Below are 70,559 nucleotides of genomic sequence, written 5' to 3' on the forward strand. Positions count from 1 at the left end.
CATATTTGTGCAACTACATAGGTGTTGTTTTTTCACTTGAGATATCAAACAATATCAAAATTGGATTTTCTTCTCTTCTCACAAAAATTCTCTCTTTTAGTTATTCATGTTTATGTTGAGAGCAACTGTCTAAAAGTTCTTCCAAATTCGAGGGGTTTGAAGTTGTTGTTCTACCAGAGTTAACCTAAGTATAGTCCTGCTGAGATAATCGTTGTATTCTGCTAGCAATTTGTATAGAGCGAATAATTGTCTTCAGGTCAGAGCTATTTAAACGTGTCTCTCGACTATATTTCATTGAGTTTTGGTGTTCATTAAGTTATCGGGATTTGTAATTGTGTTGTAGCCAGCTATTTGACCGTTTTATTTATTTTACATATACAGAGTATATTCACCCAACAATTTTTAGCTACTTAAAAATTCAGAAACGTCTATTTATTCATTACTATGCAATTGAAATAGACCAATACAATAAAAATGACTTAGTAATTTTTATGGTAGAATTATACTTAGGTTGAAACGGTATGTTTATATTGCCTTTTCCATTCTGTTATAAGAGTGAGAATGTTTGGCAAATTAAAAATTTGATTTTAGAAAAGTTTAAAGTCATTTTAAATTGATTTTTAAGTTACTGATATATTTTGAAAAATCAATTATATTTAAATCATTTTTTTCAAAATTACTAATTCTACCATCACTTCTAAACATCGAAAAATTTCTTCACCACCAACTTTGAAAAATTCTGTGTCGATAAGAAATTAAAAGATGAAAATTATTTTAAATGGCTATATTTATTATTAACCCTTAAAACATTTCATACTAAACCAATTAAAAATAAAATTTCTTTTACTTTAATCATTAGAATTTCTGTTTCTTGAGATGACTGTGTTTGCACGACGAAGGGTTGAGCAGACTAAATGGCTAAATGCTCCGCCCGCTGAGTCGCCGGCTTTGAAATGGGTGTGACCGGAGAAACTTGGCGCCGCCGTCGTCTCCGATGAACGGACTTTCTTTTGCCAACCGGAATTGTTGATCAGAAAGATGCTGCTTAATGACGATCTCCGGTACATGGCTAGGTAATTTTACTGTGTATTTTTTCAGAATTAATTTTTTTGTTATATTAAATATACCATATATAACTTTGATTTTTACATATATAAACACATTTTATCGTTTTTATTTTTGCTAAAGTAACAGTTTAATGTCTAAACTTTATAACAATGCGATCTATAATAGTATCTATTGTAAAAAAATATCATCAAAATTAAGTGTCTAACTTTTATCGTATAACAATTTAATTTTTGTAATTTATAAATACATTTACTCCCTTATCAATTTATTGATTTATATATATAAGAATCTTAAAAATATATATATATACAATAGGACTAAATTAAATTGATTTATATATATATATATATATAATAGGACTAAATTGTTACACACTTTAAACCATAATTGTTATACACTCAAATTTAGGGACTAAATTACTATCAATTTGAAAATACACATGGACTAAATCAATACAAATTAAAGTTAGATTAAATCGTTACTTAAAAGTTCAACGATGGAAAATACTTTTTAACCGATTAATTATTACGAAAGAGAAAAATAATTTTTACCACACTCTCTAATCTACTTTTTACATCAAATTATACCATTTTTACTTTATACTGTGTGTATATATATTTCTAAATGGACTAAAGAAACAAAAACTCATGTTACTTTACACAAAATTTATACATATTGAAAACTCAATATATTTCTAAATGGACTAAAAAAACAAAATCTCACAAATGAGATAATAAAAATGAAATGATCAAAATTCCATTTTTTTTTTAATACAAGAACCAAAATAGACGTTTCGAAAGTATTGAAACTAAAAGTATGAGAATCTAAAATGAACGTTTTAAGAGTACATATGCAAACTAAAACAAAAACAAATCAAAAGTCAAAAGTATCAAAATAATATTTAAACCGAGGAAGATTAACAAACAAACAAGTCCAAGTTCTCAATTGGCAAATTGTGGAGTTATCATCTATGTCATGGGGAGACAGATGAAGTTGAAATCTAGGATAGAATCTTATCTGATTACTATGCAACTGTTAGATAGTCAAGTAAACTAGTAAAATTTTGACATTTGATCTCTACAATTCACTTAAAATTTTTAGTACAACCTACTAGTACTCATCTCTATTAAATCTAAGAAGAAAAGGAATCGACCAATAAATATACATCACATTAAAGTATGTTGTCGGGTGAGCAATGTTCTTATTCTAGCTAAGATTAAAATTTTAGTGGGACCTATTTGTCTATTTAATTCATCAAAAATATAATATAAACAAACCAATAAAAATATACTACATCAGCCCAATTCGAACAAAACCAATTGGTCAAGACATTATAACCGGAACGCGAAGGTGACATGATTTGTAAATCTGTAAATCGTAACTTGGTTTGCAATTGCATGATCATTAATTTTCATGGCTTCCAAAACCCCACCTCTTCACTTCAAACAATTTCACCACCAAGAGGTGTAATTTGCAATTTTTGAACAACATTGAACTTGGAATTATAACAACTTTATATAATAGTTTTCATACCCCTAAGGCCTGAATTTCCTTTTTTACAAACGGTAACTAAATGCATAAAGATTACAAATTTTACACATTTTCTCTCTCGAATAATTGAAGAATTCGATGGCCGAGCTAAAAAAATATTGGGGTCCATCGATGGAGTAGCAGTAATTTTTATAGACACCAGAGGGAGGGGAAAAATCAAGACCAAAAAAATGGGCAAAGTTCTGAAACTAAAAACCGTCAGAACTCTGTTGTTTTAGAAGTTCCAGAGGAATGAATCTTGATGTGTGGTGGCGTCAAAATTTTCATCTCCATAATCAAACGAAGGAGCTGAAGTATTGAACAGTTCGTTGAAAAACGGGTTGTACTCCGGAAACAACCCGAAATCCGACCCGTAATTTTCGGATCCCATGGCGGTGTGAAGATCCAAAAACGACGATCTTTCATCACACTCGATCTGGGCGGTGGTCCCCGACGCCGACGCCGAATCCTCCGACGAGGGCTGCGGCTCGGAGTTGGCGAACTCGGCGGCGGCGGACTGAATCTCGGCCCGGGAGAGCAAGCTGGCGCCGGGTATATCCGGCGGGTTGTCGGGAAAATTAAACCGAGCAGAACGGCCACGTAGGCAAAAAAGCGCGGCGTCGAAGGCACGCGCCGCCTTCTCGGCGGAATCGTACGACCCCAGCCAGATCCGCTCGCGGCTGTTGGGAAGCCGGATTTCGGAAACCCACTTCCCCCACTTCCGCCGCCGCACTCCCTTGTACCGGGAATCGGCGGTGGCGGCGGCGGCGGCGGATTTTGAAGGGGAAGAGGGCTTCGTCATGTTGTTCTTTTAAAAAAATATAATTAAAAATCCGGTGGAGTTGAGGTAATTTTTAAGATTAAGCGGCGGCAGTGGGGAGTGGAGTTGTGGAATTTTGATTGTGGATGGCGAAGTGAATTATAAAATTTTTGCGGCTGCGTGAGGGTATAAATACGGAGGAGATTGGGGGATTTTTGACTGGACCACGGAGGCGCGTTGAAAAGGGACCAAAAAAGCGCCAGGGTGAGGAACGAGGAACCAGGCGAGGAAAGGGGAACGCGTGGGGACACGTGGCGAGTAGAAATTCTGATGACGCGGGGTCATGGTTTGGTATTCCACGATTCTGATTTATATTACTATTATCACGTGTCCCAAAATCGCTTATTTCTAAGCTTTCTGGAATTTTACTCGTGCTTTAAATCGTTTAGATGAAAATTTAAAGAGGACAACTTGGGCAACCATTAAATTTCACCTACAAACTTTCTAAATTTATTTTGAACTAATAATTTTAACTATTCATTATACTTTTGTGTACCTTAAACAAGTTATATATATCTCCGACCAGTGAAAGATAGAAGTGTTCGATAACATTATTTGAATTATATTTCTTATTTCAATTATAATTTGAGATTACGGTAGTTTAAATAGATTATTAGTTTTATATGTAAAGTAATTAAATTTAACGAAATCTTATTTGTTATTCTTTTTTTTCTCTACTTTCCTAAAATTATCATGGTATTAGAGCCTCCAAAAATTAACCGTGAATATGTAAGACTCTATGACGTAATATAACTGTCTTAGAAATTCAATCAAAATATGTTAGAAAACATTGTTTCTCAAAATGTTTTATTTTAGTTTATTTACACAAATGAATAATTGTTTCTTGAAAATAACGAAAGTGTATATATATATATTTTTTTTGTTCCAATATTTCCCCTTCCACAGAGCTTGCAATCTTTACTCACTACTTTAAGAATAATTTCTCATTCAAACAAGAAGTAACAAAATATTGCATTCTAACTTTTTACCTATATAAGACCTAATTGATAATGTTTTTGTGTTTACTCCTTATTATTATTAATAATAATAATAATAATAATAATAATAATAAAAAAGAATAGTGAAACATCAACCCCATAGATTTAAGAATAATAAAACCATATTTTTATTAATGCTTTTAACACAAATTGGAAAAAAAAAACAATAAATTTATTTTTGTTATTTCCAAAATTTCTGTAGACAATTTTTTCGCTATGATCTCTTAAAAAACATGCTTCTTTCTTTTTTTTAAGTACAATATATGAGATGTAGGTTCAAACCTCAAGTAGTTGTACTGTACTTGAGAAGTTAACAATTAAACCGCTAACAATTAAATAACTGTTTAATTAAGAATAACTGTTTAATTAAAAATTCACCAGCATATCGAAAATTTAATATTTTAAACCAATTTAATCACATGCCTAATTATGATGCGATTAATTTATTAATTAAATTAACTTTTGGAAACTATATATTATAATGAACAAATATTGTCCAATGAAGGCACAAGGAAGATGGATTTGTGTCTCCTCTCGTCTTATCAGCTTCAAATGGAACAGAGTGGATTGTCTTCCCTCGACCCAAAAAGTCAACATCCCATCATAAATTTTGACCAACATCAACTAAAATTTTCAATCAAAATTTTCATGTAGATTTTTTATTTTTTTGAAAAGGGACGTAGAGTTACCCTAGTATTTAAACCTTATTTTAGATCGTTTGTCACAGTTAAAAATACTTTCTACACAAATATAAGTAACATGATCAAAATATTTAAGCTTAAAATGTTTGAACTCGTGCCCCCAAGATCTCAAAAGTAATTTGGAATTAAAGAACAATGTTTAATGTGTAATAAAATATTTTAATAGATTTAAAATTAAATTACAAGTTTAATATTTGAATTTTGAGAGTTGTATCTAATAAGTCCGGGTATTTCCAAAACCTACCCAATTTTGATGCCGTAAATGAGATATGTTCGCTTTTTAAAGAACTTGTTGTTTTAAACATTTTCTTTACTACACCTTATAGAGTAAACAAACTACTTCACTTCACTGCCATTAGTTATTTTTAAGTAAAGTTGATGCTTTCATTCTTTCCTTTTCTCATTCGTCTTCCTCCCTTAACTCACTCCAGGTTCTTCCTTTCCTCGCTCGCTCTCTCCCTCCAGCAATGTGGATGTGAAACGAAGACTCCCGCTCCTCACTGATGGTCTCTTCTCTTATATCTCACCGAGTTTAGATATCAAAAAATAGTGAAGGCAGACAATGAAACGTAAATAATAAAGACGAAGGATACAAAGAAAATGAATAAGATGAAGAATAAAAGTAACCCAAAAAAGAAAAATTATACGTCACTCTGTAGGAAAAAATAAACGAGAGACGGAAAGGTAATTCCACGGAATTCTCAACAAAAGGTCATAATAATAAATTTTTCAAAAGACGGTCATATCCTATTTACACGCCCAAATTAAGGTCATTTAACACAATTAGCTCTAGTATATGCTTGTATTTTAAAAAATGTCTCAAGCTTTGAATGTTGCTTTTGTTAAACAAGTTGATGAACTCTTAATTTGGAATCTAATAAGCAAGAATTTGACAAGAAAATTTGAAGATGGAGTAAAGTAAAAACTTTTCAAGTTAATTAATAAACTAATCTACAGTAAATAAAAAGTACGTACACTCTAAAAATGCCTTTCCACCCAGATAAAAGAAACAGTGGGTCGGGCTGCGGCGGCGCGTCACTTGCCGGCACGGCGGCACCTGAATTTTGTTATGCGTCGCTATAATTATTAAAGAAAGAAAAAAAAGGGAGGACACGTAGGAAATTTGGGACCGGGAAATTATTAATCAGTTGCGCATCGCATTTTATAGACACGTGATTTTTGTGCTCCCCCCTCCCGAGATTTTTGCCTCATTGATGACGTCATCCGGTATTAGGGTTAGGTAAAAGTAACTTCCTTGCTATTCTTGGAGTTTGGCCTCACTTTTAAAATTTAGGAAAAATACTTTGATCCACGAGTTTTTAGCCCTAAAATTTTAAAATGGATATTTTGGTCTTGTTTGGAGTAAGTGATTATTTGATTTTGAACTCTCAAAATGGACAATTTTTTGTCCTGAATTGGAATGAGATTGTCCGTCCCTTCGTACCCTGAATATCTCCAGGATGGTATGATATTATCCGCTTTAGGCATAACCCTCACGACTTTGCTTTTGGTTCCACCCAAAAAACTCACACGAGATAATTGTCCTCTCTTATATACCAATGATCATTTCCTTTCCTAGCCAATGTAAGACTTTGTTTGCAATCACCTTACAAACCCAACATGTCCCTCCAAATAGAAATGAAAAAATTGAGTGGATCCCACAATTAGATTCATATTTCTACAAAGCATAGAAGAGAATGAAAAAATTGATTCTCATTCATTCATTGTCATTCCTTTAAATAAACATGGACTCCTAAATGGTCATTGAGCTTCTATTACTTTTAGTCGACTAATGTCAAAATGACGTGACACTTTAATTGTTGTATTTTGTTCATTTGACAAAATATGTTAATTTAATATTTTTAGTACACTTCTCTCCTTCATTTTACATTTTCTTCCCTCTCCTCTGGTGAAGCTCACCACGAATGCCAACCACTGTCTCATTCCTCGCTCTCCCTCGTTCCAAATCTTTCTAAATCAGGTAACGAGGCTTTATTGAGAGATGGAGAAGAGGAGGAATAAGAGAGAAAAAAATCTCTTGAAATTTATGATTAGGTTAAAATACCATTTTGGTCCTAACTTTTAATCTAGTCCATTTTAGTCCTTATAGTTTAAAAATATTCATTTTGGTCCCTATATTTTTAACTTTAGTTCAGTTTAGTCCGTAATACTTTGGAAATGTTCATTTTGGTCATTGTACTTTTAAAAAGTTTTCATTTTAATCCCTCTTTGCAATGTTTTAACACAAATTTTACACATGATAGAAACTTTTTACTATAAAGTAACGTTCACAATTTAAGAAATATATTGACTGTAATGTGGTGTTGAAATTGTGATAGTAAAAATAAGATTTAAAATAAAATAAGGGACTAAAATAGTCACTTTTAAAAAGTATAGAGACCAAAGTGAACATTTTCAAAGTATAAGAAATGAATCAAAGTTGAAAATACAGAAATCAAAACCGACGTTTTAAAAATATAAGGATTGAAACCATGGTCCACTTTTTCTTTTGTCGCTTTTTGGTTGATCTATCTTGCCTCCACTCAACTGTACGAGAAAAAGGAAGTTTCAACTAATCTTAATCCTTAATGTTTGTTGAATTTATGATTTTTATTATATAAAATATTTGTGATAAATGGATGTTTTTTTTTCTATCGTTTATAGTCTTATGTACCACTCATGGGTAATATATTTCTTTTATAACAGTGGAAGGTTCGAATTTACAAGTTCTTGATCGTAGATAAGTATCTTAATCCATTTAGTAATATTCTGGTGGTTAGTCATTGTCTCGAAGAAAAAAAACAGAAAAGATAGGAAAAATTCACGAGCATTCTTTTTCTGCTTTTTTCTCAATGATAAAACATTTATATATATATATATATATATATATATATATATATAAATTAGTAGGAGATGAAGCATTGGGTGCCTTAAGTGGGTTATCTTCGTGTTGGTATTTTTCAAAAATATGTTGTATCATCCATTTCTTAATAATTATTTATATAATTATAGTAATCGAACGGTAGCCAAAGTGAACATAGCTCAACGACATTTTTTACATATATCTCCAACTAAGAAGTTGTAGGTTCAATTACCTTGTATTAAAAAAAATAGTAATACAACGGTAAATTGATAATGATCGAGAGAATATTTTAAATCAATTTCATAATTGATCCAGACAATTACCTTTTAAAGGTAGAAGGTTTCCTTCTCTTGAATGTACTAAAAAATTAAAAATTTATTTCCTGATTTTAATGAGATATAATTTACCTATAAGAAAAAATGTTAATAATCTATTAGCTTCACTTTGGTCCCTAGAATATTAAAATTTTAATTTAAGTTGTCTATGCTTAGTTTCAATTTGATCCGTGACTTTAAAAATTTCAATTTAATCCTCATTGTTAAAACCTCACAAAATTAAGCCCTTACTTTTTTTCCCACAATTTTCAACTATTTTCTATTCGGTTTTAAATCTTAACATAGTCAATTAAAGAGATAATATAAATTCGTTGTCAATGTTACATAAAACTTATCACGTATTCAATAATGATAACAACTTATAGTGATTTAGACGATTAGTGTGATATTTGACCAAACTATACGGACTAAATTAAGACTTCTAAAACTATAAAAATCAAATTCAAAACCCATCTAAATTCATGGAGACTCAATTTAATATTTCGAGAGCAGCACAGGAACAAATTAATAATTTTTTTTTAGATAATTGATCATTTCATTGTTTTTCGAAATTTTTAGAGAATATAAGAAAGCTTTCATCCATTATTTGACTTAATTTCTTCTCTAAATTCAAATATCTCATAGCTTGTCAACATAGAGCACGATTCAAGACACTATTTGTCCCATCAACCTTTTTGTTCAACTAAAATATATAGTAAACTTTTTGCATTTATTGATACGAATTATGAAGGATAAATTAAAAAAAGTTAAAAATATACCAAGCATGCATAACTAACCGTAATTAATATATATTTCCAACAAAAAAGTTGTGAGTTCGATCTCCATCCTTACATGTTGTTCACATGAGATTTTCAGAGAAATTTAATTCGTGGCCTCTTGGCGGCTTGTTGATCTCGACCGACACTCTTGACAGCTTGTTGATCTTGGTCATTGATGATGATCTTGATTAGAGGATTTTAATATTAGATGTGAAGAGGATTTTGATCACATGCAAGATGAATGAATGAACCTCTATTTATTTAGAGTTAATATCTTTAGATGGCTGTTTTAGAAATTATTTACATAAATGTCTAAATTTTTATAATTTTACACTTTTAGATTTCTGCGATTAGGATTTTAGTTTAATTCCGAATTTACCCTACTTATTGCATTTTCATTTATTATAGTTTTTTGCTTTTTTTAAAATATAAAATAGTTATTTCCATAAATTAATATTACACCCATTTAATTAAGGTGAGTCTAATATTAATTGTCAATTCAAATCTCTTAATTCACTCATTCAAATCCTTCAGAAATATTGATTTTCTTTATTTACCAATATTATTAATTAAAAAATATCCAAATCTCATCATCCCTATTTCTTCTGATTTCTGCTACATAAAACTAGAGATATAAATGATACATAAAACAATAGAACCAGAGATATAATATACTTGTATATCGTTCTGATTTCTCTGGTTCTCTGGTTCTATTTCCGTAGGATACATATTATATCTCTAGTTTTATGTATTGTTTTATTTCTTCCGATTTCTCGATGTTGTTCTATTTATGTAGGATATATATTATATCTCTAGTTAAATGATACATAAAACAATAGAACTAGAGATATAATATACGATATTAAAACTAGAGATATAATATATATCCTACGGAAATAGAACCAGAGAACCAAAGAAATCATAACCATATACTCGTATATGCGAACCAATTTAAACAATAGAGCCAGAGAGCAAGAGATGAACCTCGATTCTGTCCAAAATTGAAACCTAAATATAGCATAAACTATGGTATAATGGGAACAGACAGACTGAAATGCTCATTCGACGGAGGCCGGAGATGAAATTAGATGTTATTGGAAGGAACAGCGACGATGTTACCATATGAGATACGACGGAGGACGACGTTGAAATGCTCTGCAAACAAAGGAGAAGAAGCCACGGGAGACAGCGACGACGACAGAGAGATGCTGCAGAGGAGACGAAGCCCAACAGTCGGAGCGAAAGAAAATCGAGGGAGAAAGAAGGAGGTTACGAAATTTTAGGGGTTTTAGGATTTTCAATTTTGGAAAGTTGAATTAACATCATTTTAGGAATTTAATATATTTTAATAATGATTTACCAATTTTATATTTTATTAATGATTTAATATTTAGATAGATATATTAGTAATCTTCATTATGGGTACCATCTAATTTGAGAATTATTTTAGACAAAAGTGTAATTTGTATACGTTTCCATCCTTTTATGTAATTAAGACTTCTAAATAGATCATCTCTATGTACTAATCCCATTTATTTATAGGGTCTTTCATGGGTTTTAGGTGGGCTTTAACCCATCTGATTTTAAGTCTAATTGACATGTGATACAATCCTAGTTTAGGTCAACAAATAGACGTGACGAATTTTGATTAGAACAATTTATGCCATACGTGAAGCAATCTTATTAGACCAAATTATGTCATCATATGGTCATAACATAATTTGTGGTTCAATTCAAATGTCCAAAAATAACATATGACATTATTTAATTGACTAATCTTTTAATTTAAAAATACTTGTCAAATTTTAATTGGCCGCAATTTAATGACTTAGTTTTGTCATTATTAGGTGGCAATTTGTGATTTGTCGAAATTTTTCGGTCAACAAAGACTAAATTTGTTTATGGTGGTTTTTGATCTAGTTTGGGAACTAGTAAGATGGGATATGATCGAGTTTGGAAACAAGCTTGGTGAGGAAGACCTACACAAATGAAGTAAACATTGTTCAAGTCAGTAAGAGTACGATCTTAGGTTTTAAAATTGAGCTTAGATTGCTTACTTTGAGTCAGAATGATGCTTTTATTTATAGGGTGAGATCCGACCGTTCGATTGTACTGTCGAGAAGTCTATTGCACAAAGGTTAGTTTTTCGAGTATCAAAGGTTAGCGTTTCCTTCGATCGGGTGGAGCTTTTCATAATTTATTGATTACCTTATGGTCAGGTTTCAAAGTCAGTCACACGTGTCTATGAGCTTCTACCGATCTTTCCTAGTTCTCCAAATGGCAAGTTCATTTTTACCCCTCAAACGAAATTGAAAAACATAACCAAACAATTGGGATTAAAACATATATCTAAATTTTTTAAGAGCATCGACCTCATTAACTAATAAAGTTATTTATAAAAGTACGTGTGAATTTATTGGTTTCAATTTTATCTTTTAATGTTTCGACGCTTTAATTTTACCCTCAATCTTTTTTTAGTTCATCGGTTGGGATGGAGATTTAAGCTTCTAACATTGCAGAAGGTTTGTTTTATGCCTTACAATTTAAGCTAGGTTGTAATAGGTGTTACAATAAATTGTTTTCTCTCTAAATAAAGTTACAAGGAAACCTTTCATTAGCCATTTCTATTATAATTAAAATTAAAAAACGTTAGGGGTGAAGAACCAAAGAAACTATATATAAATTCCATATGGTATTTGAACGAAATTTGCTAATAGATTTGTCTGCTGAAAAAATTAAAAAATTAAGAATTGAATTATGATAATGGATAAAATTGAAAAAAAAATTTAGAACAAATGTTGAAACTAATTTTATACATTTTCTTTTTATGGCAAACCAATACCAACTAAAAAAACTATTAATAAATAATATTGTAGGTTAGTATTATTATTTTGGTCTAAATATTATTTTAGTGTGAGTATTTTCAAAGTCTCTGTATCTTAAACTTTTGTTTATTTTAGTTTATGTTGATGCAATTTTGAGAAGCTGGTCAGGTTGAGAGTTGGTGAATCGGATCGACCGTCAAATGATCAAGGAGAGTTTAGGTCTAGCTAGGAGAGGTCGTGACTCGATGGGTTGTGAACAAGAGAAGGACGAGATTTTATTGTTTGGAAGACCGAGATAGTTGATATTCTTCACGAGATCTTGGTTTTGAAAGTTGAGGCGAAAATGACCTGCAAAAAGAGAAGGTGAGTGGATGCCGTACCAGCCTATCACACTTTGATGCTTAAATCGAGTTTAAGAGCAGAGAAATAAAGAGTTGTTTGAAAGGAAATGACGTACCTAGAAAGGTCACGAGTCCTTTCTATTTATAGAAAATGTGGTAGTGTGAACGCATGGCGCCAGCATACTTGTGGTTTGCGCTATAACCTGCACTATAACATGACCTATTGAGGCCAACCTATAGGGCGAGCTATAACCGACCCATAATGATAGCTAAAGTGGGGCTAACATATAAGCCGCTCAATATGGCGTGGATGTGGTTGCACACTTATAAGCCGCCCAATATAGGGCAATGGTGGTTGCGTGCATATATGTCGTCCAATATGGCGGGGAGGTGTGTGCAAAAGCCGTCTAATATGGGACGAAGGTGGTTGTGCACCTATAAGTCGTCCAATATGACACGGAGGTGTCTGCACACCTATAAGCCGCTCAACATGGGGTGAAGGTTTATGCACACCTCTAAGCTGTCCCATATGGAATTTTATCTCGACTGGGCTTGTTTTAGCTTGTTCCTCTCGCCCACGCTCGGAATGGATCTTACTTGGGCTCGTGTTTGCTTGGTAAATTCACCCTCAATAGTTTATGTATCTCTGAAACATTTGTTTTGGTTTTTGTATTTTAAAAAGGTGACTATTTTCTATCCCTATTTGTAAAATTTTAACACATACATAATGTAAATTATATAAATTTATTGCTACATCTTAAGAAATTTGGTGAATTGTCATAGAAATGAGATAAAAATAGAAATAAATGAATCAAAATGGTCGCTCAAAATTACAATAACCAAATTGAATATTTTGAAAGTAAGAAAGTAAAATTAGCCAAAGTTTGAAATTAGAATAATTAATATAGATATTTTAAAAGTACACCAATAAAGATAAAACCAAAATTAGAAGTAACAAAATTTTATTTAAATCTATTTTTTTAAGTAATAATACAGGTTATGTAATCGAATATTGCAATTAGTAATATTAAGGGTATTTATTTGTCCACATTATCCAACCAATTTCTAGAAGGGTCTAATTTCTCCGATAAAACCCATTTCCACTGCTGGAGCTGCCTTCAAGTTGCTAGGGTTTATCTTCTTCGTTCTTCCATAATCTTCTATACCGTTGGAGCCGCTTCTTCGAAACCCAATCTTTATCCTTACACAAGGTACTCGCCCCTCTCTGCTTTCCATCTCTATAACATGTTTCTTCCTGTTTTTCGGCATAATTTTACCTCCGTGCTCAAATGTTGTGGCCAATTTAGAATTGTAGAGATTCAATTTTGTTGACTTAGATTCTTTTGAAATTGAGCCCAACTTTTCTTATGCGCGGGATTGCTATCTAATCTTCTCTGTATATGTTTTCTGGATTAACTTTTTGAGGATAGGACGTGAAATGGCGGCAGCTCAGCTCACCGGGTCTTTAATTTCCGCGAGAAACTTGCCATCTTTCAATGGGCTTCGACCTTCTGCGGTGAAATTCTCTCCTTCTGTTGGGCACTTGAGAGTGGGGTGTCTGGCCAACAGATCTTACACTGGCTTGGTTGTCAGAGCTGCTACTGTGGTTGCTCCAAAGGTTTCACACCACTCATTCCTCTATTCACTGTCATTTTGTCTTGTGCCTTTCTTTTTCAGTTTCAGATGAAGCTATGCGAAATTAGTTGCAATACTTCACTCAATTTTAGGTTGTTGTTGATAAGTTCTTTTCTGAGTTGTATGGCTGTGGAGATATGCTTCGATAGTATTTTTCAGGCCAATAATTTTAGTTTCTTCCTTTTTTTCCTTGGGTTTCTCTTAGTTTCTGGTTATGTTATTTTGACGTAATATAATTGAACTGCATTCCCTTATTCCTGGTTCCATGTATCTAACTGCTGTCTCTTGCCATTTTATAGTCTTTTTGGTGGTCAAGTTTCTGATTTGTTGATATTACGTTTTCCACAGTCCAGTATAGTTACCTAATTATGCTCATAACTGCAAGTAGTATGCATCTGTTATAATGTATAAGTTTTCTTCCAACTACCTGTGTTCAACTACCGTGTGCATCTACTAGTCAGTCTTGATTTCTGAAACCAGTTTTGAGTTTATAACCAAATTGCTACGTGTTTCTGGTGGTGTGCATCTCATTTTTTGAACCCACGTATACAAAATTTAATTTGGTGTGTGAATTGCAATGTTTCACTTTCAGTACACTTCAATCAAGCCATTGGGCGATAGAGTGTTGGTGAAGATAAAGGAAGCTGAAGAGAAGACTGATGGAGGCATTCTACTTCCAACGACAGCCCAGACAAAACCCCAAGGAGGAGAGGTTGTTGCAGTTGGAGAAGGCAAGTCGATTGGAAATATCAAAGTGGAAGCTAGTGTAAAGGTATGCATTTATGCATGTTTGGAGATACTTCTAATCTTTTGATGCTGTTAATTCAATCAATGCTTTTTTGATTTGATAGACTGGTGCTCAAGTAGTGTACTCCAAGTACGCTGGCACTGAGTTGGAGTTCAATGGTTCGAAGCATCTTATTTTGAAGGAAGATGACATAGTTGGTATTCTAGAAACAGATGACGCAAAAGATCTTCAGCCCCTCAACGACAGGGTCTTGATCAAGGTTTGTCTCTAATGATAACTACTTTGCTGTTTTTTTTGGAGCAACCCTTGAGAGTAAATAGTCAGATTCTTCCAATATGCATGCTTGAAAATACTGGCGGTGGTCTATCTAAAAATCTTTGTGATTTATATTTTGCAGTGGATAAGAGTGGATATAATGCCATTGATATATGGTTTTGCATTTGCAATTGTTTATCATCTTTTTCTCTAATATAAGTTGGAAAGAGTACTATATGATCTCGAGTATGAGATGTATGATATAATTAAAAGTAGCTATTGAATATAACATTCTTCTCCATCCACCTCAGATATGACTTCTTGACGACAGTAGAGTCTTTCTCCAGGGGCACCTAGAATAACATTCACTATTGTCTGCAAAGGAACATGAAACGTGACAATAATGTAATACTTGTTCTAAAATTTGATCACAGGTGGCTGTGGCTGAGGAAAAAACAGCAGGAGGTTTGTTGCTGACTGAGGCGACAAAAGAGAAACCTTCAATCGGAACGGTCAGTAAGCATGCAAAAGGCACACCCTCTGACTCATTAGAGATTCCTCTGCCGTATGATTGACATAACATTTGCTTTAACACAGGTGGTAGCAGTTGGCCCCGGTCATCTGGATGAGGAAGGCAAGAGGAAACCACTATCCGTTGCAGCGGGAAATAACGTGATGTACTCAAAGTACGCCGGGAACGAGTTCAAGAGCAAAGATGGGTCTGATTACATTGCATTGAGGGCTTCGGACGTCATCGCGGTGCTGTCTTAGTTGTAAACTTATATTTAGACTGATTGGTTTATGTAAAACAAAACCCGTGTCTTTAGTGGTGCTTCTTTGCTTAAAAAGGGGCAATTGAGATGGATTTTGACAGCCGTAGAGGGAGAGGGACTGAGAAATGCAACTGAGATGGAAATTTGGGTAATAACAGGGAATTTGTTTGTTAGATCAGTAAACTGTGACCAGCTTTTGGAATGTTGTGATGTGACATGAAATTATGAAACTTTGAATCTTCCATTGGTAATTCTCACACGGTGTTAGGGGAAGGAGGAAACAACCTCATGAGACTTGATGAGTTAAGGAGGCTTCAACACAGTGACCAAAATTGACTTTGGTATTTATGGGTGTCTAAATCACCATCTTCTACATGGAGACCAGAATGTGACTCTGCTTTTAACTTCTTGGTCCACCAAAACGAGTTATTTTTTATCTAACTGATACATTTTTCCAAATTCCTCTCCAAAAAGGACCGAAAAAAATGTTTTGACAATTTTATGTGGGGTGAATCTGGAAAAAATTTGAAAATATTATTAATTATTTTAAACTTATGGTAAATGTTTATTTGTTAATTTAAATATTTTTTATAAAATTTTTTTATTTTTATAATATTTTAAAAGTATTTTTGTTTTTTAATTAAGTTAAAAATGAATAATATTAATATTAATGATATTTTGTCTGAATAAGTTAAAAATAAAAAAATATTAATATTAATATTAGTCTCATTTAGGATGGAAAGTTGTTTGATATCATTAATTTAACTAAATTATTTCACAAAAATTTGTTTAGGATTGAACGCGATGAAAATGAAAATTTAGGTAAAAATTCACAACGGGTAAATAATATATATTTTTTTTCCTTCCAAAATTTTACCGCAGGCAATCGCAATTCAGTGATCTGATTTTCGTGGTGAGTCGGCGACTGACGAGGCCCCCACTCGGCAATCGAACGATCTTTTCCGGCGCTCCGCAGGCAACATAGAAGCTGTGCCTTCGTGTTTCTTTTTCTGCGCCCGATCACATAATTCTCCATTTTCGCCATTAATTTCTCTCTCGTTTTATCCACTTTCAAGTTTGGGGTGCTTCCAGTTTCCTGTTCAAACAGGATTTGCTTATTATATTGGTAAATTTCATTTCCTGCTTCTACTCCTCCACTGTTCTCGTGTTGGTTCTTTATTGGTCTTTTTTTTAATATAATTATTTCTGGGTCTCTTCTTTTCTGATCACTTCGAGTCCCAGAAACTCAAATTACGTCTGTTAGAGTTCAATATTGCTAGTTTCATTGCGATTCTGATGAGCTTTCCACTCAAATTTTTTTGATTTGGAATATTTCTGAACCATTTACGTAAGGAATTGTGTTTCTTTCTCACGAAATAATTCTGGGGAGCTTGGATTGTTACTGCTCAATGTGAGGTGGTTCTGTTTTCATTTCTGTAAAGTGTTTTTTCTTAAATTTAGTCTCAGTTCAGTACGATTGTTTTATTACTTGTGAAGCTTTTGAAAAATATTCTGTCGGAGGAAAATGTAGAAACCCCAAAACTACGAGGTTTTCAAAGTTGTAGACTAGTGAGGAATTGTTTGATTAATTAGATTTGAAGAATTTTGTAATTAATTCGACTTTGATTTGTGTCAATCCAGATGGGTTCAGACGAGGAGGTTGTGGAAATTAGTAGTTTGGAAAGGGGCCTACTGTCGGAATGCAGTTCTGATTTGGAGCCTGAAACCGATGATGATCCCGTTTTGTATGCAGCTTCCTTCCAAGAAATGGAAGAGAACTTTGTTAAGTATTATACAGCACAATGGGTCCTTTATTCCTTGCTTTTGATTTTCGCATGGGGGATTGGGTTGTTGATGCTGCTTTATCTACCAGTGAGAAGATACATTCTGCGGAAAGATATTCAATCGAAAAAACTTTATCTTACACCAAATGCCATAATCTACAAGGTGACTCTTGGAGCTCAATCTCGCCACCATTTCATTATAGTCTAAACCGTCAATATGCTTCCATTATTCACTCTATCTCTGATCGCTAGAAGATGATCTATTGATTGCAGACAAAATCATTTACTCATTTGTATTGTACCTTAATGAGTTTTTTTTATCTTCATCGCAGGTTACAAGGCCTGTGACTTTTCCATGTTTTGGAGTATTGAAGAAAGAGAAGCACGTTTTATTGCCTTCAGTGGCAGACATTATAGTTGAACAAGGTAAAGTGTTTTTCCAGAATGGTTACTGAATTTAAGCCTCGTATTGACCTTCTATTTCATCATGCAGCAAAATTATTGTTTGTAATAAGATTGAGAAGGAGAAGAAATAATTTATGCGTTTAATTTTCATAGGCAACATGGTTGTTGCTTTATGATTGCTTACAAGTATGTATTCTGTTACTTAGTTGTCAGAATTAACCATACTGGTTAATTTGTGCGAGTTTTACTTTGTGCCTCACCTTCTGACCATTTGAAATGGAAGTCGGTGGCCTTGATGCATAGGTACAACAAAAGAGGAGGACAAATGAAATAATTGGAGAAAAATAGTAAACTGGGTTGTAGATCCAACTACATGTTCTGAAATTACCAGACGAACTCCAGGGATATTTGTTATGGCCGATCATAGTTCCAATTTAGTACAGACTAGAGTCTGAAAGTGAGTATTAAGATACAACTTCTTGGTGGGCCACAATCCACAAGAAGGCTTTTGGAAACTACAGTTGTTTTTTTATTTCACTAGATTGGAAGAATGCGATTGTATAGTTCTCATTGGGGAGGGTTCTCTCTACCCTCCGCCTTTAGGTTGTTCTCGCCTTTTTGGGCTCTTTTGATTTGAATGCATTCTCTTTGTTTCTTATCAAAAAAAAAAAAAAAGGTGAGTATTAAGATTACCTATATACCATGGAACTATAATTGAGTATTGCAAAGTTTGCAAAGTTCTCTCTCTCTCAGTCTCTCTCTATCCTGCGTTAGTGTGCTCAGGCTAGCATGGTGTGACAATGGATAGTTAAATTGAAAACACGGTTGGCCATTGGACACATATGTATAGAATATAGAGTAAGAGATTTATCACTTTATGATAGGCATCACTAAGAAGGTAAAAAGGTAATTTTGGGGTCAACAAGTGGTGGGAAATAGTTTGGAGAAATGCTAAATGTGGTCCCTTCCTAACATGAGTATTTACGATGGGGTAGTGTTTAATGTTTATAATATGGAGGTTAGCAGTTATGAAAAGGCAAATCTACAGTTGATTCTACCTGATTGCATCTCTGACCTATTGCCTAATTTTTGCCCAAAGGACACGATTAGTTCTTTTGGTATGGGGTATTAATAGGCCTGCCCTTATGGGGGCAGAACATGTGGGGAATTAGTTAGAAGATAGATGGTTAGCATGGGCCCTCATAACTAAGTGAGGAAATGAGTGCATTTTTGTTATAAAGGGAAGTGAAGAAAGTTAGGAGTAGTAGGTAGCAGTTTGGGAGAGATAGAGAAGCTCTCAAATTCTCCTGTGTGGTACTGTACTTTGCTTGCTGCTTATTAATGATAATTCCACTTTGATTTTAATATTTGGAGGAAGAAATTTCGCTTAGAGGAGTCAAGTAGGTTTGCGGGTGCTTCCTTTTAGTTGAGCTAAAAACATTGGAACGGTTGGAGGTATTGCATCAAGATTTGTTGGATTCCTGTTGGCTTCCTGGATTCACCGAGTCAAATTTTTTTCAGGAAGGAGGCTAACCAGAATACTTTAGCTTTGGAAATCCACAAACAAGAGTAATTTGTTGAAGTTTTATGGTTGATGAACACTGGCTAAAAAAGGCAATTTTTATCCTGTTTACATGGATGGGAGTTAGGATGGAGGTCATTTTATGGGTGATTTTTTATTTCTTGCAGAACACTTCGATGTTTAAAGGAAGCACTAAGGATCATTATTCCTTTATAGAAGTGGTAATAGCTTGAAGGTTGGAAAAGAGGAACTTGAAAGCATTCTACCTCCCATGGAAAATCTAATTTATGATATGGTTATGGGCAATAGTGGTACCAAGATTTTGTTCCCTTGATGATTGAAATAAAATTTGGGAGGCTATGAAGGAACTTTTTCATGAGGATGGAATGCTTAATGTATTCTTGGAGATAAGGCTAGAGATGCACCAATTAGGAAGAGGTAAGGCCCCTTGGCCAGTAAGGAAGAGGAATGGTTCTCCAGTAAGAAAGAGGCAAGGCTCATCCTATAGGAAGGGGCAAGGCTCGACCAATAAGTAGGAACCAAGGCTCCTCTGTCCAAACTATGACTAGGCTACCGCAGGAGATTCTAGGGTTAAGTTTGAAGCTTGGAATGATTCTCCTCGTATGAAACATTCAGTGATTCTGCTTGAGGATCAATACAAGTATGTAAGTTAACTTCCATCTATGTGGAATTTCAAGAACCTCATTATTATTATAGGTGGAAGATGTGGAAGCCTCATTTAATGCATCGGGAAGATTGTTAAGATGATATATTGTATGAAGGCATATGCTATGATCAAGGAGAATTATTGTGGCTTTGTTTTTGAAGAAGTTGAAATTGAAAATGTTTATGGAAATTGGCGATTGTCTTAGTGAGTAGCTTTAAACTTGAAGTTCTGGGTTTGATGAATGGCCAGATTACACAACGTTTTCTCAAGAGAGGCAACCCTTTAATTTTGTGATGAAGATGAGTCCTTGTCCAATTGATCCTAGAAGAATAAAGGGGATAAGCCATGACAGAAAGCTTTTGAAGAACCAATGGGCTAAAGGTTGGCAAGAATGCAGTGCAAAATTAAACTTGAAGTTCAGAAAGACGGAGGGAAGTCTCAAAATAGTTCTGAAATGGGGCTGAGTTGGATTTGTTGTCTAAGGAATAATTCCAAAATGAATCAAGTGATGAGTTCTTTCCCACTTAGGTTGTTTAAGAGGAACATGAAGGTCAGCGGTGGTTCAATGGGGAATCAAAAAGAAACTTATTCTAGGACTATCCAATAGTACAAACCTGTTTCCTTCATCTGTAAGTGGATAGTTTTTCTGAAGGGATGGTCCTGAATTTGTACTCAAAGGATGAAGGAAACTGGTTTGTCCTATAAGGTATCGAGTGAGAATGCTGCCGCATGAAATAGTTTTTGGTTGGAAAGGCCTTTTCGGAAGTAGGAAACTCTAAATGTGGTTTAGGGGTTGGGTGGTTCAAAAATCACCAGTTCCGAATTGCTTGCAAGTGTTAAAAATATTGGAGCATTATTGTAAAATAACCTGCTGACATTGTTCCACGTCTTTATAGAATGAAAGAATAAATTGTTACCTGAAATAAAACTTTATTAAGGCCTAGTAGACAATCTGATGTTATTCTTGCCTGAACTAACAAGTAATAACCCCTCTGAAGTATTAAGGCTACGAAGACAAGCTGTCCAAACATCAGAAGGGGTATACATGTTTCTCCTGGGTTATGTTAGGCTGCTGCTCCAATTAATTTATGGAAGTGGATTTTTATAATTGTTTTGGTATCATTAGTGGAAGCAAACAACTCTCCTCTTGTAAGGAATTGGTGGAAGCAAGGAAGCACAGTTTATTTTCTAAGGTCAATCTTTCTTTACGGGACTCATCTAGACTATGGACTCCCCAGATGCACCAGATACATATTCAGTATGCCCTGAGGTTCCTGATTTACTTGAATATGGCTTGGTTGTTGCTCAGGACATAGCTCCACATTCTAGGACATGCTCATGGCAACCTATAGTGAGGACAACCTGAGGGACCATCACTTTTTTTTTCTCCCACCATTTTGGATACACGGTTACGTTCTTTCTGATATACCTTTCTCATGTATCAACTTTCTTTTTCTTACTTAACTTTCACTCTTTGTTTGATACAAGTTGAAGGTTGTGTCTTTCAATAGAGATGACTATAAAAAATGCATGATTGATCTCTTCTAGCATTCTTTTTAGGAAATAAAGAAAAAGCATTTCATGAATATGATTTCCTTTTCTTTACTTTTTAGATCATTCTAATCTTTGACCCTTATGTTTTCAAACGTTGGCATGCAACGGTTTTCAACTTTCAAATATGATATTTTACGAATTGGATAGTAGGTTATAATTGAGATTTCTTTACATATACAAATATGTCTTTTTGATAACGTAATTTAATCAACACGTCTTTGTTGTGTCTGTGTTATAAATTTTTGAGGTATAGTTACGTTCCATGTCCGTATCTTCTCTTAGAGTGGAAGTATACAAGTCTACTATTTTTTTACTCCTAAATTCTTATTTTCCACCCTATGGGAAAATGGCATATTCTTTTTTGTATTGAATAGTACTTTACCTCTGTGAGCGTGTTTTTAGTGATGTATTATTCTGTTTACCTTTACGTATGTTCTTCTGGCTCTTAAGATCTCTATCTCACGTTTGCAGGATATCTGCAGTCTCACTATGGAGTTTACTCTCTTAGGATCGAGAATGTTGGCATGAGAAGACCACCTAGTGATGATGTTCAAATTCAAGGAATTACAGATCCAATCGCATTTAAAAAGGTACTTTGTGATATTAATTAACACATTTCCAGTTATATCAAAGAAGATCACCCTCATTATGCACTTTTCAGGCTGTTCAAATGCGTCTTTCTGGTATGAGAAATGATGGCTACTCTTCTCAAATTTCTACAATTGAAGAAGCTCCGAATACAAGGGTAGGTCATTTTCTTTTTGTTCACACACGTCATCCTACATGCAAAGTTAACAGATTTCTACCTCCATTTAATTGCAAATAGACTTCTGCCTGTAAAATGCTGAACATTGACTTTTTTTCTTTATAAATCACAGGCATCCCCATCAAAATCTCAAAAGTACGACCCATATATTTATTCAGGGGAAATAGTACTTCAGAAAGTAGAGGAGGTTGGAAGTTCTGTAAAGGTAACAACTAATTATAGGTATCTGTTTGTTTATAAAAAGTATCATTGATTTCTTTTATATTACTGATTGTATACTTGTGTCTGCTACAGAGAGTTCAAACTTTGATCGAAGAGCAACGGTCTCAAGTGTCTAACCCTTTGGGTTGAGGTAAGTTGATTAAAGAAACCATTGCATTAGGCTGCTGATGTATGCCCACTTTAACAATAATGAAACAAAAGCTTTGTCAAGGGATAAATAAAACAAACAAAAGTTAGGTGTTGAATAGGAAATATTTGCGGTTGACTGGGATTGTGGTGAATAAGTGGCGTTAGCTAAACCATTTATTTGTCGTTCAATTAGCTGGATATCTTTATGTAGTAGTTGGTCTTTCAGTATCTCAAGGTTCAAATAGTGTGTGTACAGTTCGAATTAGCATATCACTGAATCTGGACTTGTCAAGTAAAGAGTAATTGTCATGATGAAATGTAAGAGGATCCAGTAAATTGTCAATTGGCTTTTGGTGTGTAAGTGGCATGTAAATGATATTTGCTACACTGTAATTTGCAAAGACAACATTAGTGAAAAGGGTAGCTTGTTTGGGAATATTTGGGAAGACTGTTTTCAATATGAAAGTAGAGCATAGTTTTTGGCTCAAAAAATTTGTCCATAAGTTGTTTTTGGAAGCAATTTTTTTTTTTATTGGTTAAATTACAAGTTCATCCTCAGTCCTCAACCCTCAAAGTTGTGTCTCATAGGATTAAACTTTAAAAGCATGTCATAAACTTTCAATTTTGAATTTTGTATCTAATAGATCAACTTTACAAGTTCAATAGATGTTGAACTCTCAATTTATGTTTAACAGGTTATTGACTTATTTGAATTTTTTTTTTTAATTCACGAACCTATTAAATACAAAATTGATACAACCCTAGCATTTTGATTTTGTATCTAATAGGTTTGTGACCTTTTACAAAATTTTTACAAAATTGGAAGTTCAAAGACGTATTAAAGACTTTTAAAGTTGAAGAATCTATGAGACATAGAATTGAAACTCCGGAACGTATTAGAAACTTTAAAGTTCAAGAATCTATTAGATACAAAGTTAGAAAGTTTAGGGATCTATTAAACACTTTTTAAAATTTAAGAATCTAATAGGCACAACCTTAAAAGTTTATGGATTATGTGTAATTTAACCTTTTCTTTTTAATTTTAAAAACAATTGTCACAGGAAGAATAGTTTTTAGAAAAACACCCTGGCAATTTTCAATTACGTAGATGACTGGGAACTAATACAGTTTAGCTTATTTATGAACTATTTACTTAGCTTTCTCAGCCTTTGAGATAAGTCTATTCCAGCAGGCCTTAAAAAATACTATCATTGACAAAGTTTATCTTGCTTGAGAAAATATCATGTCTAGATTCTGAGCATCATTTGAAACGCATCGACTGACTAACTTATCCAAGATGGCTTGAACAACTTCTGTTTTGATCAACGTAGTTGTTTTTGTTTTCCAGTTTCCTTGTCAAGCGAAGTACCTGAGCCTTGTACTGCACCTCTATTATTATCATTATTGATTGAATCAACCAAAAAGTATTTGAATTGCATCTGTTTCTAACCCCACTCTGCATATCATTCTTCCTCATTCAGGCATGTCTCTTTTCGACGCTGCTGTCTGAGCATGAGAAGGTGTAATAACAGTCCCGGTTTTATGAGGATTGCGTTGCAAGCCGAGTAAGCTGGAAAATGAAACTGTGTACTCCTAGAAGGATCTCCTCTGTCAAGTCTGAATGAGTAAGATTTGTTCCCAACTCTCTTCTATAGCTGATGAGTCTGAATGACTATCAATTTCCATTAGTAGACTGCTGGTTAAGGCTGTAGTTCTACAAGAAATGTTCTGGTTTTACTCTTCCTTGTATAGATGTATTTTTACCCTTGAAAACTCCAAAGTATATATACAAATGGTTTTGGAAGTTTTTTTTTTTTGCTTTTTCATGTAAATTACCATTATACCCTCTCCTTCCATCCTCTGCACAAGAACTCTCCTTTCAAATCTGCCCACAGTTTGAAAAGAGCCTTACCCCCATGAAGTAAGATGGATAATTTGTTATTGTTATTATTTTGTATTTTTGCTATTATTGAGGATCTGGTACTCTATCAACAATTTATCCAAGTAGGGTTCTTCCATTGTTAATCATACAACTCAGTGAGGAGTGAGGACCACTTGGGCTGTTGATTTAGGGCCTCCTTTTGCTGCATTTGTTGACATTTCCTATTTTCCTAAAGACACATTTTTTAAATTGATTCTTTTTTATATAATTTTTCATTTCTGTTTATTTTTTCTCTTTTCTCAAGAACATTGATGAAAATGCTATTCTATCAAAAAGAAAGAAAAAGTTTACTTCTATAAAGACAGAAAAATGACAATAATTTTGAATATTAGTCTTTGAAACATAATTTTTAAAAATTAAAATTACATTCTTTAGTACAACATGACCAGAAGAAAAATATTAGCCTATCATTTTCCTTTTCCATTGAATTCCCTCTGTACTATGATTGAAAATGAAATTAGATTGAAATGGACTTTGGTCACGTTTATTTAATTGCTATTAGATGTTACTATCGATATGGCAACTTTAGAAGAAAGTGGAGTAAAATGTTTTTCTTTTCTTTGACAACGAATTTAATCAAGAACCCAGGATCTAGTTTGTAAGAATTTTAGTATTTAGATTTTAATTTTAAAATGGATATACTTTATCGAGTTTTTTCTAACCTTTTGCTAGGATCAACAACCAGGACGGGGAGGGGGAAGGGAGTTTTGGGAACAAAGCTGCTTTATAAAGCTTTGAGATAAATTACAAAATCACGAGATGGTTACCTAAATCTTATACATATATATATATATATATATATATATATATATATATTTTTTTTTTTTTAATATAATACATTTTTTAAGGCATTTATGATGACGTTTTTGCCTCTTTATTTTGTATTTTTATTTTTTCGTGAATTTACTTTTTTTAAATATAAAAACAAACCAAAATTTCTGTTTCTTTCTTTATTTTCTATTTTATAATTTTTTTTTTCATGTACATCTCTTGCTATTTGCATCTATGGCATGCGCTATGATATAATATAATATTATTGAAAATATTGGGAGAGGTTTAACATGCTTCTAGTGGCATGCCCTAAAGTTTCTTGATAAGGGGGGTTTTTTTTTTTTGAAAATTTTAGAGCACTATACGGGATTAGGATTAGGATCAATTACGTAGAATCTACTAATATTAAAGAATTTGGGATCTACTAATATTAAAGAATTATTTATAAATATAGAATAAACAATAATACAAAGGGTAGGTACTCTGGTACCTATCGTATACATATTTTTCATGTACTACATACTTATGTGATACATTATGTTATGTTAGTAAGAGTGTGATGGTCATATAAGTTATATGAAAACTTCACGTCTTAATAAATAAATGCATTTTTATTATGAATCATGCTAAAAATCATGTCATTGTATGTGTTTGCGTGTGTGATTAGCCTGCTTTTAAGAAAGCTACTACCCAATTACTTGTATGCTTGTTCTTATTAATTAATATCAAAATTCACATGCCAAAAGCGAGTATAACTCAGTGGTAATTAACATATATCTCAAATCAAATGGTTTTGAGTTCGATCTTCCACCTATTTACTAAAAAATATATTAAAATTCACATATAGGCGGTTTTAATTAATTATTGGTGATAAATTAAAATATGACAAGGTAAAATAAATAATTTACCAAAAATTTCAATTATCTTATTATTATTACTTTTTTTAGTAGGATTGAAAATTCAAACTCATTACCTCGTTGTCAAACACAAATACCATGAGCTAAACTTATATTGACAAAAGAAATAATAAATTATTTTTGTCATAAATTAAATAACGTAAGATTTCAAATAATTCACGTAATTCACTTTCGTGTGATAACAGAATTAATTTGAAATTTCTTACACCAAATCTCCACCCTCTATCAAGAATAACTCAAACCCCAAAATTAAAAACATTCATAAATATGGAATTAAGTCCTGAAATAGGAAGCTATGTAATTAATTTATTTTGGGACTGAAGCATTAATGAAAGGCTCTATTTTGACTTTTTTTTTTATATTTAATTAAAGTTATAATTTTCCTTCTCGTTATCAACGCAGTGGAATGGACGGTTGGATTTTGGTGGGTAAACGGGCGAGCTATCCACCCGCCGGTGGCCGGTGGCCGGTGGGAGTTGGTGGACCGCCGCCGGAGGGCCCCATTTTTGCCTCATTTTCTGCCCAATAATCAAATAATTACATTTCTCTTCTTCTTATATAAAATCAATAATGAAAAAATAAATCAACACGAGGGAGTAGAAATTGGACTAGTTTTGGTGGTTATGTAATTATTTCATAAACTAGCTCGTGATTATTTAATCAATTATTTTTTAGAAAAATTTAATTGTGTCTATCAGTTTTGAATTATGGTTCTATTTAGAAACTGATTTAGAGAAATATATCAAACAATTATTGAATAAATTAATGAGAAATTGAGAAATAAGGAGCGATGAACTCTTCGACGATGCAATAAAAAATAAATTCAATTTTCTTTCTTTACTAGAAAGAAAAAGATTTAATTTTGATGTGGACAAAATCATAGATTTAAAGTTTAAAGATATGATTGAAGTTTTTTTTTTACGGTTCAAACACACGACTTTTTGATCAGCGATACATGCCTTAACAGTTAAGTTTGAATTGGCATAATTGAAGTTCTTTCTGATATATACACACACAATAAATTTATAATTTAACTGCAGTCTGTTCATGAGATAACTAGATGTATATTTGATAAAAAAACCTTATTTGTCTCTAAATTGCTACTTATTTTGTTTTAGTTTACATATTTTAAAATATTTTATTTTAGTTCCTTGTTTAAGTATGATGTTATAGTTCATAAACTTTGCATAGAAAATTATTTTATTTCCTACCTCCTTTGTTAGATAAATATGTATAGAAAACTTAAGGAAACACAAAATCAAACAATCCAAACTCATCGATAGTGTTGTTTTTTTAAAACAATTTTGTTCCCTCAATGATGCTCAAGTTTCACGAACAATTATCTCTTGGGATAGGACATATTACCAACATGTGAATGCAACACTTCACCACGTGACTCAACGAACCTTTAATAATTAAGGTATCATACAAAAAGATAATTTTGAAGGAAGATTTTTCTGTGCAATTCAAATAGTTATATATTTTCACGTAAAGTAATATCTTTTGATAAAAGTACATCACTTTTAGGAGAAACATATGATTTCATAAAAAGTTGTGATTTTTTATTTTTTATTAAAATAATTCTATTCATAAATTCCAACATTTTTTTTCGAGAAAAAGGATTTTATTTCCCATAATTAATTATTCACGAATTGTTTAATGAAAATTCTTGATGCACTTGCATGATTCATTAGATGTGAGTTTGTGATTTCAAACACTAAAGGCATTATTCTAAAGTACAACTGGACCAGCCATATCACATCATATTTTGTTAAATAGTCTATTAAATTATAAAAGAAAAAATTACAAAGTGAGTATAACTCAATGGTAATTTGCATATATCTTCAAGAAACCAAGAAATTGTGAGTTCCATCCCCCACTCCCGCATGTTGTACTAATAAATAAATAAATAAATAAAACAACCTTTTATCTGCAATTAAAACAATATAATAGATATCATAATAAAATTTAAGCTTATGTAGGCTTTTGGGTGATTTTTCCAAGTATTTCTTCCTATTGGAAAGTCTTTTCTTTATAGTGAGGATAAAAAAAGCTCACAAAATAAACGTCAATATGGCAAGATATTGTTATCCACGTGACAAGTGAATCAAGCATGAAGTCAACAATTTTTTTTTTCAATTGTGTGTTTTGTTAATTAAAAATTTAATTTACTAGTATTAATTGTTCTATGTGTTTCTTATATATATATATATGTTCTTGTCGTACTGATACTGTCCATTAGGATAACATTAATTGTTTTGGTGTAGCTGTCAACCTCTTGGTTGGAGGTACATGTCAATTATCACTGAGCTACGCTCGCTTTAGCAATGTTTGAGTTTTTGTTTGGAAAGAAAAAGTAAAATTATCAATCTGCCAACTTACCTATTTCTAAATATTGAGCTGAAGAAGTTTTGTTTTTATTTTTTAATTTTAATTTTAAATATATTGAGCTGAAGTTGGTAGTTGAATTAATGTCGCCAAATTTTATGTATATTATAAAAAACCATCCTCCAAATACCTATAACACGTGGCATTAAGAAAAAAAAAACCCTATAAGATGGTATCTTAAATGAGATGGAAGAGTAAAAAGTCTAAAGAAGAATTATTAAATGCAGTAGAATTAAAATAAAATATATGTACATACAATTTTATCACGTAAAAGAAATATTTCTTGCCACCAAATAAATTTAAGATGATAAAAACTAATTTAATGTGGATCTGAATATGGTCGAGACATATATATTTACAAGTCAGATGTTCGAATCTCCATCTTTTAAGTATTATTGAAATTGAAAAAAAAATCGGTTGGAAAGATTTGGATTAATTTGGTTTTTTCTGGTAGCCAATAATCTGAAGGAAAATTTGGCAACCTATGAATCCAAAAAATTATCTATTTTGTAGTCATAGATTTAATAATTAGTAGCCAATGCCCACTGCAACTTAGAAATTGGAATATAATCAAAAAGAGAAAAAAAAAATAATTTTTTATCTTTAAATGTGGCGAGTTGGATCAAATTTTAACGTAAATTTTCAATTTTATCAAATTCAACTCTAAATTTATACAAATATTGCAATTTGTACCCTATATTTCTTTTCTGTTAACTCACTACTGTTTAATAAAATATTTGCTATCAATAAAATAGTAATAAAATAAATAAATTTATTATTCATTTTAATTAAATAATATTAGTACAATAATATTAATTATAGAAAATTTATACTAAAAACCATCAAAGGAATAACATTTTTATTTCGATTGATTTTCATGTTGATGGGTAAACAAGACCTAAAATCAATTTTGGGACGAAACTATTAAAAACTTTTAAAAATGAAATGAATATTTTGGCATTGGAGACCATACAAAAAATGGACTTCGAAATAGAAGGGCAAATTAAGGAGAAATTTTATCTGCATATTTTATTCCTAGTAATCTAGTATAGACATTATCGGTTTGATCTCTTTATTTATATTATCTAATTTTTTCTATCATGATAGTACTTAATATATTTCTTGGAATGATACTAAAAGATTTTGTTGAGTGGAGATTTGAACCCGTGACCTTTGAGTCGAATATAGGTATTTTAATTAACGATAAAATATTTTGAAGGTGAAACCATGTAGATTAAAATGAACATTTCAAAAGTAGAAGGACTGGAATAATTTTTTTTTAAACAGAATAAAATGAATTTAAGTTAAAAATATATGGGAAAAAAAATCAAAGGAGTTTGTAAACCATATTATTTTAGGAAAAGTGAAAAGAAAAAGAAAAATCTAAAAACACCGGAAATGTGACAAGGGACGAACTTGAAACAAGCCTCCGCTCCACCACGTGGCCAGCATTATTATTTTATTGGATTATCTCTATTTTCTAAAATTATTATCTTTTACTTTCTTGCAAAAATTAAAATCAACAGTAACGAAACAATTTAAAAAACATTAATTTCACTGTGATTCGTTTTGGTCTCTCTATTTTTCAAATATTAATTTAAATTAATCTAATTCTCTATTTATTTTTTTTTAATTTTTATACTTTTAAAATATTAACTTTAGTTCCTTCACTTTTAAAGTGATATTTTGATTTTATTGGTAAAATTTTAACACAAATTATATACCCAACAATGAAAATCTTTTATATAAAATTATAGTTACATTTCAAAAAATTAATATATTAAATATAATGTCGAGTTGAAATTATAATAAAAAAAATACAGTAACCAAAATAAATATTTAAAAATAAAGAAACTAATATGAATCAAATAAAAATCAATGAACCAAGTTAAAATATTAAACGTAATAATAATAATAATAATAAATAATAATAAATAAATAATTATTATTATTTCTGGTCACAGATCCTCATAATAAATTTATTTTTATTTTTTGAGCGCATCTTCTGTAGCTGAGGTTTATTCCGAGAGTACTTGTCGTTCTCGTTCTCTTGCTTCAGACGACTCAGATTTCTCGCAACGAATACTTGGCGTCTCCTCTGCAACGCTTTCGCCATCATCGACACGCTTCTTCACTTCTCTGAGCAACACCAACAAGAAGAAGAAGAAGAAGAAGGAGGAGGAATTCAAATGCAACCTTCAATCCATCCGCCGCCGCCACCTCTTTAGCCATTTCTTCTTCTTCTTCTTCTTCTTCTTCTTCCTCCTCTTCCATGGCTGCTTTCGCCGTTGCATCTCCTCTCTGTACTTGGCTTGTTGCCGCCTGCATGTCCGCCTCCTGCTCCACCCACCATTCCCTCAATGCCCCCTTCTTCCACTCCTCCAACAGATCGACATCCTCCCACCGCGCCTGGAGACGCAAGCTCCTCTCCAAATGCACCACCTTCAGCTCCCAATTCAATTCCGGATTCATTTCTTCCTTCCGTGGATTCAATATTCACGACCTCATGAGCTCCTGCCTCGCCTTCGAGCCCTGCGATGACTACTGTAACACTAGCGCCGGACTTTCCTCTCTCGCCTCTTTAGGTAACAATGGCTTCTCCTTGCTTTTCGGACCTAAGACTCTCCCCACCAACCGCCGGCGGAGGCGTGCGAATCGCCCTTCACCCTCAGGTGATTGAGTTTTTTTTTTTTTTTCTTTTTTCTTTTTCCTTTCTCTCTGCAACTGTTGCGGTTTTCGTTTCGATTTTCACCTGTTCTGTACTGTTTCGTTGATGGTGTCGATGTAATTTGTATTGCGTTTGCAATTTCAATACCTTACTTGTCTGTTTAGCTCTTACATGTGCGATGGACTGGACTGATTCGAAATCTCTTGGCAGGCTTCTTGCATTTGGCTTCTCGCTGTACTTGACTGGACCCTTTTGTTTTTGTTTACCTAATTTTACTGCCGATTTCTGAAATGGGCTTATATGAATCTGGAGTCCTCGAGTTCCTTGTAATTTCTTTTGGCATGATTCAGATTCTGATCTTTTTTCTTGTCTGCCTTGACTTCAACGGTGGATCGAATAAGTTGCATTAATGTTTTTCCACCACCGCTGAATCTATTAATTGCGTTCCGGCGCTGTAACCTGTGTTATTTTTTAGTTTACAGTAACAACCTGCTGAGATGAGATCTCGTTTATCTCATTGCCATGCAATCTCATCTTTCTCTCATACCACCTGCGATCCTGGTTTATGTCATTTGTCATTGTCTTTAATGGGATTACAGCATTTTGACTTGCAGTTCTCAAACCTGACTTTTAATATATTTAAGTTGCCTCAATCATGTCTACCAACTCTTCTCAAACCCAAAACCTATATTCTTTTGCGTTGGGTGACCAGTATACATATTCTCTGTCTTCAACATAAACAATCTTATCAAACTCAGCTTAGTCATTAGCTAATTCTGGATTTTGTAAATCAATCATCAATATACTGAAACTTGTTGTTTTTTATTCATCCTGAAAGTTTGAAGTTTTGATGGTCCTAAAAAGTTGGTGTGAGTTCTGTTTATAGTTTGATTTTTTTTTTCCCTTTTGGATTCTGGGTTTGTTGAACCCAAAAAACTTTACTTAGTAGAAACAGGGCTGTGTGGATATTCTGTGAAAAAACAAAAAAAAAATTGCTGAACCAGACTACCATATTGTCGTTTTATTTAAACTCCAGGTGAAACCGTTGCTATTGCTGTCCATCCAGCTGAAGATGTGGGAACCAAAAAGAAACACCATACAAAACAAAGAAGAGTAGTTGTCACTGGAATGGGTGTGGTGACACCTCTAGGTCATGATCTTGACATCTTCTACAGAAATTTGCTCGAGGGTGTCAGTGGAATTAGCGATATAGAGGCATTTGATTGTTCCCAATTCCCCACAGTAAATATACCTTCCCCTATAAAAATTCCTGAAACCAATGTTGCTTATTTTTTGTTCTGAATTCTGGTTCGTTTATTCTTCAGAGGATTGCTGGAGAGATTAAGACTTTCTCTACTGATGGATGGGTTGCTCCAAAATTTTCCAAGCGGATGGATAAATTTATGCTTTACATGCTTATTGCTGGCAAAAAAGCCCTAGAGGACGGTGGACTTACAAACGACCAAATAGATGAGTTGGATAAAACTAAATGTGGAGTACTGATTGGTTCAGCTATGGGAGGCATGAAGGTAACCCCTAATTATATGCTTGAGGACAGGGGAGTGCTTTGGAGGGGAAAATTTAACCAAGATGTGATTTTACCTACTTTATTTACATGGGAAAGAGATTACTTGCCTTAAAACTGTGACTTGGAAGTATCGGTATCTTAATCCTTGTAGAGATTCTTTATTGCAAGACCTGCAGGATAGCCATATGATCTTTACTAGTTTGGGACAAAAAAGCAGCTTCATTGTTTTTGTTAATTAATTGTTATTATTCTTACTTATCAGAACTTTTTCCATAAACTTATATTGAATAGGTATTTAATGATGCTATTGAAGCCTTGCGAATTTCATATAAGAAGATGAATCCTTTCTGTGTTCCATTTGCAACGACAAATATGGGTTCTGCCATGCTAGCTATGGATCTGGTCAGTGAATCCTTTTATTGTCATAGTAGATTTTAAAAAAAAAAACTCTTTAACGTATTGGAGCTATTGATTTCTTGACATTAGAGTTCAATAATTTTTGTAAAAATGTAGGGATGGATGGGCCCAAACTATTCAATTTCTACTGCTTGTGCTACGAGCAACTTTTGTATACTAAATGCAGCTAATCATATAATTAGGGGCGAAGCTGTAAGTCATCACTTGCTCAGAAACTAAAGAATGAATTACTCTAGTTTCCACCTCCTTTTTTCTATCTATTGGTATATGACTTGTCTATTAGTGTGTTTGTGATAGTTTTTCAACATCCTAACAGTGCTTTCAATTCATTAAAAACTTTTTTCAATATATTTTTCCTGTGAAGTTCAACTACATGTCGATAGTATTTTTGAAATTTTTCAAAAACACTTAAAAAGTGCTTTGGAGGAACCAAGCTGATAGGCTTCACAAGATTTTCCAGAGATTGATCACAAAATATTTTATTATTCAAAGATAAAAGTGATCAAGGGTGAGAGGCTTTGTATAGATTCCCTATCTCTGAAATGTTAATACAACTGAATCAAACAATTCAACTAAACTCAACAGAGTAACAAAATAATGCCAGCTCACAGTGACACTTGTACATGAAATACGAAACAAAAAATTAAAATCTCAATGGGCTGCCTTCACAAGGCTCCAAATAGAAATTTCATTAGAATATTTTTGGAAAATATGGGAGATTACACAATACTGGGCTCTCGAGAGGGTGGAAACTCTGCAGAACTCTAGAGATGCACCACAGTTCCACCAAATACACAGCACACCCTTTTCCTCTCTTGCCTCCCTTTCTCTAGCCCTATACTAACTACCTCTTGTTTGTCTTTTTCCATCTATTTGTAAACAAAGAGTACCGTTTCCTTGTATCCATAACAGCCCTTACGCAGCAGAATCTGCACTACATTGCTATTATTCATTCTCCTCCTATACAAGTAAAGGAAATAAGTGGTTTGACAATTGACATTTCTACTTTTGACCAATTGGAGAAGTTTCATGTAACTCCATTGGTTCTTGGGCCCTGCCTCCCCCTCCTTTGTAATTTCACTCCTCAATGAAATTTTTTCTTACCGAAAAAAAAGAAGTGCTTACTAGGAAAGTGTTTCATAACAAGATCTTCAGGGGGTGGAGAGAGATAGTATGTTTGGCATCTAAGTTGTTTTGTAATTATCAGTTAGGTTCTATTCTTAGGTTCTATTCTTTTGGATTGGAAACCCTTTCTTTAGGTAGGGCTCCTCCTTTAGGGCTTTTGTTTTTTGTGCCCTTGTATATGTTTTCTGTTTTCATTAGTCTCAATGAAAAGTTTGGTTTCTTATAAAAGAAAAAAAATCCCATAAACACACCCTATTTTCTCGACATTGATCCTCAAGTCAACTGAAATGTTCCTTGTGCGTCTTCACTCTGTCCTTGTTGTATCCTATCCAAAAAGAAAACTGTCCTTGTATATATATATATATACGTATTATTTTTTTTAATAAGAAATCACTCTGTCCTTGTTGTATCCTATCCAAAAAAAAAAAAAACTGTCCTTGTATATATATTATATATATTATATATATATATACATATTATTTTTTTTTAATAAGAAACAATTTCATTGATGGTATGAAATTACAAGAGAAGAAGAAGCCCCAACCAATGGAGTTAAAAAATAAGTTTTCAAGTGGCTAATAGGTTGGAAAAACTATAATGATGGTGAGAGCATTTACACCATGATATAACAAGCACAACTATGTCATCAGAAAAGGCAGGGAAGGAGCACTCCTTGTCTTTAAAGATTCTATGGTTCCTCTCTAGCCAAGTGTTCCAAAAGAAAACATGAACAAAATGCATCCAAAGAAGCTTCTTTTCTTTTCCAAAAGGGTGGCCTTCAAGAACAAAGTGGAGCAGAGCTTTAGGGTTGGTAGGGAGAGCCGTAGACCAATTAAAGGTGCTGAGTAGACAATTCCAGAAAGAGACCGTATGGGTGTGGAAAAGAGATGCTGTTGTGAATCAGGGCCGGACATGGGGCACCAATGTGGAGAGATACATACACCAGTGAGGCGTCCGTCTCTAAAGCTTATCTGTAGTGTTGAAGGATTTTTTGCTAACTTCCCATAGGAAGAATTTGACTTTTTTGGGTAGTGGTCCTTCCAAATAACCTCATAATTGAGGACAGGGGTGGGGATTTGTGTTCTCATAGATAGAGCTTTTTGGACAGAGGAAGTGGAGAAAGTACCATTTGGGTCGAGCTTCCAAAGGGGAGTGTCTGGTGATGTGTTAAGGACAGTTGAAGCTAGTCGATTAGTGATATCAATCCAGTCCACAATGTCAAAGTTTTTTAAGTTCCTTCTCAGCCAGAGATTCCACAATTTTGCTTCTGCCATCCAAAAGTCCTTGATAGGGGCCATCTTTTTGGTAGATAAATCATGAACCCTAAAACCTTGTAGGATTATGTATGAATAATATTATAATACATAATTTTGTGATGAAGCTTAAATGGTGGCACTGGCTTAGTGTTTTTATTACTTTATTATTTTTATTTTTTAAAGTAATGTAGAAAAGGAAAAAAATCAAAATGTCAGAATTGTTGCTTTAGTTTCTGACTATTTATGTGCAGGATGTAATGCTCAGCGGAGGTTCAGATGCAGCAATCATACCCATTGGTATTTCTTCTATTTATTATGTTACTTTAGTCCTAATTATTTTTGCCTAAGATATTTGAAGTAGATGTATTTTATTTTACTGTTGCTAGGTTTGGGAGGTTTTGTTGCTTGCAACACGCTTTCACAAAGAAACAGCAATCCTACTAAAGCTTCACGGCCTTGGGATATTGTAATGTCAGCTTCTTTTTTTTTTTTTTATAAAATATATATAAATTTTTTCTGATTGTGTGAATCATAGTTTTTCAGTAAACAAAAACTTTAGTCAGGACTAAATATAGGTATAGACCATGAAGATGAGATATCTAAATCATGGGTTAATTTTCTTATAAAAAAGACTTATTTATGGCTTTTAACTTGCAAAGTGGTGGAATAAATAATTGTAGGATTCTCTTATTAAAAGAAATACTTTATTTATAAAAAATTCTCTTATTAAAGAAAAAATCAGGATTCTCTTATAAAAAGGAAAAAAAAATTCAGGATTCAATTTTTCTTGATAGGAAAGTATGACCAATTGTGTTAGTCGTGTTTCTATATGTCGTTTATGCACCATTTGAACTTTCTTGCTTGAAAATGTGTTTGAACTAAAGTCACCAATAGGTAATATTTAAAATCTTCAACCTGGTGTACTTATTCTTTCCATTGTGATGGTTAACATCTTTGTTTTCAACAGAATCGTGATGGATTTGTTATGGGGGAGGGAGCTGGAGTTTTGCTTCTTGAAGAATTAGAGCATGCTAAGGTGTGGTTAATGTAATTGTTTATAACTACCATTTCAAATGAATATTTTCCCCTCAGCCTTCAATTCTATGAAGTACAAATTCACCTGTTACACTGGAGCACCCTCCTGCCCTATGCTTTGCAGCATTTATCATCTTTGCACCATATTATGTTCCAACACTATCTCATTCATAATGTTTTATAATGTTGCTGAACTTTATGCATCTATTTGTTGTACGTATCTGTAGATATAATTTGCTATTTCATGATTCTACAATTGCAGAAACGAGGTGCCCAAATATATGCAGAATTTCTTGGTGGAAGTTTCACTTGTGATGCTTATCACATGACTGAACCACACCCTGATGGTAACCCTCTGTCATCAGCTGATAAATTAATTGGATTATTATAACAAATTATGGATTTGCAATATGTTAAGGATCTTGATTTTTCTCCCCAACTGGTACAATTTTCTGAAAAATTGTTAGAATCTATGAAGGAGCATGCATGGTTGTCTTTAATAATTTCAAATTGAAGGTGATGTTTAAATCAATTATTTGACGGCTTTAATTCTAAAGTAGATCCTTAGCTTCATAGTTAATTAAAATTTATATGATTTAAAAATCATAATTAGGTATAATAAATTTGTAACTACTTCAAATTAATTTGGGGGATTTTTTTTATCAAAAAAAAAAAAGTTTATTTATTTATTTTACTTTACTTCAATCGCAAAGAGAATAAAAATATGTTTAAGATATAACTCCTTTATTTCTTATAAAATTATTTCATCAACTTTTTAAATTATGATAGACAGAAATAAATTTTGAGTTATTTGATATATTGAATACATTGTATAAATTTAAACTAAATATTGATAATGAGAAATTGCCTGTACCATATTTCTTAAGAGCAGTCATCGAAATATTTATTTTATTAGGGACCAATGAGTAATAGATTGGATAATCATTAATCATTACATTTAGTTGTGGTGCTTGCTTTAAATTGATGCTACCAGAGTAAGGTGGTGGAGATAGGTATGGCAGCGACAGTGGAGACTGCTATAGTTGCAGTGAATTTGGACACCTCCCTTGAGTGTCCAAAGAGTGGTTGTTCATCTCGTAAATTAGTGACTGCCATTTCATTTTGTTGATTCCTGGGGTGGTTTGTTTGGTTTCCTTCGCCTTTGGTCTCAGTTTTCCTCTACTAAGTCTGTAAGGTCATCTTTCATAGAACTTGACAACTTTTTCTGTGGATTTATTAACAGTTTCTCTGCATTGTCTTTTGGGTGTAAATGTTTGAATTTGGGATATTTTATCAGCGATACTTAGAGAGAGATGATTACTGGGGGAGGAATATTCCTTGATTCATTGTTTCTTATTTTTGTATACAAACCTGGATCATAGTTGGAAAAGGGTGACAAAGAAGAGATAGAGGAGCTCCCTGGTTCTTCTCTATTTTCCCTTTTCTGATTGTTTGTTTTCTTCCTAATGATAATTTCACCTTGATATCAAGTGGTGTTGGACCTGATCACTAGATAATGGTAGCTAATAAGAAAATGGGAAGTCCATTAGAGGCTCTGTTAAGAAGAAGTTAGATGTGTAGAATGTGCTTGAGGCAGGGTTGAGTCGAACAAGGGATGAAATGGAAATGCAAATCTTTTGACTTATTTTCTCTTTGTTTTCAAGGCTCCACTGTTGATTGATAATAAGTTGGAGAAGCTGATTAGAGATTTTTTCTGGTAAAGTAAAGGGCAGCTGTGAATAGTGGTGTGCACTTGGTAGGTTGCATTACTACTATGCTTTCTTCGGATAAAGGAAGCTTAGGCGTTGGAGATGTAAAATTCAAGAACAGTGTTCTCCTTTCCAAGTGGCTATGGAGATTTTCAATGAACCCAACGCATTGAGCATAGAATTAATTATTGTATGGAAGAATTCTATGGATTGGTTCATTGGTATGTGCACTCAATGCATTATGAAAAGCCCATGATTTTCTATAGCCAAGCTGAAGTATTTCATCTTTAGTAAATCAACTCGGTGAGTGACATCTGAGGTTTGGGAAGGCATCTTTTGCTGGTTAATTTGACAGACTGGTCAGCACCGTAAGCCAAGATGGTTTTATTGTCTCATGATCTAATGATAGAATTTATTGGATTTTTCACTTCAGAAGGGTCTTCACTGCTAAGAGGAGGAATACTGTGTGAATTTTCTCGAGGATTGGTGATTTCCGACTCTATCCTTTGATGTGGATAAAAGAAGATGGCTTATTGAAGCTTCTGGGTGTTTCTCTATAAAGTCCCCTATGGCTCTCTCATTTCTGGACAGGCCACTCTTCCTACCATGCTTTGTAACTTGATTTGGAAATCCAAATACCCTAAACAACTTTAAGGTCTTTTTTTGGCCGTCAGGCCTTGGAAATATTTTTACCAATGAGGTTACGTCATCTTGGTGTGTTTTGTGCAAAGAAAGTATGGAGACACTGAACCACACATTTCGGGGTTGCATGTCCACTATGAAGCTTTGGCTCAATATTTTTGAGATTCTTTGTTTCCAAGGGGTCATGTGCTCTCTTTTGGGAGGTTTGGTTGGAAAGAAGAGTTTCTGAATATTCTACAGAGCAGTAGCTTGAAATTTGAGATTTGGTGGTTTCTGTTTCCTCCTTTTGCAGTTACCTTCTAATTCATTTTGTAACTCTTGGACCGGATGGGCTTTGTCCTTTTTGTATATTTCATTCCACCAATGAAATTTTATCTCTGATCAAGCAGAAGAAGAAGAAAGAGTCATAGAAAAGAAAACCTCACTTATTCTTCGAAGTTCTACTACCCAACACTCAACTACCAAATTCCATTTAGTATCTAAGCAGTCAAAAGAGTCTAGGATAAAATGTTTTTAGGGCTCTTTTAATCTTGAGAGGTACAGCTATCTTCTCAAAAACTTATAGGTGCAACCAAGGAGCTCTTGAAATAGGTGAAGTTTACCAGCCAAGGGTATTATTGCAAATAGTAACCACTTGACTTCATAAGGTGTTTGGTACTTGGTCAAATCCCCCGTATGACAATGCAATTCAAGGGCCACTTGACTTAACAATGACCTTCCCAAACCAAAGATCTTTTGTTTTCCTTAAGGAAGCCGTTACAGATGATATTTTGACTGGAGAGAGAGATTCAAAAGGACTACTCAGCACTGTCTTTCCATCCAGGGGGTGTGTCATCACAAGTTTTGTGTAACCCATCAAGCCTATGTTTGTTACATGTATTTTGTGGCGGTTTGTAAGACCCTGGAAAAAATCATGAGATTTTTTGTGGGAGGGGGTGGACGAGGGGGTTGGGGCTCACACAGTTAATTGGGAGACAGTTGTCAAGCCGACTGCGGCTGGAGGTTTGGGTATTGGGAACTTGAGGAACAGAAATGACGCGCTTATGGCTAAATGGTTGTGGTGTTTCTTCCACGAACCTAATGCTTTGTGGCGAAGGGTCATTGTGAGTAAGTACGGTCCTCATCCCTTCGATTGGGTGGCTGGCAGAGGACTAAAGGCTAGTGCGAAAAACTCTTGGAAGGCTATTTCCACAGGTTTCCCTTTTTTCTCTCAATTCCTAACTTGTTCAGTGGGGATGGTCATGATACTTATTTTTGGGAAGACACGTGGTTGGGGGAAAAGCCTCTTTGTCTTTTGTTTCCTCGCATTTTTCATTTGTCAGACAAAAGGCTGCACTCGATGGCCTCGGTGTTGGGGAATGAGGGGGATGGGTTGTCTTTATCTCTGGGTCTCTCTCGATCCTTAATTGATATAGAGTCTCGAGAAGTGTCTAAGTTGATTCTCTTGCTCTCTACAGTTTCTCTCTCTTGTGATAGGAAGGACTTCCGTGCTTGGTCTCCTAACCCTTCTAGGGGATTCTCTTCTAGTTCATTCTTTAAACTCTTATGCTCCCCTACTACTCCCCCGGCGGCCCCGATGTTTACCTCGCTGTGGAAAGTGAAGATCCCCAAGAAGATAAAAATTTTCGTGTGGCAGGTCTTACTTGGGAAGGTCAACACCATGGATCGTATTTAGAGGCACTCTTCTTCTTACTTGGGGCCGCAGTGGTGCGTTCTTTGTAAGCGAGATTCCGAGGACCTTGACCATATTTTATAGCAGTGCTAGTTTTCCCAAAATATTTGGGGTCGGTTCTTTGAGATATTTGAAATTGCTTGGGCTCATAATAGAGATTGGGTGTCGATGATGGATGAAGTCTTGCTGTATTCTCCCTTCCGTGAGAAAGGGAGTTTCCTTTGGCGGGTCAGGTTTTTTGGGATTCTGTGGGGCATTTGGGGGGAAAGAAACAATAGAATCTTTAGGGGAGTGGAAAGGGAGTGGGAGTTTGTTTGGGATCTCGTTAGGTTTAATGTCTCTTTATGGGGGTCTGTTTCGAAATTATTCTATAATTATCAGCTAGGTCATATTCTTTTGGATTGGAAGCCCTTTCTCTAGGTTGGCTTCCTTTATCCGGGCTGTGTTTTTGTATGCCCGTATTTCTGTTTGGTTTTCATTCTTCTCAATGAAAAGTTCGGATTCTTATAAAAAAAAAAAATTTTTGTTACATGAATTTGTTCATCTTAAGTTACTACATGTTTGCTAATCCCATGTGCTATGTAGATTTAGGCCTATGAAACTCACCTTTCATATTGCATGCTAACCTTTTCAAATTATCAACACAAACCAAATACAAATTATACAAACCTAAGTTCTTATAAGACCTTCCTTTGCATAATCCGATACCGAGCTTCCCAATCTTAAGCTTATTAGACCCTGACTTACTAATATCGCGATCCAAACACCCCACTAGAGAGCAATGAAGCAGGGATACTTAAGTTTGGGTAATGTATCCTTGTTGACACGTCTTACACTCCCACTCCATAACTGGTGGACATGTGTAGCACTCTTGTAAACACGCCATAATATGTTAGATAATATTGTACACTTGAGCTGAGGTTCAATATTGTTTAAGCTTTATGAACAGAAGAAGAATCAGCCTTTATAGTTTACTGAAATACTTCAAAATTGCAAAACGGATATCTGGTTTGCCAACAAGGCAATTACTATAGGAATCCTGCAGTTCAGAATTGAACTTTTAGATGACATCATATGGTGAAGAAAGGAAGTCTTTGCATCACCTTCCAATTACCATTAGTCCCTGCATTTCTGACCCCACAAGGCCGCAACATAGACTCCTTGTGGGTCACTTCTAGAATTTCACATCTCAGTGCGACTCTCTGATTTCTCATCTCCCCAATGAAGCCACTTGAATTTCCGAAGCTTAACAATTTAGATCATCCAGCCCATTCCATTCCTCTCCTGTGCCCAGTTCTGTTCTCGTCCAAAGGTTTGATCCTTTATGTTCATGTCCAAAGCCACAGTTAATATCACTCTCCCAGCTTCCAATGTTTCTCTCCAATTTTGTGCTATTTTCAATTAGAGTTTCCGTGTGAAATCTTGTTTAAAGCTATGGCTACTTACACTAATACCCACCTTTCCTCTCACAATGCTATTTTTTCTCTGTTGCATTTATTGATTCAATAACTTGTTGCATTAAAACTTTATTTTTATGTGACTGCTGCTATACTCTTCAATTTTAGTCCATCGACTGACATCTTAACTTGTTCTGATGTAAATTTATTTGGCATAAAGAAACAGGGTTAATTCTTTACCAAACGATCTTAACTTTAAGCCATCCGTGGACGTGGCTTAGACTTGAGTGGAGTTAATCACTTAATTGAATCTTCACTTCTTTTATACTTTAGGCTTCCTTCACCTCTTGTCATGTGTGCATCTGTCTGTATGTTTCTATTTGTGTGTGGATACGACCTTTGCAGATTGTTACCTGTTGGGAATCATACCATATAATGCCATAATTTTTTTCAACTTTGGGCGATATCACAGGCTAAAGCTTTTATTGTGATTTATATGACGTCTTAAACAGGGGCTGGTATTATTCTCTGCATGGAGAAGGCATTAGCTCAGTCTGGAATATCCAAGGAAGATGTGAATTATGTAAATGCACATGCAACATCTTCACCAGCTGAAGACGTTAAAGAGTATGAAGCTCTCATACATTGTTTTGGCAAGAACCGTGAGGTATTTAACCCTGAAAATATATTTTTAACTTGTCTAAAACATTAAGGTATCCGCATGTTTGACATGTCAGTGATTTTGCAGTTACGAGTGAACTCCACAAAATCTATGGTTGGACACCTACTAGGGGCGGCTGGCGCTGTTGAGGCTGTTGCCACTGTACAGGTGAAGTTTATTGAACATGATGATTATAACTGAATTATAAAAACTTCTCAAATTTGGTTTCATCAAGCGTTGGCTGCTGAAGAGTTCATTCCTGATATGCATTCCTGTTTTTACATGCTACTTAAAATATACTGTTTCCAATTACATTTTTATTTTGTTAATCCTGGTTAACTTACTGACATAAGACTACTTCCTGGTACAGGCCATAAGAACAGGATGGATCCATCCAAATATTAACTTAGAAAACCCAGATAAAGGCGTGGTATGTTGCTCGTTTCGCTGTTTCACATTTCATGATCTGACTAATCTATTGCATATGATTATGCAAACTGTTCGATCTTTTTTATCCTTAATATACTGCATGCCAATGAATTACTGCAGGACACAAATATACTTGTGGGCCCAGAGAAAGAAAGATTGGAAATCAATGTAGCAATGTCTAACTCCTTTGGGTTTGGCGGCCATAATTCATCCATCCTATTTGCGCCGTACAAGTGAAACGCCGAAACCGAAATGGGAGTTGTCCAGCTAAATATGTGTACAAGGTATGCAGTTCTCTCACCCTATATTCATCTCATTCTTTTGAGGAAAGAAGGTATCCCGGTTCTTGTGATCAAAATTGTCAAACTGGATTCAATTGGGATTATTAAAATCAAACACAAGCATGACAACTTAATTTAGTTCAGTTCACAAGTTACATCGTTGAGAGATTTCATTTGGAAAAGAACATTTCCATAGACCGTCTAAACTCGGTTATGTCTTGCAGTTGCTGAATTTTGTGGGGATGTTCGCCGTTGTCCGTGGATTATTCCATAAGACAAACAGGAAAGCAGATGATCAGCTGGCCGATCGATCCCTTGTGATCGAGCAGGACCGGGCCGAATGATGGTCTGGGTAAAGAATAGAACACTTTCCAAACAGTTGTGTAGTGTACTCTGTTGATTTTGACGAATTAAGTTTAGCTTCTACAGCGTTGATAAACAAAACCCAAAAAAAAAAAAAAGAAAACAAAGACAAAGCTAAAAGCCCTTTTGGTCTGCTATATTTTCCAAATAGATGGAACCACTAATCGAATAGATGTTTCTAATATCATAATTGTTGATGTTAATAACTGTTATCAAGTTCATATCATCAGGCCATTGACGGTCTTCGCAATCCCGTTCCAAAATAGTGCTTTTCTCAAAAAAAAAAAAAAAAAAAAAAAATCCCCCTTTTAGAGGTCTTTGAATAGGATGCAGATATTTCAAAATACTTTTTAGGTCTGAATATAATTTTATTTTTAATTGACTTTTTCTTTTCTTCCCTTGTTAAACTCTCTGTTTTATTATTACCATACCCTTCCAATCTCTCCCATTCGGATTTGGATCAAAATGTTTTGAGGTCATGTTTGTTTTGAAAGATTTATTCTTGGAAATGTGTTAAATTTATAGAATGTTTCAAAAATATTCTTATGAATATTAATATAATTTATACCTTCATTTAATATAATTGATTTATTTGAATTATGTTTAATATTTTGTTTTTTTATATGTTATTTTGTACAGCAAATTAATTTATATTAGTTTAATATAAATTTTATTTTCAACTTTAATATTTTTAAATTTTATTTTCAACTTTAATATTTTTTCCGTTATCTTGAGTGAAATTTATTTATCTTATCATCATGTGATATTTTTTTTATTAGAGAAAGTATCATAGGTATGATTGTAAAAAAAAATGTTACTTTTAAATTATATATTTATTATCATACAAATTATTGATAATATAATTCCTTCAAAATATTAAATATAAATAAAGATATTACATAACTCAATTGCAATTGCATTTTATTTTATAGCTAACTTTAAAAATATACTTAATTGCATAAAGTTATTTATTAAACTATGAATACATTAATTTGTTTAAATTATAAATTTAAAATAAAAAATAAAAAATTTATTTATGAAAAAATAAAAAATTTTGATGAAAGAAAATATATAAAGAAAAATGAAGGGTAAAAATGTAAAAATTGGATGACCTCAACTCGAGAATCTTGGAAAATCATAAACGTGAAAATTCAGATGTCCGTTCAGTGTGAATTTTGGATTCCCACGCAACAAACAGTCCCTTAGTTGACGAGACATGATATGATATTTAATGAGTTGGTTGACGATCAATTAGGTTGCTAAGAGTATGCTTTCTAATTTCTTCTCGTCTCTTTGATAACGTGTAATGTTCACCAATAGAAAAGTATAATTTTGATATTAAAATGTAGAATAACTTCTAAAACAATATTTTTATTACAATTTTTTAAAAACAATATGAATTAAATTAAAAAAAAAAAAAGAAACTGAAAACATAACTTCTAACTGCCCCTCTATATTTGAGTTTGAAATAAATAAAAAGGACAAGGCAAGTCTTGGACCATTAAGGTAAGGAAATTTTAATAATTTCCAAGTGCTCAATTTTCTCTTTTTATATAAATTTTTGCACAAAAAATTGTTTAAAACAAACAAAAGTGTTTAATTCAATTCAGTTCACAGATAACTACTTTGGGAAATCTCTCTCTTGTAAAAAGCTTGGTGAGACAAATAATACGAACGAAAACTACCAAATATCAAAATAAAATTTAAATCTTATAATTATATATTCGGACATCAAATTTAGAGAAAATATTCCAGATACATCATGAGCAGAACACAATGCTCTCAGCAAAACTGTGACATTAAAAATGAACCTCTCCTTCACAATCACCTGTGATATACAGCTTACCTCCAACTGGGAAAAAAATATACACCAACTCAGATCAAAAAATTGTTACGATTTTCCACTAAAATATATCCTCAGGTTTTCTTTTCTTTCTATTTGCCCTTTTTCTTGCCACCTTTTTTCTGACCCTTCCTAATCTTTGATCCTTTACTCGCAAGAATACTAGACGCGCTCTTGCCTTCAAGTTTCTTCGTCATATTCACCACACTAACCATCCCTTTTCTCGCAGCTGCCCGATGCTCCGGTCTACGGCTCATCATCTTCCGGTCGAGAGGCCAGTATGCATAAGGTTCGAGTTTGTCCTTCCTCTTAACGTCTCCGCCAGCTTTCTTGCTAGCATACTCGGTACCTGTGTAAGCCCACCCGGAGTCCGATGTTCTCCTGCGCTTTTGATTCTTCTTTGATGAACCATGAGACAAGTGGCTTCCAACTTCACTCCTTTCATCTAAATCGGGGTTGGAAGGTTTTCTCTTGTTCATTGTCTCGTCGTCATCAGTGATTATTAAGCGCCCTTTTTCGTCTATCTTCATCTCGCCATCTGAAACCATCTTCCGCTTGAGATGCACTGATGATTGAAGAGCGTGTCTTGTTCTTTGTTGATCAAGCAAGTCAAGAGGCTCATCTTCCAATTGGTCGGGCAAGCGTTCGAGTAAGTTCATCTTCGACCGACTCTTGGGGCTGAAGCGATTTAACAAACCAAGATTGAAATCATCATCTAGGCAAATGTGACACGCATACTCTAATTACACTTTGAATGGGAATGAAAACTGACCGTGATTTAGACACCTTTGATCTTAGCTGTGAAGAAGCAGCCTTTGATGGACGACTCATTCTAGCAGCCACATGTTCTGAATCACTTCCCCCCAAGTACTCCCCACCACTATCTTCGGTCTCGTCATCACTGAACTCCGAGAAAATTCTTGTATGATTCCATTTACTCATCCTGAAAGTAAACCAGTAGTTACAAGAAAATAATTTGTAGAATGTGAAAATTTTACACTACTTCAAAATAGTCTGAGCATTTTGAAATCTAGATGCAGAAATTCCAACAACTGTACCACTAGTGAATAACAATAACAGCAGAGATTTTATTTTCTTCTTTTTTTCGTGTGTACGGTGTGGAGGTGAAAATAAAGTTTCTGGCATCAAATGTACTTTTTCTTAGTGTTGAAGGTTGGAGGAACTGAACTAGACTAGACCTTCAACAACCGTTCTTATTTTGACTACATAAAAACAGCAAGGATGTGTGAGAACTATATGTTTATCAACAAGCACATGCACAAAATAGTTGCACCAATTGATGTACATGACCGTTAAATGGAACAGTAGGAGAGACCTGGATGTTGTTGCTTTTGACACAAGAGATCTAGCCCCCTCGGATTTAAGCTTCTTTTCTTTCCGTTCCCTGATCTGCGTGCCAAACCTCATGTTAGTAAGAATAAGCACATGCATAACCTTTTTTTCCGCTTCTGTTTCTACACAAGCTTTTTTTAATTCAATCTAGCACTAAGTTTACAACTAACCTTCCTTATGTTGGTAAGAAGTTTCATGTGTTCTTCAGGCATGACGACCTTAACCGCATCCAGGCCACATTTTCTGACAAGCATATCAAGCAACTGCTTAACCTGGAGAATGAACAAATGAAAATGTAAATTTGGACTGTTATAAAGCAATAGAATGATTCCAGAATTAACTTCTTGTAAAAATACTGACTTTAGCTTTAAAGTGATTTTTGGGGCCATCTTGCCACTTCAGCAAACCTTCCACCAAATTGGTTAAGTGCATGTGCAACACTTCAGCTTTCGATTTGGCCACCAAAACCTTTAAAAATCCTAAATTGGCCTGCAGTCAACAAGAGCATGAATAGAAATAGATAGAAGTTCAAAATAGATATAAAAAGGGGAGGAAGGGCGAGTGAGCTCACTTTGATTATTTCTCTGTTCTTTCTTTGGAGAAGCAAAAAAGTAGATGGCAGCAAATTGCAAGCTGCTGAAACAAGATCAGAGAACTCATAAGCCAAGCGAGCTAAGCCTTTCATTGCAGCACTGATCATATGAGGAGTTTCACCACCAAGACCTCCAGCTACCTGAGATCATAAAGATGATTAATTCTTGCCAGCCATCATATCTATAGAGTCAACTGAGCTAGATGGAAGGGTGGGGGTAGCAGTTTTTTTTTTCAGATGAGAGGTAACTAAAAACTCAAATGACTTGGAACTAATTTAAAGTACCATATTGAAAAGCTGATACAAATATTCCATCTTTCCACCTTTGTCTTCGTCCATACACGCATGACCAATCTGAACAAGAATATCATAAGCTCTGTTTCTCGTTTTTTTGTTAGCCTGAAAGGAAGACACATGGGTCAATTTAAACTTATAAGGATTTAAGTGACTATCCTTTTATCTCTCATTCTTTTGAATGGAAAAGCCATAAGAATAAGTAAGAAATTTGTAAAATCACAATTATATACAGGTTAAAAATAACACAAGCAATATATTGCAGAAATGTCACTGTCTGCAATTATATAGAAAACATACTATTAACTAGAGAAATTCTAAAATCTTAGTCTTAATAAAAAAAAATACTGCCCCATTATTACATTAAACTGCAACAAGTCCTAGAGAAAAAGCAGACTGAGAAGGAAACATTACAGCAGAAAAAGATAGAATACCTCTTTGAGTGCAAGTATTATTTCAGTCAAAAATGAACCAATGATGTCATGCCGCTTGGATCCTGAATCCTCCTGAGATAATCAAAAGTGCCACGATTGAAATCACAATTGATTGGGAAATATTTTCACAGGCTAGCATATGCGTAGTGCATTCTTCTTCAACAAGAATGGAATATCATCAATATTTACCTTTGAAACTTGGACAATTAGAAAGTATAGGCAATCGAGTCTGTGACGTTTGGCAGAAAAATGGCATAAAGGCAATACTTCAATCATAAGTGAAAGCAATTCTTCGAACTTTGAGGAAAGGAAATCATCAGAGTTCTGATCATACACAAATGAAAACATAGAAATTCATCAATTACCATTCTTAAAATTTACAGGACAAGAAAAAACTGCAAAAATATACAATTAGAGCATATACATAGAATGTTACATGAGACACCATATTCAATGACCAAAACCTCGTGTCCAGGTAAGTTAACTAATACTACTAACCAAACAAGCCCAAAATAAAATACTAAGCTTCTCAGGTCAATCAAGTACAAGCATCATGAATATAATTCTTTATTTGAACAACTAAAATTGTTGCAGGTTTTGTGTAGACAAGAAATACCCTCAGAATAGATGAGAGAACTTTATATGCCTTCTTCTGTATCAAACCTTCACAGTCCTGAAATTCAGAAATCCACAACTAGCTAAGAGAATTTTAAAATATAGAATAATGCTACAAAGTTTCTACCAGAAAAAAAATAAAATAAAATAAACAATTGAATGATACCTGTTCCTTTAATGCAGATTTTACTGCAACGAATAAAACATCAATCTCTTTAGGATTCAGTCCAGGCAAAAAAGATACTGCCAAGTCAAACATTTGGGCTCTGCAGTCAGGGTGAAGGATTTGTTAGGCAGTCAAGGATCACAAACCTCCAATATCTTGGCCTACAAAATTAATAACTGAAGTCTACACTAACGGGAACCACAACCTATAACACCCCCCAATTTTCTTCTCCCAAAAAGCAACACTCATACAAACAAAAAAATATGAGGAGCCAATGCAAACATTGAAGTAGACCTCATAAAAGATGGAGAACTAGCATTCGTGGGATCATCAATCTGCATGGAATTGGAAACTTTTAGTTCTACTTTTCTAGCTTCCTGCGTCAGCTTCAAAAGCTTCTGCATTGTGCTCTGGAAGAACCTTGACACTACGTTTTTATCTGATATTGAAGAAATTTCTCCAATTGTGGACTGCACACAGTTCAAATAAAAGTGTTATTGAAACAAATAAGGGAAAATAAAATATCTAAGCCATTATGAACCATTAGAACTCCAAGACAGAAGATAATAGAAAGTCACTAGAAGACTGTTAGGCCTCCTATTACTAATACCTATATCAGAAGGGGTAAAAAGGGGAATTGAAGGGGGCCCTAACGGCCAAGAGAGAGAAAGTGGGGCCCAGAGGGGTTGTGTAAGAGAGGTATAGGGTGGCTGAGTTAGTTAGAGGAGGGTATCTTTTTGTATTCAGTGCCTTGTGCTAGGAAGGATAGGATACGAGAGTTTCCCCACCCTCTCGAATAGGTGGGTCGTTTCTGTAATGCCCTTGCACTGTGTTTTTTTGGATTTTGGAATAGAACTTCTGTGAGGAGATACCTCACAAAGATGTGAAAGACATGGATGCTGTGCAAATAAATTCAAGCCAATATGCAGCAACTACCTATCTATAATATGAAGCAACAGCTGAAGAAAACCTAACATCATCCAAACAACCCATAGAAAAAAAAATCCCAAACAATAGAAGCAAATACCTGCAAGCAGCCACCATCTTTTGTGGATTTGAGAAAGATGCCTGACAAAGCTGACAAAAACTCACGAGAAGAGGACTTAAGTACAGTCAGGTTATTTTTTGCCACCTGTGGGGTATAATGAGACATAGCAAGCTGTCTGGCCATACCCCCTTCAAGATCAGACTCATCATTCTTTCCTTCCAGCACTCTCTTATTCTGTTGGATAAGAATCTGCAGACTTGAACATATTATGCCTCGAAAATCAGGTTCCTCATTAAGAGCAACGCACAAAGCTTTTTCAAGATCCTTAAAGCTTTCAGCAGTATCCAAGGGATAGTTGCAAAATGACGGCAGCAAGGACCAAAAGGAGTAAACAAGTGAGTCCATACTCCTCAATGAAACAATCATGCCCTGTTGCTCAAGCTGCAGAAAAAGAAAAATGTGAGACTGCATCTCACAAAAAGTAAAAGGCAAATTCCTTGTACAAGGAAATTACATACCTTTTGTGACTTACGCTTGATTTCTCCTACCATACCCAAAATTTTCTTCGTGAAGTAGCTCAAATGAGCACCAACAGTATATTGCTTCAATATTGGAAAGAGCCAAACATTAATCTCTGATAAGTTTTCCGCATCCAAATTAAAAGGTATAAGATCCAAGAAACTTTGAGGTCCCATTGCACCAAGAGCTGATCCAAGGCATGCATGCAGCTGAGTCATGGAAAATACAAAGTTAAGAGTAATGCAGAGGAAATGCACAAAAGAAATCCATCCCCAAATCCAATTGGTGCTATACACTTCACTACTTGAACACCAAGAGGATACATGCACAACATAACCCTGATCCCATCTAAGCTTCAACAACAATCACTGAAAAGATCCTGTTGAAACAGATGAAGAATCCCAGGCATCACATTATAGAATAAACAGTGCCGAGTTTTCAACTATATGATCCAGCTGGAGCATTAATTTTTAAGCTCCCTTGGTTCTGGTTCCTTCTGTAATACTCATCTTTTCAATTAAAAGCTTCTATTTCCAATCAATCCTTCAAAAAATAAAAAGGCAGGAGAAAGAGGAAAGAAAATAATAACAAGTGACACAGCAAACAATAACAAAAAGGAACTGACGAAGGTAGGAGTTCCTTTGGGTAAGTTTTTTGTTTGCCGCTTCTGCCTTGAACTCTTTTAAAGAGGGCCCTCTTTGCACTCTAATCTTTCCATAAAGTTGGTTTCTAATTTTTTTTTTTTTTTAAAGTTAACTACAAGCTAAAAAGAGCTAAAAAAATTGACGTGAAAACCTCGTTTATTAGTCTCTGTAAAAGAGTAAAATACATAAAGGATATAATAATTTTCAAAGGATCAAGTTACAACCAATAATAAATTTAAAAAATTTGAGATGAGAGAGAGATGAAAGAAATGTGCAAATACTCCCATTTGGATTCTAAACTACACATGCTAAACATTAAAACCCGAATCAGATTATTCGGATTGTGACATTGTGATAAAATTATAACCAATATGTAAATTTTTTGGCGGCCACCATACATAGAAGAATACCTCTTTCCGGAAGGGGAAATCTTCATCTGGCAATTTCTGCATGTTTGCCAAGCTACCAAGGGCTCCTTTCAGAAAGTAAGAAGAATATTTCCCTGGAGAATGACAAACGGAACAAGGAAACCTTCTCAGAATGAAAAATGAACAATCATATTAACATGTTCAAATGATAGGTGAAGAGGAAATTCAACTAGGTCAGGTCGTTTGAGAATACCTAATTTATCAAACATGACTGAAACAACTTGAAAAGCCAAGTCCAAAACATCAGTGTAATGATAATCAAGCAAACTTTCTATAATAGCACATAGTTTTTCTATGACTGTTGGCGCAGACCTCCTTGCCTCCATGTTTGCAGTCGTCATAATCTGATCCACACCCTGTCTGATCGAGTCTTCATCAATGCAAGCACATATCAGATTTTTCATAGCATCCTGTGCGGCACGGATTGCCTCCTCATGTTCAGATAGCATAATATCTGTCAATCCAATATGAAGAGAAGTACAATCCAATTGAATAATTTTCCATAAATAATGAAGATAATGAGCATATAACTTGGGGAGGAGAGACTTCTAGTGCAACAAAATTAACATCTGATTGGAAGGAAAAGTTCTCGAGCAAAAATTAGACCTTTGAGTGCACTGAATGCAACAGGGAGTTTATCCACACAAATCTGCCTATTAACAGAATAAACTTTCTGCATCCCAACATTGAGCAAACGAGCTGTGAAAGCTAGGCCATCTGCAGATGTTTCACTTGTCGAGAAAGATAATGCCATCGAGCATAACAGATCGAGTAGTACTTCAGCAGAAACATCAACAGTTGGGTGGAGACAGAGTGAGTTCAAACTATCTGTAATTCGCCTTGTAACGACGGGTTGGTGCAGTTCCAAAAGAGTTTTGTAGTATTTAAGTACGTTAGTAATATACTTCATTGACATGAGTGGTAGACAATCTCTCAAAGCCTCCAGAATAAATAGAACCTCCTGGGCTCCTTTAGGTCCTTCAGTAGCTTTCGTGTTTGATCCACCAGCAAGCAAAAGTGATTTTTCAAGAACGTTGGTGATCGCTTCGCTAGCAGATGGGAGGAGGGCTGTCCCCTGAATTTTTAACAAGACATCGCGAAGACAAGTGTGCGACTGCCTTCTAACCTGTTCAGCCACAATTACTAGTGAGCTGACGCTTAATGCAATCACAATTCATTAAATGATGCAAATTCCCACATTGCCGAAAACGCAAAGAGGTAAAAAAACATTAAGAGTTTGAGTACAAATTATTCACTGGTAGAAGAAATCACCTTAGAGCGCGAATCAATTACGAACCCGAGAATGAAACCGAACATGTTGGACACATCCGACCAGTTGACAGAATTTCTAACAATCAAGAAATGCGAAACACACTTCAGTCCGGAAGTAGCCGCGCCAGGGGTCAAGGACGGAATGCGAAGAACGCGAATAAGGAGGTCCGATAGAAACTCCTTCTTCTTATTCAAAATCGGAGGGGAAACTCGAGGGAGAAGCAGAGACAGAATGGTGAGAAGAGCATCGAGAAGGTGGGGCGGCGGGTCAGGCTCGGAGGAGATTCGGTCGAGAGACGAACAGGTGGCGCCGAAGTAGGCAAGTGGAGTGCAAGGAAGGGCCTGGTCTCTGAGCTCCTGGGCCATGGCTCCAATGACGGCGCAGAGGTGCTGGTGATCTTCGCTGGTGGAGTCGCAGAAGCGAGAGAGAATGGAGTTGCAGAAGTCATCGTTGGAGTCGTCGGAGGAGAATCCGAGGGAGGCCTCCATCTCAAGGCCTTCCATGCCGGTGGTGATGGTGGGTAGTTCCGAAGAGAAGAATAAACCCTAGCTACTACCAACCAATGCCAGGGTTTTACAGGAAATCGGATCAATAAACCGAGTCGAATTTATCATTCGGACCGGTTTTTCTATTTAATTCGATTTAGTAGTTTTGGAAAACAGCAAAATTAACTGAATCGAACCGCTGTCTCAAATAGCCCAGGAGCCCATTACCCGACTAATCCCCTAACTTATTGGGCCCAGTTTTTATTTTTTTCTCTTTGGGCTCAATTTATTTAAAAGAACTAGAACCTGAATATTGGGAGTATTTTTTAAGGGAAGAAATTTCTTTCGAAAGCCTTATTTATTATTATTATTATTTAAATATTTGTGAATGTCAAACTAGCTTATTATAGATGCAAAACATAGGATTGTCGGTAAAAAGAATACAACCGATGAAATTGATAGATGGATGTGATCAACCCTATTGCAATAAAGATGGTAATGGAATGATAGTCTAACTAGAAAAAAATAAGATGTTACACACCATAGAATCATGCCTATTGTAAATATCCATCTATCTGAGAATTTGGATGCATGGTCTTTCGACGTCTGTAATGTAAGGGATCGTATATCCAACTGAGATCAATGGCTAGTTTGGAAATGCAAAACAGAGAGATGATACGATCATGTACTATTGTTATTCTTTATATTCCAACCGTTCAATAAATTATACTATATCATACATTGATTATTATAGTACAATAATTTTTTCTTTACACTATTAAGAATTAAAATAAGTTGACGATTAAAGAAAAACATTACATCTATCGATCGATTACATGGAAAATGCTACAATGAAAAACTGAAAAAAACTAGGACAATAAAATTACATGAAAAATGTTACATCACATATGTGTTTTCTAACTAGCAGGTGGGCGTAGGACATCGATTAAATCAGTTTTGCCGGTTATGCCTTTCTTGCCTACAAATACGTGTCTAATTATAAAATATTGGTATAAAACCAATATAATTAATAAATCAGCAATTTCATTTAGCAAGTAACACTGCATCATCTTGTCATTCATATAAATGATATATAATATGCTTCCATGCTAAAATCACTCATTAGAGTGCTTTTAGTTAATTAATTTTGCAACTTTTTTTTTTGTCCATGAGCTTTTACTAATAGTCAAAATGAAATAAATGTCAAGTTATCAATTTGATAAATATTTATGAAAAATAACAAAAATCGAGAAATCATTAAAAAAATATTTAAATTAAGAAAAAAGCATTTTATCCTTTTCAATTGAGTTAAAATTCCACACAACAATGATATATATCTTCTGGATTGGTTTACGTTATAACGAAAATATCAATTCACCTCATTAACGTCGACTTCATAGACATATGAAAATGTTGATAGAAATATGGATCAGTCAACAAAAAATTAGGACCGTGATTTCTATTTTTATTTTTGTTTTTAATTTTCTGTTTAAAAAACCCATTTATTTTTTGTATTTAAACAATATAAAGTGAAAACATGTTTGATAATCATTTTTAGTTTTCTACAAAACTAGAGTGTCGAAGAGATATATTAGAAAGAGAAAAATCTATATAAAGTAGAGAATAATTCATCTTTTCAAAATTATCCACTAATAATTAATTTAAAAGATAATGGAATGTATAACAATCCAAGTATGTATATTGTTAGTCTTTCACTGGCCAAACTTAGATTAAACTACACATGCTAAACTTTATAGTGGATCCATGTACAAAAGATGAGCATTTTGGCTTTGGGAAGGAAGATATGGGTAAAGTCCATGTGACCATCATTGCATATCCTTGACTATATATTATGAGAAATGAACAACATATATTTCTTGTAATTAAATAGTGGCCATGTGTGGCCATCCAATTATATATATACTTTACAAGATGTTAATTATTATTTTCATGGACCCAATCCATGTGAGGCTATACAATCCAACCACTTATTCATAGGTTTTCCTTCGTAGAATGATCAATAGTGGCATGAGAAAACCTTCCATTTTTAGTCTCAAGTTTGAGGAAGAGAAAGAAGTGGAGGGTTTTAGGGATAACCAAGAGTAGGTGATGGGCGTGACAATAGAGAGTTACGAAGGTTTGGCTTACTCAGTAATTTTTCAAAAGAATAATTGACTTTATCGAAAGGTACCTATCTATTATTTATTATTGGATTTTTAGTGAAATTATCTTGATTTAGAAGAAAATAATTTATATAGAAGAGAAAGTAGCTTCTTATTAAGTTTAAGAACGACGTGCTATGTATCTTGATGATACAATATTTGATTAGGTATAGGTAGAAGGTAGATGGATTGATTTTCTTTATTGGGACCTACTCAGATGAAGCACTAATTCTCCAATTTAATAATGGAACCTAAAATCTTCTTCAAAAAAAAAAAAAGAAAAAGAAAAAGAAAGAAAAAATTTAAGAATAGAGGGGCGGTATACACATCCTCTAAAGAATCTCAATCGTATTTGTATCACATTGGCATAGAAGAGATTTTCTATTTTATTGTCAAACCCTATTGTTTCAAGATATTTAGGGTGCAATTAGTTGGTAATCTGAAAATGAGAACAAGATATTCAATGAAAAATAGAATTGTATTTCATGTTTTCAGATACGTGTTTAGTAGCCGATTTTGAAATTAAACATAAGTTAAAAAATGGTTCATAATAATATTTTTGTATGAATAACTACCAGCTAAATATTTAGTTCAATTTAAAATAATATTAACTACAATATCATATAATTTATAATACATTATATTTTACCTATTTTAAATTTAACAAAAATAAAATTCATCAAAATTTTTATCTAAAATATTTCATGAAAATAAATCTACCAAACAAAATACAACAGCTGTAAAATTTTCCATTCTAAGAGAGAAGGCCCATATGGAGTAGTTAATGGGTTGTTGCAACGTTTGGTATCTCAACTGCTACAAAATGTTGGTTTACTGCTGACTTTCACTACTCTGAACTGTTAACAATAGATTTTGGTTCCTATAATTTTTCTTTTTTTCAGAAAGATTTGATTCCCTATAATTATTTTAGTACACCCTATAATTAATCCTTATAATTTTTAAAATATTATTATACTCCCTATAGTTTAATTAAATTTCTCAAAATTTCTATAATATTACCACTAGTGTATAGTTTTCTTACCCGACACTTTTTTATATATGATAATAATTATATATTCTCTATATTTTAGTTATATAATTTTAGACATTTTAAACCTTTATCTAACTTCCTTAAAGCTGAGGATTTTAAATTTTTCTCTCTATTCTAGTTTGAACTATAAAATAATGATAATAAATCAATCAAAATATCTACGTTGTTACCAAATTTTAACAATTTTATCATTTGACAAAGTATTCATGATGAGAATCAATTGGGTTCATTTTAAGATGAGAGATTTTTAATATGTGCAATATGGTTCATCACTTATTTATTTACTTTTTTAGTACAACAAGTAGTGGTGGAAGATTTGAACTTATGACCTCTTGATCAGAGATATGTACCAATTACTAATGAGCTAAGCTCATGTTGATAATGGATCACTTATATTTCTATTATTATCTTCTATTTGTCACATCCAAATTAAATGGGTTAGGTAAGAAAACAGATATTTATATTTTAGGAGATTTAAGTAAATAAAAAACAATTTAATAAAACTTTAGGTATTTTTTTTTTCAAATTATTAGTACAATAAGTGGACGTGAGAGATTCAAATTCATTTTGATCCTTGTACTTTCGAAACGTTCATTCATGTTTTTTTATAACTTACCATTTGGTTCATTCATTTTTATTTTATCTCATTTATTTCAAAAATTTTTTTAACACGACACGTCAACTACTAAAAGCATGTTTGGAAGTCATTTTGATATGACTAGAATCACTTTTACTCATGTCAAAATCACTTCCATTTAAATAAAATGTTTGACAAGGATTCATCATTTAAGGGGCCATTGTTTTTTGGGAATGCAGATGTCCGACATCTGTAATTTCAGATATCCGGAATTTTAGATGTCCGGCATCTTCAGATGGTCACGTTTGTTTTGTAGGAAAATATAAAGATGTTCGGGAATATTTGGATAACCGCGTTGTATTGTAGGATTTATTCATGGGAATATTCTAAATTTATATAATGTTCCAAAAAACGCCGTTACGAATATTCATATAATTTATACATCAATCTAATATAATTTACATTTATATAATAAATTTTCCTAAAATTAATTTTAGATTTTAGATTTTTTATATTAATTGCGTATATGTATTAATTTTTGTATGTTATTAGGTAGAATTCATATTAATATTAGACTTTTTTTAAAAAATAATTAGGATTGAATATAAATTTCATTTTCAACTTTAATATTTTTAAAAAATACAATTATATAATTAATGTTATATGGGGTAAAATTCATTTATTATATTATCAAATTATATTATTTTAAGAAGAAAAATATCAAAGGCAAGCTGATCGTTAAAAAAATGTTAAAATTAAATGGAGATATTATATAATTTAATTGAAGTTTATTTTATATCTACATATAATACATGAATATACTCAATTGCTTATTAGTCCATTAGTATATTAATTTAGTTAAACTATAAAATTACAAATAAAACCAAAAAACTTTGATAAAAGAGAATATATGAAAAAATAACGAAAGGTAAAAAAGTCAATATTGGATGCCTTCGATATGGGAATCATGGAAATCCATATTTCAAAAAGGGCATCAAAATCGACTCAAATGCATTCCAAATGGGCATACTAGGATACTCGGGCATCTCGATATACCCGGGTATCTTAGATTACCACAAAATAAATGTGGGAATCCAGATGCTCGTCTCACGAGAATCTTGAATTCTCACAAAACAAACGACCATGGAGAGATCTTCCATGTGATTTTTGACAAAAAAATAAAAATAAAAATAGAAAATTAGTTTTTAAAATGATTATTACTTTAATTTTTTAAAATTTACATTTCTATTCCCCTCAAATTTTTATTTTTTTTTCTAAAATTTTTGTCACTCACAGTAACTTTATTTATCTTTAATTTTGTTTATTCTCTATATGTCTAAAATTTTTGTGTCTTGCCTTCTAAAATTTATTCCTCTAAGATTTTTGTCTCTCTTAACATTTATCTTCTCGTCAAATTTTCTCTTTAAACTATAAATATTAATCATTCAAAATCATTTTTAATGATATAAAAATCACTTGAAAAAATATGTAACAAAACGTTAAACTAATTATATAAAAATCACTTTCACAAAATCAATTATCATTAAATCTATTGTACTAAAATCATTTATTCTAAAATCTGACCCTAACTTTTTGAAACACAGGCATAAATTTGTATACTAAAATCATTTATTCTAAAATCCTAACTTTTTGAAACACAGGCATAAATTTGTATATAAGGATTTTTATTCTGTATAAATTTTGTGTTAAAATTTTAATTAGAATGACAACTTTTTCAAAGCACAAATACAAAAAGAGAGTATAATTGATCATGAACAATAGCACAAAAGTACAGCAACCAAAATATTATTTAGAACTTAATTTCTTTTCTCTTTTGAGTATTATAAAACTTTTAAAACTAAAAAAATGGGTAATTTATTATTTAACCAATCAATAAATAAGACTTATCGTTTGGCCATAGGGCTCTACTTAACCGGAATAAGTGCAACCCTATCCACACTCCCAAACACACTTTATTTTTACCAAGTTCCTCCAAACACCCCCACTCCCCGAAAAATAACCACCATTCTTTCAAGAACCAATATTTACCAAACGCGTATTGACTTTTGACAAAAATCCCACTTTCCCATTTTACCCCTCTCGTCTATAAATATCTACCTCAACACCCTCAGTTTCATTTATCGGAGGGGGTAAGAAAACGGAAAATCGACACACGAAGGCGATTTCTCGCGAGAATGTATCGGCCGGCCGTTGCTTCATCTTCTCCGGTGGCGGTGGCGATCGCGTTGGCGGTAATCCAACTGATCATAATACTTCCGGCCGCCGTCGTAGCTCGCACGAAACCGATTCCGGCCGAGCCATCAAAACTCGACGAATGGATCGAGAACAACATGAAAGAATATCACGAACGTAAGGCGAACGACACCGGAGTCAAAGCCCTAGACAAGCGGCTCGCCATGGCGGAGGACGCCGTTCGGCTTATCACGGTACGACCGGACGGCCGCGGAAATTTCACCACCATCACCGCCGCGATCGAGAGCATTCCGGCGGGAAACACGGCTCGAGTCATAGTGTGGATCGCCGGCGGAATTTACCGCGAGAAGATCACGATCGACGCGTCGAAGCCGTTCGTTACGCTGTACGGACAGAACGGGAAAATGCCGGTGATAACGTTCGACGGCACGGCGTCGGAATTTGGAACCGTGCAGAGCGCGACGGTGGCGGTGGAATCGGATTACTTCGTCGCCGTTAACATTGCGTTTGTGGTGTGTTAATTTCTTCTTCTTCCCTTTTCGATTCGAAATTTTGTTTTATTTCGTTTTTGTTAATTTGTGGGGTAACTTTTGCAAATAGTGATAATTAAGGGGGGCATCATGATGTGCATGAAAACCCATGCATGTCATCATGATCAAAATTCCATACTCATGCCATCATTCGTAGTTCATATGTACGAAAACCTGATTTTCACGTAGAAATTTTGACTTTTCTGGTACGATTGGTCATTTCTGTTAGGAGAAATATATATATAAAAAAAAGACCTTTTGAGATGACTTAAACTTGATTAGATAGAAAATATTTGTTTGTGTTTGATTTCCCCTTCTTCATCAGATGTTAGTTTTGGTGAATAATTAATTTTGCTCGTAAATTTTTTAAATTGTATTTAATAGGTCCATGATCTTTACTAGTTGAGCCTACTAGATACAGTACTGAAAAATTCGTGAATTAATTCGTAATTAACTTATAATTTTTATAAAATTACTTATGTATGAGTTTTTACTTATTCGTGTGCAATTACATCTGATTTTACCTATCATTAACTATTATTAAATCATGATAATAAGAAATACATTTTTTCAATAACAATCCAACCTGATCTATAAAAACAAGAGAGTAAGATGTGAGATTCAAACTTCTACCTTTAAATTGTTAATCATATATGGTGTGAGAAATTTAACATGATAGTTCGCGGGAGATATGCATCACATTAAAGCCCAATGAAAAGAAATAATTACATATGGAAAAATATTTAGGGTTCTAATCGGTGAGGATCTATGTAGTTGCCAAACATCGAAGGATGATTAAGACAAGATAGTTCTTACTCACCCGGATCCAATTATTTTCCTTAAATTTGAGTGGCTTTGCAAGGATATAATACTTTAGTGTATATTGTCTTCACTATCATTGAAAAAATGACAATTTATTATATTAAAAAAAAGTTTGTTTTTACATTTCTCTCTCTGTGGTGGCGAGGATAAAATAAATATTTTCCATAAGTCTGGTGAAACACTTTTGCAGCCATTTCTCAAAATAGGAAAAAGTAGATGTAGAAGAAGGTGGGTGTGGAAGAAGATTTTATTGGCACCCATCACATCATTTGATTTAAAAAAGAATGAAAATTCCTAAGAAATTAAAGTAGCTGTATAGGTGTATATCTTGTCTTCATAGCTTAGGTTAATTAGGTTTATTGGATGCAAAAATAATATTAGTGTAAATTTGGTGGGTGTAGAATTCAGCTGCAATGCCTGACGTAAGAGTGTCGGGAGGACAGGCAGTGGCAATGAGGATATCTGGGGACAAGGCAGCATTCCACCACTGCCATTTCATAGGATTTCAGGACACATTATGCGACGACAGAGGCAGACATTTCTTCAAGGATTGTTACATCGAAGGCACTGTTGACTTCATCTTCGGCAATGGCAAATCCCTCTACTTGGTACCAACTGTTCATCTGATCTTTCCAAGTTTGTTAAAATTTGACTTAGATTTTTAAAACGGATCTTCGTTTCATGTACTAGTACAGAAAACTAGAATAAACTCAGTGGCGGAAGGGATGGGAGTGATCACAGCTCAAGCGAGGGAAGATGCAACAGACGACAGCGGATTCACATTTGTATATTGCAACATCACAGGAACTGGAAACACGTATCTAGGAAGAGCATGGAAGGAGAGAACTCGTGTGGTTTTTGCCTACACATACATGGGAAATCTCATTAACACCGAAGGATGGTCCGACAAAATGCACCACGGAGAGCCTAGAAAGTAATTCCAAACATTTAGCTGTCAATTTTTTTAACGATGGTAACCGATTAACACCTGAGTTTTATCTTTAGTAATTTTTAAATGTCTATATTGTGTAGGAGTATGTACTATGGAGAGTACAAATGCATGGGGCCCGGGGCGACCCCAGCGGGACGAGTGAAGTATGCGAGAATACTCTCCGACGAAGAAGCGAGGGCATTTTTGAGTATGACTTATATTCATGGAAACAAATGGCTTCTCCCACCCCCACTTCTTTCTTTTTCCCGTTCTCATCCCAATACCTTCCATTGAAAATGTACAAAGGGCTATTGAGGGTAGCTTTTTTGTCCCATGTTTTAGTTTCATTCATTTGTAATTGTTGTACCAAAAACTCACACCTTCCTCTCATTATACCCCTCTCCTCTCTCTCTCTTGTATGTGTTTGTGTTCTCTTTCATAACGTTATTTTCCAATGTTAATTAGTTTGCCAAAGAGCATTTGTACTTGCTATTTTTTGTGGCACGTAATTTTGTGTATGCCAAATTTTGAACCTTTCATTGGAAACACACGAATCGTCTTTATCTAATGTCTTTGTGTTAAAAAATTAAGGGCATATTTGACAACCTTTTCATTTCAAGTATTTGGTAACAAATTCGTGTTTCAAGATTTTCATTTTTTAAACAACAAAATCAAAATTTTTTTTAAATTTTTTATCATTTTTAATTTTTTCTAAAACATAGGTAAAAGTAATATCTTATTCTTCACTTATAAGATGCTTACTAAATATCAAAAAATAAATATATATACGATAAAATTTTTAAAAATTAATTTTTATATTTAAATTTACCTTTTTAATTCAAAATTTTAGAGAAGGGAAAAACAAGAAATTATTAAAAAAAATGTTTCTATTTCTTTTTTTCAATTAAAAAAGAATAATAAACAATTACGAGCTAAGTTCACGTTGGCTAAAAGATAGAAGCGTTATTTAATCAAATTTATAGCATTCCATAAACGTTATTTATGTCAATAATCAATTTATATTACTTGCAATTTGCAAGTCTTTTTACTCCTGTGAGATCAACAAATTACAATGTAAGAGTACTCACGAAACAATCTTATAATCCTAGAAAAAAGTACAGCGTCCCTTAACCACTATAAGATATCAGATCATCCTAGCGGTAGGGCATCACTTTTATTTTTTACCGTATGATAAATTTCATAACAAATATAGAGTGTGTGTAGTGTGTGTGATGTAGAGTATAGGTCACAATAAATAATTAAGTTATAAATATAGAGATTATGATAAATAATTTTATATATGGATGGGTTAATTTTTGTTGTTGTAGTCTTGGGTGCCATAAGGGGAGAAAGCTTCAGAGAACCAATTGTTCTTCCTCCAAGGGCTCCACCCCATTTCCTCACAGATTTGATCGCTGTGGTTGATGCTGTAAGTGGAAATGCAGTGCCTTTTGTAGAACCTCGTGCTTCTCTTCATCACCTCCATCTCTTCGTTTATTTGCTCCACCATTTTCTGCCTCTCCGGCAGCTTGAACTTCTCCTCGGCCAGCCGCGCCACCCATATGCTCCGCAGCTCCGCCGTGTGCAGGTTCGCCACGCTCTCTAGGTACCCCACGAATGCCATGTTTGGAATCATTGGGTTGATCGTGCCCCTACCCATGTTCCAAAACAACACGCACATTCAATCTCAAGAAAGGTAATTGGTGTTTTATCTTAGTAAATTTTCAAGCTTTGTAAAATATTTTTCCATTTTTAATAACATTCTTCTTTCTTGTTTCTATTTCATCATTTTTAATAAAGAGAAGTGAATTGCATAACCTCAACCTAACATACTCGAAATGGAAATAAGAAATAATAAATTTTTTCTGGTTGTTTCCAAAATTTAAAATATTCATACATGAATTAAATTTACCCAATCCAACAATCAGTTTAAACTTTTGGATTGAGTATGGTTTATTCACACTTATATCAGAACGGATGGTCCTGTATTCAAACCCATAAAATTTCATTCCAAATTGAATAAACTATATATAGTACTAGCTCTAGTTAAATTAAAACTTGGATATAATTACATAATTAGTAAAAAAAAAAAAGAGGATAATTTTGAGTTTTCACTAATATAGGACCGCTTTTGTAATTATTTTATTTTTTAAAAATTATGCTTAATTTCTCTAATTTTTTTGGGTAGGTTTATACCTTCCTTAAAAATATATTTAAATTTTAAGTAAATAAAAAAAACAAAATTAACGAAAAATTAAGGAAAAATAATTATTTTTTATATTCACCTGTACAAGGGCATCATGCCGGAGGGATAGTGAAGGAAACTTCGGAAGGGCTGAGGAAAAATGTCAGTGAGCTTTTTCTTGCCGTCGAAGCCGGTGGCGAAAACGACGACGTCGAACTCCGATCTGGAGCTGTCGTCGAACTGGATCCCTCCGCCCCAAAAGCACCACTTGGACGCTCTTTTTATGACTATTTTGCCCTCGTCGGCTTCCCGGAAAAAGTTCTCCGGCATGATGGCCATCTGGCACGACGCGTAGTCCTCCACGAACGGGTGCTCCGGCTTCAACCCGTATTTTTCCAGCGGCAATTTCCACGTCAGATACGATTCTATGAACTTCGAAACCACGTGTCTCTGCCCACACCAAACAACATTAATCACTTCATTTCTATATAATAATCTAATGTCGCATAATTTTCATGTTATTTATTTATTTTAAAAAATGAGTTCAAAACTAAAATAGAACCAATCCAAAAATTCATGGATTATCAAATAAATTTAAACCAAAAAAATTATATATTTATGGTCTTTTTTTAAATTTTGATAAGTTTGAAAGTAGTTCTCCGTGTAAACACTAATTCTCCAATGGTTAGAGGTTCGAATCTTCCCCACGAGAAAAGAAAAATGAATATTAAAATGTGAGATAAATTAAGGAGTTGAGTTAAATTAATTACCATGGGAGATAAGAAGAGACAAAGAAGGGTCTTGAGGAAGCTCTGGTTGGGCCTTTCATGGAGGAACTGAGAAGATCTTGTGGAGAAGAACAAGAAGAATGGCAATCCCCACACCCAATAATGTGGCACTGTCCAGTGTAATCCTCTCACCACCATTGTACATGCCTCCCCTTCTCCACCTTCAATTTTATAATTAATTTTTAATTTTCAGATACACGTGTGTGCTAAAGTTCAGGCCACTATACAATTATCATTATTAGTAATAATTCATTTTCCTTTTAATTATTTCATCATGATCTTGTCAAATAAAGTCAAATTCTATGCTTTCTCTGGAGTTGACCTTTCTAATTTTAGTCAATTCATTTAAAATATTTTAAAAAATAGCATAGCATAATAATGAATTGAATTAATTTACCTTGATTTGCCTCGGCACATTCAAGAGCCAAATCAATGGCTGATTTCTTGTAGCCGATGACTGCAACTCTCTTGCCCTTGAGAAGCTCAGTTGCCTCTTCCTTCCCAAGTTTACAGTAATCCAGAGAATGCATCACCTTGCCGGTGAATATCTCCGGCCCTTTACCACTCGGGAACTCCGGCACCTTCGGGATGTCGCCGTACTTTCCGATGCACATCACCACCATCTCCACCTCATATAACTACATCACGTTCAAAACCAATGACATCCGTTAAATATACCTAAATGATTCCTAATTTTTTAAGTAATTTTCGAGGTAAAAGATTAAAAAGTTCAACCTAATCATTCAGTAACAAATATGATGAAAGAGAAGATTTCTTTTTTTTTTACAGCCATGTAACTTTTTTTATATATATACACACACGTCACTTTAGTCTGTTCGATAATATTTTGGTTTTGATTTTTCTACTTTTAAAAATTAAAATTAGAAATATTACTTTCACACGTTTGTTTAATTATTTTTTATTTTGTTACATAATTTTTATAAAAGTTCTTCAAAATACAAACTAAACATAATTGTGAAAAAAATAGTTTTAAAAATTTTGATTTATATTCTTTAAATTTAGCTAAAAATTCAAATATATTTTCAATTAAGGTAAAAAACTTATTAATGAAGTCATAATTTTCAAAAACAAAATAATTAATGATAACAAAATAATTATTAACTCACACTAGAATTATTTATTGTCAATTGGAAAATATTTGGCTCCTTTACTTTGAAAAATATTGTCTTTTGCCATCCTTAAATGTTTGAGGTGGCGAGGACAAGATTTAGTCCTCACTATCAAGGAACCAAATATTTTCCTGATCAAGATTAGCGAAATTTGACATGTATTGACTAGATCCATTTTTTTGCCATAGGAAGATATTTGATTCCTTAACAGTAAACAGCAATTTGTTATCGGCACTTGTAGTAACCAAAGTATTTTTTTTTACCATATATGGAGGGATCCAAATATTTTAATAAAATAGATAATTTAAAAGAGAATTATGTAAAAAAAAATTGGATTAATTGGTTTCGTATATTTAATTTAGGCTTAAAATTTTCGTAATCAACTTTTTGAATTTGGAGCTAAATGTTTCAAAGCCCTAACGAAAATGGGTGAGAGATAAAAGAAAACTGAGTTATAATATGCAACCTGAATAGTATCAGAACGAGTGTCGAGGACAGAGATCTCCCAGACCGGCCGGCCGGGGAGCAGCGGACCGTACTCGCCGGAGATTCCGTCGCCGGCATCATCGCCGATGAATCGGACGGCGACGACCTTAGAGTTGAAGCGGACGAATCGGAGGAGATCGAAGTGGCGAGCGTAGGAATCCAAGTAGGCGAGAATCTCGAGGTGCGAAGGAAAATCGGCGTTGTCTCTGTCCGGCCAGGGGAAATCGGAGAATTCGTAGTCACGGCGGAGCGACTGAAGCTTCGTGGAATTGTAAGCGCAATGCTTCCACACACCGCCGATGCAATCGGAGGCCTCGAAGACGACGGGGCGGTGGCGCGCCAATTGCTTCGCCGCCGCCACGCCGCTCACTCCGGCTCCGACGATCGCGATTCTCGAGAACAATGGGGCCATGTTGTTTCAGATCGGAGGCGTGATTTGGGAAATGGGGAGGGCGCGGGGGGTTTTATGGGGGGGGGGGGGGGGGCACGTGACTTTGAGTGCTAATGCACGTGCGGAGATTCGAGAATTAATCAAGTTTTGATTATAAAATTCTATTGTCAAAATATTTGAAGTAGGTGAAGTTTAAATTGGGGTTCAAACAACAAGAATTTTCCTCTCCATATGTTCTACGTAGGAATTCAGATTTCTATTGAATTTCTTCCTATATTTCACACTATAAGTTGAAAAAATATATTAAGGTTTTATAAGTTTGATGTTTAATTGTACGTTGAGACCAACCAATATAGTTTATGCCCTATAAGTATCGAGGGGCTTGTTGAACATTGACAAAAACTCACATTATCTATTTCGAATAAGATTTGTTCCATGGACACACGAGAAATCCAACTTGTAGGATTTCTTTTTCCTCTTTCCCATCATGACTTGTCTAGGTTAATTTCTCAATAATAAGGGGATAGGCGAGAATAAATAAATAATGATATATCCAATAGAGATGATATATTTCTAAAACATGAATAAATAAATAATGGTACATGAATAAAATTATCTCTAGTACCACCGGCAGGTGGTGGTATAGTGGGTTTGTGGTCGGATGGAGATACCCCTTCCTAGTTCGAGCCTCCCGTGGAGTGCGTAGTCAAGGTTTCCCCCATTTGGAAACGAGTCCTACAATGTCGATTACAATGTTGGGTGCGCAAAATCACACAACATTGATTCTATGGGTTATAAGAAAAAGAGAAAAAGAATAAAATTATCTCTAGGGAACATGTTCATTAGATGATTGTTAGACATATAATATATACATTATAAATTATAAACTTTCAACTCATTCAAAAAAAAAAAATTTAATTTCATGAATTGGAAAAACATAATAAAGTATATATATATTTTCCAAAAAAAAACAAAAATCAAGAATAAATTAAATGTAAATATATTATGAGAGATCAGATGCATGAACCCATGACCAAAGTGACCAAAATTTGAAGATGTGGAAATGAAATGGCCTAATTGGTGTGGAAAGGGGAAACTATCTTATAATTCCAAAGGAAAAATCCACGAATTCCTCCGAAATAAAAAAAGAAAAGAAAAAGAAAAAGAAAAAGAAATATCCACGAATTTGAATTGAAACTTAAACCCATATCGCACGTTCTCTCGAAACCCTAAACTTTTATTTTTTTATTTTTTTTTATTCAGCCCAATTCCAGTTAGTGGAAAATATATTATGGACTATAAAATTCAATGTTACATTTGAAAAAAAAAAGTAAAAGTAAAAGAAAAAAAGAAAGTACAGTATGAATGCATGCATGGAAATCCCAAAGATATGTTGAACACTACGCCTCTCTGAAAAGTTCTACTTTTCATTTTTATTTTCTAAACTATATTTCTATATAAGAAAAAATTATGATGAGATGATTTATAAAAATTAATGCTTTATTTTGTGGGGGCGAGTTAATAAATGTGATTTTTTAAACATTAACTTTGAATTATTTCTTTTTCAAAAATTTTATAAATTAATATTGAAAAAAAATTATTCTCTTGGCATGTAACAGGTGGTAAGTTTTTAACTTTAGACTCTCCATAGATCAATCTGATTAGACATTTGTTTGATAGGAAATAAAAGGAATATCGAAAATTCATCTGTCTTTTTTTATTCTTACTGGATGCACTTGGAACGTTTAGTTCGAGCGTTGTCATAATGCCACCCACGTCTTTTTTTTAATTATTATTTTTATAACAAATACTTTATTTTTTTATTTGAGTTAATCGCTTCTTTTGAACTTGTTGAGGATGATTATGATCTAATTTATGGCATAAACTTGGTCATAAGTAGGAAGGTCGACAATTTTCTTCGTGTCCAAAATTGTAGTACTCTCAAATATATTGTTTCAATGATTCGATTATAGTCCTCCTTTGTTCCCACCGCCTTACTCACACACCGACTAATAAAATTTTACAAAATTCAATAAGATTATTAAAAACACTTGCTAACTAAACCATGAAAATATTTGAATCTACCACCAATTTTTTTTCTTTTTTCGATAAAAACATGCTATAGATTCCATATTAATAAGACAATAAGTTGACATAACAAAGGTTTATAATAGACATGACTATCCTTCTCGTCACCCATTCATTTTGAGATGAAATCTCATGAATATTAATATAATATCAGACCTCAAAAGTTCAAATGAGCATTGATCCAAAAATTGAATTCAGCTAAAAGAGTCACGATTTTGAGGAGATATGTTAAGAATCTCACATTGATAAGCTAACAAAGATTTATAATAGATGTGAACTATTCTTTTCATCGCCAATTAATTTTGAGATATAATCTCCTGAATAATATTGATAAAATCTAAAAAAAAAAAAAAATCTAAGTGGGTAAAAAGAAAAAGTGCTCAAACTCAATAATAAAATATCAAAATCGTCACCATAACTAGAAGATCAAAACATTCCCACAAATAAATAGTCTTTCTTTATGGTTCATTGGATGAAATTAAAATTTTAATATTAAAACAACTGACAAGGTAGATCTAACATCTAAGTAAAGGGTAAAACGAGCATTTTTTCCAAAAAGAAAAGGAAAAAATAATTTTAAAATAGCTTATTTTTTTATTTAGTACAATGTTAAAGTAGCTTTGGATCAACGCTTGATTATGTTCTAAGCTTAAACACGACTGTCGGTCAGTTTGTTAGTTGATTTGATTATTATTATTTTATTGAATTTTGACGGTTTCCAATTCCCCAAACTAAAATTCACGAAATTGCTATGAATTATTCAACCTTCGCCTGACTTAAAGATCTCCCCTAATCACTATTTATAATAATAATAATATTATTAATTTTATATTATAATACCCAACAAAATAAAATAATCATATATATGCATTCTTTTTTCTTAAGCTATACTAATTTATCAACATTATTTATTATAAATAAAAGCAAAGGGCGACTAAAGCTTTGGTTAAATTATGACTTTATTATGCGGTTTAAGTTTAAATTATGTTTCTAAACTTTTGATTAAAACTATGATAAATTCTTTTTTCGTGAATACTCTTATTTAAATGTTGAATGTTGATATGTGTAACATGATTGGATTCACGAGTGATAATTTGATATGAAGTGAAAATAAATAGTAGATCAACTTGATAAAATGCGGGACAAAAGATTGGATGAGATAGACTAATCAAAGAATATATTTTATGTCTGAGTATTTTGAATGATACTGCAGTTAACTACTCTTTCTTGTCACTTATTGTCAAAGTTGTGTCAGACCATCAATCTTTTAGTTGAATTGATATACCACGTGGATATTTTAGTAATGAAGTTAACAAAAATTTATTAGGATCAAAATTAAAAGTTTAGGATATGATTAAGACATTACTTAGACACGACCATCAAACTTATAATTTAACTTTAATTTTATTTACGTCCAAAACTGGATTTAAACTTTTTTTTTTGTCCTTGCCATTTAATTTCTCTTAGCTTTGAGTATACATAATTTCAAGTTAGATTTCTGCACTCTAAGATCAACCATTTGGAGAACGTGTGAAGTCTTTCTTTCTCGATCGTCTGTCTTTCTCGTTTTGGATTTCGATTCATGCGATCGTTCTCTGCTGCATTGGTGTTTTCACTCTCCACTCTCCACTCTCCACCATAACAACATGTTTCCACTATATCTCAGAAGT

The 70,559-nt window shown here is 33.6% G+C and overlaps 7 protein-coding genes across 11 annotated transcripts; 4 read left to right on the forward strand and 3 right to left on the reverse strand.

The window, feature by feature from the left end:
- Window positions 1-2,558: 2,558 nt before the first annotated feature.
- Window positions 2,559-3,768, reverse strand: LOC111016441 (Integrase-type DNA-binding superfamily protein). Its single transcript, XM_022291844.2, has one exon. The coding sequence runs from the start codon at window positions 3,398-3,400 to the stop codon at window positions 2,834-2,836; it is 567 nt and encodes a 188-aa protein (XP_022147536.1). The 5' UTR covers window positions 3,401-3,768; the 3' UTR covers window positions 2,559-2,833.
- Window positions 3,769-13,291: 9,523 nt separating this feature from the next.
- On the forward strand, window positions 13,292-15,901 carry CPN20 (chaperonin 20). The gene is made up of 6 exons (XM_022291842.2): window positions 13,292-13,450; window positions 13,670-13,857; window positions 14,467-14,646; window positions 14,726-14,881; window positions 15,312-15,389; window positions 15,475-15,901. Exons 2-6 carry the CDS (start codon window positions 13,678-13,680, stop codon window positions 15,646-15,648), a joined length of 768 nt encoding a protein of 255 aa, XP_022147534.1. The 5' UTR covers window positions 13,292-13,450; window positions 13,670-13,677; the 3' UTR covers window positions 15,649-15,901.
- Window positions 15,902-16,496: 595 nt separating this feature from the next.
- LOC111016439 (uncharacterized) lies at window positions 16,497-24,513 on the forward strand. 3 transcript variants are annotated; one of them, XM_022291840.2, is made up of 8 exons: window positions 16,497-16,776; window positions 17,292-17,597; window positions 17,767-17,860; window positions 22,054-22,172; window positions 22,244-22,327; window positions 22,461-22,553; window positions 22,643-22,700; window positions 24,181-24,513. In XM_022291840.2, the coding sequence occupies exons 2-7, from the start codon at window positions 17,292-17,294 to the stop codon at window positions 22,697-22,699; spliced, it is 753 nt and encodes a 250-aa protein (XP_022147532.2). In that variant the 5' UTR covers window positions 16,497-16,776; the 3' UTR covers window position 22,700; window positions 24,181-24,513. The 3 variants fall into 3 exon arrangements, with proteins under 3 accessions (XP_022147532.2, XP_022147533.2, XP_087981204.1); XM_022291841.2 differs by lacking the exon at window positions 16,497-16,776 and adding an exon at window positions 16,818-17,066; XM_088125078.1 differs by lacking the exon at window positions 16,497-16,776 and adding an exon at window positions 16,818-17,061.
- Window positions 24,514-30,724: 6,211 nt separating this feature from the next.
- LOC111016524 (3-oxoacyl-[acyl-carrier-protein] synthase II, chloroplastic) lies at window positions 30,725-44,090 on the forward strand. Of its 3 annotated transcripts, XM_088125307.1 has the most exons (15): window positions 30,726-31,389; window positions 31,596-31,619; window positions 32,422-32,627; window positions 32,711-32,914; window positions 33,205-33,315; window positions 33,427-33,522; window positions 35,963-36,008; window positions 36,098-36,177; window positions 36,679-36,747; window positions 37,009-37,093; window positions 42,679-42,833; window positions 42,915-42,995; window positions 43,198-43,257; window positions 43,377-43,540; window positions 43,762-44,090. In XM_088125307.1, the coding sequence occupies exons 1-14, from the start codon at window positions 30,990-30,992 to the stop codon at window positions 43,491-43,493; spliced, it is 1,734 nt and encodes a 577-aa protein (XP_087981433.1). In that variant the 5' UTR covers window positions 30,726-30,989; the 3' UTR covers window positions 43,494-43,540; window positions 43,762-44,090. The 3 variants fall into 3 exon arrangements, with proteins under 3 accessions (XP_087981434.1, XP_087981433.1, XP_022147655.1); XM_088125308.1 differs by lacking the exon at window positions 33,427-33,522 and having other exon boundaries at window positions 30,725-31,389; XM_022291963.2 differs by lacking the exon at window positions 31,596-31,619 and having other exon boundaries at window positions 30,727-31,389.
- A 1,499-nt stretch (window positions 44,091-45,589) lies between these two features.
- LOC111016491 (ARM repeat superfamily protein) lies at window positions 45,590-53,604 on the reverse strand. The gene is made up of 18 exons (XM_022291917.2): window positions 53,049-53,604; window positions 52,383-52,902; window positions 51,970-52,230; window positions 51,759-51,850; window positions 50,704-50,913; window positions 50,225-50,626; window positions 49,492-49,667; window positions 49,198-49,297; window positions 49,033-49,089; window positions 48,606-48,740; window positions 48,417-48,488; window positions 47,974-48,087; window positions 47,668-47,829; window positions 47,457-47,585; window positions 47,267-47,368; window positions 47,080-47,153; window positions 46,516-46,686; window positions 45,590-46,421 (listed from the first exon to the last, which is right to left on the reverse strand). The coding sequence occupies exons 1-18, from the start codon at window positions 53,550-53,552 to the stop codon at window positions 45,836-45,838; spliced, it is 3,867 nt and encodes a 1,288-aa protein (XP_022147609.1). The 5' UTR covers window positions 53,553-53,604; the 3' UTR covers window positions 45,590-45,835.
- A 5,846-nt stretch (window positions 53,605-59,450) lies between these two features.
- On the forward strand, window positions 59,451-62,313 carry LOC111016481 (putative pectinesterase 63). Its single transcript, XM_022291898.2, has 4 exons — window positions 59,451-60,050; window positions 61,292-61,498; window positions 61,586-61,824; window positions 61,923-62,313. The coding sequence occupies exons 1-4, from the start codon at window positions 59,520-59,522 to the stop codon at window positions 62,113-62,115; spliced, it is 1,170 nt and encodes a 389-aa protein (XP_022147590.1). The 5' UTR covers window positions 59,451-59,519; the 3' UTR covers window positions 62,116-62,313.
- Window positions 62,314-62,880: 567 nt separating this feature from the next.
- On the reverse strand, window positions 62,881-66,832 carry FMO1 (flavin-dependent monooxygenase 1). The gene is made up of 5 exons (XM_022291883.2): window positions 66,391-66,832; window positions 65,192-65,432; window positions 64,777-64,955; window positions 64,107-64,456; window positions 62,881-63,473 (listed from the first exon to the last, which is right to left on the reverse strand). The coding sequence occupies exons 1-5, from the start codon at window positions 66,820-66,822 to the stop codon at window positions 63,131-63,133; spliced, it is 1,545 nt and encodes a 514-aa protein (XP_022147575.2). The 5' UTR covers window positions 66,823-66,832; the 3' UTR covers window positions 62,881-63,130.
- Window positions 66,833-70,559: the final 3,727 nt, after the last annotated feature.

Source organism: Momordica charantia, assembly GCF_013281855.1.
Source record: "Momordica charantia cultivar OHB3-1 chromosome 6 unlocalized genomic scaffold, Mcharantia_2.0 BLBB01000006.1, whole genome shotgun sequence".
Taxonomy (NCBI): domain Eukaryota; kingdom Viridiplantae; phylum Streptophyta; class Magnoliopsida; order Cucurbitales; family Cucurbitaceae; genus Momordica; species Momordica charantia.

Bases quoted from the DNA above. Each gene is read 5' to 3' on its own strand.
- LOC111016441 (XM_022291844.2), bottom strand. From the start codon at position 3,400: ATGACGAAGCCCTCTTCCCCTTCAAAATCCGCCGCCGCCGCCGCCACC.
- CPN20 (XM_022291842.2), top strand. From the start codon at position 13,678: ATGGCGGCAGCTCAGCTCACCGGGTCTTTAATTTCCGCGAGAAACTTG. The intron at 14,882-15,311 runs GTTTGTCTCTAA...ATTTGATCACAG, and splicing joins ACGACAGGGTCTTGATCAAG to GTGGCTGTGGCTGAGGAAAA. The intron at 15,390-15,474 runs GTCAGTAAGCAT...GCTTTAACACAG, and splicing joins AGAAACCTTCAATCGGAACG to GTGGTAGCAGTTGGCCCCGG.
- LOC111016439 (XM_022291840.2), top strand. From the start codon at position 17,292: ATGGGTTCAGACGAGGAGGTTGTGGAAATTAGTAGTTTGGAAAGGGGC. The intron at 17,861-22,053 runs GTAAAGTGTTTT...TCACGTTTGCAG, and splicing joins AGACATTATAGTTGAACAAG to GATATCTGCAGTCTCACTAT. The intron at 22,328-22,460 runs GTAGGTCATTTT...TATAAATCACAG, and splicing joins AAGAAGCTCCGAATACAAGG to GCATCCCCATCAAAATCTCA.
- LOC111016524 (XM_088125307.1), top strand. From the start codon at position 30,990: ATGGCTGCTTTCGCCGTTGCATCTCCTCTCTGTACTTGGCTTGTTGCC. The intron at 33,316-33,426 runs GTCAGTGAATCC...GTAAAAATGTAG, and splicing joins CCATGCTAGCTATGGATCTG to GGATGGATGGGCCCAAACTA. The intron at 36,748-37,008 runs GTGTGGTTAATG...CTACAATTGCAG, and splicing joins AAGAATTAGAGCATGCTAAG to AAACGAGGTGCCCAAATATA.
- LOC111016491 (XM_022291917.2), bottom strand. From the start codon at position 53,552: ATGGAAGGCCTTGAGATGGAGGCCTCCCTCGGATTCTCCTCCGACGAC. The intron at 52,903-53,048 runs GTGATTTCTTCT...GTGGCTGAACAG, and splicing joins TAATTGATTCGCGCTCTAAG to GTTAGAAGGCAGTCGCACAC. The intron at 47,830-47,973 runs GTACTTTAAATT...TTATGATCTCAG, and splicing joins TGTATCAGCTTTTCAATATG to GTAGCTGGAGGTCTTGGTGG.
- LOC111016481 (XM_022291898.2), top strand. From the start codon at position 59,520: ATGTATCGGCCGGCCGTTGCTTCATCTTCTCCGGTGGCGGTGGCGATC. The intron at 60,051-61,291 runs GTGTGTTAATTT...TGGTGGGTGTAG, and splicing joins CCGTTAACATTGCGTTTGTG to AATTCAGCTGCAATGCCTGA. The intron at 61,825-61,922 runs GTAATTCCAAAC...TATATTGTGTAG, and splicing joins CACCACGGAGAGCCTAGAAA to GAGTATGTACTATGGAGAGT.
- FMO1 (XM_022291883.2), bottom strand. From the start codon at position 66,822: ATGGCCCCATTGTTCTCGAGAATCGCGATCGTCGGAGCCGGAGTGAGC. The intron at 65,433-66,390 runs GTTGCATATTAT...AACGTGATGTAG, and splicing joins CTCGTTCTGATACTATTCAG to TTATATGAGGTGGAGATGGT. The intron at 63,474-64,106 runs GTGAATATAAAA...GAACATGGGTAG, and splicing joins GGCATGATGCCCTTGTACAG to GGGCACGATCAACCCAATGA.